Source organism: Astatotilapia calliptera, chromosome 22 (assembly GCF_900246225.1).
Source record: "Astatotilapia calliptera chromosome 22, fAstCal1.2, whole genome shotgun sequence".
NCBI classification, from domain to species: domain Eukaryota; kingdom Metazoa; phylum Chordata; class Actinopteri; order Cichliformes; family Cichlidae; genus Astatotilapia; species Astatotilapia calliptera.
The window spans coordinates 2,918,800-2,990,888 of NC_039322.1; the positions used below are offsets into that span (position 1 = coordinate 2,918,800).

General features: G+C 43.0%; 1 protein-coding gene and 3 gene segments (V, D, J or C); 1 reads left to right on the top strand and 3 right to left on the bottom strand.

Annotated features, from left to right (window-relative positions):
* Positions 1 to 7,985, bottom strand: part of LOC113015150 (Ig kappa chain V region 2717-like) — a 15,430-nt gene extending 7,445 nt beyond the window's left edge. The window contains 2 exon segments of the V gene segment in view: positions 6,891 to 7,194; positions 7,967 to 7,985. Of these exon segments, the coding sequence occupies positions 6,891 to 7,194; positions 7,967 to 7,985 (323 nt within the window).
* Positions 7,986 to 10,725: 2,740 nt separating this feature from the next.
* On the bottom strand, positions 10,726 to 46,568 carry LOC113014114 (Ig kappa-b4 chain C region-like). The segment is given in 3 exon segments: positions 10,726 to 11,267; positions 26,032 to 26,066; positions 46,390 to 46,568. Coding segments are annotated over 3 exon segments (534 nt in total).
* On the top strand, positions 19,609 to 20,194 carry LOC113014116 (immunoglobulin kappa variable 6D-21-like). The segment is given in 2 exon segments: positions 19,609 to 19,693; positions 19,887 to 20,194. Coding segments are annotated over 2 exon segments (360 nt in total).
* A 5,869-nt stretch (positions 46,569 to 52,437) lies between the features above and the next one.
* On the bottom strand, positions 52,438 to 59,344 carry LOC113015151 (uncharacterized). Its single transcript, XM_026157080.1, has 3 exons — positions 58,992 to 59,344; positions 53,896 to 54,017; positions 52,438 to 52,837 (listed from the first exon to the last, which is right to left on the bottom strand). Exons 1-3 carry the CDS (start codon positions 59,342 to 59,344, stop codon positions 52,503 to 52,505), a joined length of 810 nt encoding a protein of 269 aa, XP_026012865.1. The 3' UTR covers positions 52,438 to 52,502.
* Positions 59,345 to 72,089: the final 12,745 nt, after the last annotated feature.

Below are 72,089 nucleotides of genomic sequence, written 5' to 3' on the forward strand. Positions count from 1 at the left end.
ACAGTGACTCAGCCTGGAGCAGTGAGCTCTGCTGTGGGAGGATCTGTGAACATCAAGTGTACGACCAGTCAGAATGTTCATAACAACAACAATTTAGCCTGGTACCAACAGAAAGATGGAGGAGTTCCTAAACTGCTCATTTACCTTGCTAGCACTCGAGCATCAGGGATTCCAGCTCGTTTTACAGGCAGTGGATCAAACTCTGACTTCACTCTGACCATCAGTGGAGTCCAGGCTGAAGATGCAGCAGTTTATTACTGTCAGAGTCAGCACTATCCTAACAGTCTGTGGGTGTGCACACAGTAAAAAACAGTCGTACAAAAACCTCCCTCAGTCAGACTGAACAGAAACTGAAGTGACTGCTGCAGCTGGAAGATACTGCAGAGACTGATACAGTTCACTGAGGACACACACACACACACACACACACACACACACACACACACACACACACACACACACACACACACACACAGTAGTACAGGGGCCTGTTCTTCGTACCTCGCTAAGTAAGTTAGCTGGATTTGATTGTTGACGATTTCACGTGATCTTGGATCGTTCGGTTCTCCGAAGCTCATCCGGGACTTGCTGTCATAGCAACAGATCCGTAAGCGTAAACCTGCTCGGGAGCAGGTTTACTTTATGTAAACAGGATTAGATCGCGGCCACTCAGGTATGTCCGCTTCATTTATACGAAAGCAACAGCGATATTTTTCCACTGTTTCACCATAAATAAATATTATCAATGTAACTAAAGATAATGCAGTATTTGATTCTTTTATTGATTCCATACAGATACATACAGGTCATTTCCTAAAAAAAGGGAAATGTACTATTAATCATTCTATTTCATGTATTTGATTATTTCAGATGTAATTCATATGTTAGAGTAGTAATAGTAAATTACTTCGTGTAATCAAGATGAGAGACCACGGCTATAAAAGCAAAGGTGGATTTGGGAAGTCTGTCGCAGCCATGTCCTGTCCGTATACGCAAGCCACCCATTGTGGAAGGTGCAAGATTGATAAGGAGAGTTTTCAGAATTCAGCGTATATTGCGGGATAGACAGGATCCTTTAGCTCAGCGCAACAGTGTGCTCATAGAGAGATATCGATTTTCCCGTGAGGGTATTATTTACTTAACCAACTTGTTGACGAGGGGGTGCAGGACCACCACCTGTCTTTTTTTGCTCTGCACTTTTCTTGGTTGCTGTTATATACAAACAGATTATTTCAGGGTCTCTTTTCAAGAGACTAAAATCAATATAAGTGATAAATATTACCATTCTGTAGAATATTCTTATATTTCACTTTTACTTGTTCCCATGTTCTAGTGGGTCCTGTTGTGGCTCTAAAGTGAAAGAGGATATAATGTAATATAATAAATTTACCCTACTGCCTACTGGTGTTGCGTTATGGCAGCCTGGCTTCTGTCAGTCTGTCCCGGGGCAGCTGTGGCTACAACTGTAGCTGCCTCCACCAGTGTGTGAATGTGAGAGTGAATGAATAGTGGAACTGTAAAGCGCTTTGGGTGCCTTGAAAAGCGTTATATAAATCCAATCCTGTCATGGCTCGGCTGTGTGGCAGGCAGGATGAGGACCCAGTCGCAAAACTCACAGACTCAGGGGATGAACTCAAAAGGCAGCTTTATTGCTGAAGAGGCAGAACATAGGAAATACAAAACTAAACTGGGAAAAGTAAACTAACACTCGGAGAGAGAGACACAGGGAAATCCCCGCTGCATGAGGAAGAACGCGACACAGAACTGAGGGAGACACAGACATAAATACACAGAGAGTTAACGAGGGAAGTGAGAGCACACGGGGAACACAGGTGACACTGATAATCATAACAAGACACGGCAGGAGTGAACACAACACTAACGGGAGACGGGCAAAGTAAAACAGGAAGTACAGAGGTTCAGACAGGAGGAGAGAGAGCACGGGGAGAACACAGACATAACGGGCTGGGGAAAACATAGAATAAAACACAAAGAGAGACGAGGGCTCATAAATACACAGAGGGGCACACAGGGGGTAAGAGTCACGAAGGGAAAACACTTAGGGAACAACACAACAGGGCAACTCAGGAAACATGGCCTAAATAAGGAACGAAATACAAAAATACAAGGAACTAAGAATACTGGGCCCACATGGCCCAGGACCATGACATCACCCCCCCCCCCCCCCTTAAGGGCTGGCACCAGACAGCCCAAACACAGAAAAACAAAACCAAACAGAAAACGACCCAGGGCGGGCGGCGGGGGCCCAGGACGGAGGGCTCGGAACAGAAAACAAAAGAGCACAGCAAACACCGGAGCCCAAGAAAAACAACCCAAAAAATGTCATGGAAATATAATCAACAGAGTCTGCAGACACGATGAGCCAACACCTTTTTAATTCCCAAGCAGTTGAGGGAGAGAGGACATTCAGTGGGGCACTGATACGTGTCTCTAAAGATGAATAGCAGCCCTCTTTAAATACAGTCAAACAGAAGGCATTTCCACAGCTGTTGTCACACCCTTGACCCCTCCAAGAGAGGGAGAGAGTTTACAACCGTGTCTCCTCTTTCAGTGTCACATAGAGACTGCTCCTTGCCTCTTCTCCCCATCCTCAAAGACCTGATTAACAAAAGACCTGTTGAATTCTCCCCCTCTGGGTGTCACCAACTTTCTAACGATGCCTGACTTTGTGCAATAGAGTTAAACCTGAATGCTTCCCCACATGTGAACCTTGAAGTGACCCAAAAGTGATATTACTAATCTAACTACTAGTCTCCTAGGTGATGTCCGTCCCACCCTGACGGTGCTGCCGCCCTCGAGTAAGGAGCTGGAGCAGGGGAATGCCACGCTCACATGTCTGGCCAACAAGGGCTTTCCCTTCTGTTTGCTGTAAATTGTGTTTGCTTATAAAAAATTTGTATTAATATGTATCATGTTGATAACAATAATGATGATGTTTGTAAATAAAAATATTATATTTATTAATCATGTAATTTTCCTGCACCTGTCGTAGACGTGCAAATGACGTCCAACAATGACCCAGTCCAAAGTTTAAATGTTGAACGTCACACTGACATCCAGGTTGGGTCAGGGTTGGAGCGATGGACCCAACATAGACCCGATCTGCATGTTTATCTGATGTCCACTGCTCCCTTTATGGGTCACCACAGTGGTCATCTTCTACGTCCATGAACTAACTCTGAGATCTTCCTCTTTTCCTCCTGCCTAGAAGCTTCATATCACCTCAGCTCTCTTAAGTGTAATCATTCCAATCTTTGATGTTCTCATTTAGAATCTTATCCATCCTGGACACTCCTAATGGAAATCTCTGCCACCTCCACCACGGCCTCCTGTCTTTGAAATTTGGATCCAATTCTTTTTTAAATCATTTTAGACATTTCTGCTTCTTTTATCTGATATTTTTAATTAATCGTTTAAACAGAAATATGTGAAATAAATACAATGTCTCCTTACAAGTTTGATGGGGTTTGGCAATCTGTTGCCATGGTTGCTGAGCTTTGAGATGGAAGTGAAACACTGAACAGTTTCTCTCTCTCTTTCTCTACAATGGGTGCTGACATCCGACAGTGAGGATACAAGGCTACAGTCCTGTGTCCTGTGCCATCCAAAGCAATGGACAGTGCACACAGCAGATGAAGAAGAGAATGTAGGCAGGGTGGAGTGGGTGGAGACAAGTGTCAGGGATGATTTGTGACAGAAGGAAGATCTGCTATAATATATGGTTAGGAGACGAAGGCACTGACAAAAAGACAGCAGGCTGATTTCATGGTGGCACAGGTGAAGATGTTTAGCTTTTCACTGGGAGTGACCATAGTTAAGGTCAAAGGCCAGTGATGATTCACTTATGTCTTTTAGAAAATGCTTTATATTTGACTCCGTACAGAATCATTAAGATTCAAGATTCAAAATGTCTATTGTCATGTGTGCAGAAGAAATAGCATTTCTCTGTCCACTATCATCTCCTTTGTTTTATCAGTGTTGAGGGTGAGGTTGTTTTCCTCACACCATGACACCAGACTGGCCACCTCTCTAATGTTAGCCGCTTTGTCCCCTCCAGTAATCCGACTGGTCACTGCAGTGTCGTCCACAAACTTCAATATGATGTTGTCTTTGTTGGAGGCGACACAGTCGTGACTGTACAGGGTGTAGAGGATGGGGCTGTGAAACTCCAGCGTTTGTGGTAATGCTGGCTGAAGTCCTGATGCCAATCCTGACAGACTGAGGCCTGTCAGTCAAAAAGTACTGAATAAACTGATGAAAACATAACTTAAATTAAAAAACAAATTGCTTTTTAAAAGAACTATCACAGAGCAGGTAAAAGTATTGGAATGTTTTAAAAACGTATTTGATAAAAAAAATGTTTGAAAGAGATGAAATGAAAGTCAGTTCACTTTGGTTTAATATACCAAATGTGTCACGGACCCGGCTCTGGGGACTCGGGGTCCGTGGGCAGTGGGGACTGTGACTATTATTGTTATTGTTGTTATTATTATTATTATTTGGTGTGTTGTCTGCACTGCCCCTATGCACATCTGTATGTAGGCAGGTATGTGTGTGTGTGTTTTGCCTTTCTGCTGTGGCCAAGTTACAGGCACCTTCAGCCCTGGGGGCGTGGTCTAACTTGAGGGCTGGCCACACCCGAAGTCCTGGCCGCACACCTGCTCCTCATCTGGGCTCGTCGGGGGAGTTATTTAGATGAGCGATGGAGCTTCCACCGACGCTGGATTATTGCGTTTGACTACACGCCAGTCTTCAAACAAGTCAAGTGTGAGTGTATGCCTGCTGGGATAAGTGTTAACGGCTGCCTCTATTGTTTTCCCCTCAGGAGGAGTGTGGGACGAGAAGGAGCAGTGAGCACGGGGAGTGCAGGGACACTGGGGCAGAGAGCACTACACGGGGACTTATGGGAAGAAGACACTACATGGGAGTCTGGGAAACTGGGGATTTATTGTTGTTTACTTCACCACCTTGTAAATAAACACTGTTGCACTGAAGAGTCCGGCGTTTGGGTCCTATTTCCCCATCTCCCCACGGTCTGCCAGCCAGACCGTGACAAAATGTAAAATATATGAAAAAAACAAATAATTAAAATCTGAAATGAAATTATTTCAATGTTGTTTTTGTTTTTGAATCTGTTCAGATTGCTATATTGCCAAAATTAAAATTGTATATTTTATGGTGTATTGTGTAACTACAGCTGTTGATCAGTTCCTCTTCAGCTGTTTGAGGTTTTTGTACAGCGTTGTATCACTGTGTGAGCGGCCAGCTGCTACACTGCTGACAGTAATAAACTCCTGCATCTTCAGTTTGAACTCCACTGATGATCAGAGTGAAGTCAGTCTGAACTGCTGTTGCCCGAAAACGATCTGGAACTCCAGACTGACGAGCTGTAGTATCATAGATCAGGAGTTTAGGAGCTTTTCCAGATTTCTGAAGGTACCAGTCAATGTCATCACCTATAGATGTACTGGATTTACATCTGATAGAGACAGTCTGTCCTGGAACAACAGACTGAGCTTTAGGAGTCTGAGTCAGGACAATTTCTGCTGATGAACCTGAAAACATGAAAAGAGAAGAAGAGTTATTGAGATGATGAACATCCAAACATTAGAGGATCATTTCTTTAACACGGAGAACAGATGGAAGAAGGTCAGTGCTGCTGGTTTCAGAGTTTCTCCATCAGAGCAGAACATCATTGTGGTGAACCTGGCTGCATGCTGAAGCAAAGGTTTCAGTCATCTTTCTTCATTGTATCATCCTGTGTCATGTGACATGTTCATCCTGCTTTTTTTCCTTTGTCTTTTTATAATTTAAGTTTAATTTAGTAATTAAAGATATTCCAAAACAGGAACATGTATATTTACTTAAGTATCCAAATCTCCACAATGTTTTATCAATTTGCGTTTAAAAGGTTCTTCCATCATTTACTTTCAGAGAGTGTGTGATGACTCATGCTGTGGTAGTTATGAATACAAATAATTATAGAAACATATACATATATGCATTAATTGTTACCTTTCTTGAAAATGTATCACTGTGGTGATCGCAGCCCAAGGAGGTGAAGCCTCTTTGGCATCTTTTCATCTTTGCTTTGTGGTTTTAGCCTTTACATTTATATTATTAACTGGTAATTTAGTGTCAGTGCATGTCAGAGTAATAATGAAGCAATGTCATAAGTAGTGTAACTAAGTACATTTTCTGTCAAGTATTTAAGTAATTCTCTGCATTACTTTTGAACATGTGTAATACATTACTTTCTTTGAATAGTCACCCGAACACTGCACTATTTACCTTCTAAGTCTCTAATTTCTCCCTTGATTTTTCACTGCTTATTAATGAATGAAGCAAATATTAAATAAGATAATTTTTTGGCTTATTTTGTGTTGTCAAAAAGGTCATACCAGTAGTTAGATACAATTAACAAACAGCATCAAAGTAAACAATGAAGTAATGTTGCAATTTCTACATTTTCAGACTGAATACACAATACTATTTTCTGACTTTTAATTAATATTTTTTATGTCAGTATTAGCATTATTGCTATTTGATTAGGGGACCAGCCATCTGTAAAGTGTTTGGAAACTCATTGTTTTTACAAGACTTTAATTATTTTGGCTTTATCAAAATAAAAAATAAAAATGTACTTGATATGATTATATGATTTGGATATCATTGCTTTTTGTGAAAGCTGTGTGTGTGTGTGTGTGTGTGTGTGTGTGTGTGTGTGTGTGTGTGTGTGTGTGTGTGTGTGTGTGTCCTCAGTGAACTGTATCAGTCTCTGCAGTATCTTCCAGCTGCAGCAGTCACTTCAGTTTCTGTTCAGTCTGACTGAGGGAGGTTTTTGTACGACTGTTTTTTACTGTGTGCACACCCACAGACTGTTAGGATAGTGCTGACTCTGACAGTAATAAACTGCTGCATCTTCAGCCTGGACTCCACTGATGGTCAGAGTGAAGTCAGAGTTTGATCCACTGCCTGTAAAACGAGCTGGAATCCCTGATTGTCGAGTGCTAGTGTAGTAAATGAGACGTTTAGGAACTCCTCCATCTTTCTGTTGGTACCAGGCTAAATGGTTGTTGTTATAAACATTCTGACTGGTCGTACACTTGATGCTCACAGTTCCTCCCACAGCAGAGCTCACTGCTCCAGGCTGAGTCACTGTGATCTGTCCTCTGGACTCTGAGGACACAGAGACAAAAACATAAAGCAGCTTCATGGTTTTGTGGGCTTCATTTCAGAGGGACAGATGTTGATAGAGGAGAGGAGTTTGATTCTCTGGACTTTACCTGTGAAGCAGCAGCAGAGGAGAGTCCAGATGAGGACGCAGATCAAAGTCATGTTTTTGATGAGGAGGATTTCTGTGGCTTCTGTTGTGATGAAGGACAGCTGTCAGTCATCCAGTGTTCAACTCTCAGGACTATAAACTCTCCCAGAGCACTGGAGCATGGTGCTGCTGATGCAAAGTGTCTCTCTATGGAAATCATCTGACTGACTCTGGACTACTGTAATTCGTTATCCGGTCTTTAAGTGATGACGTGACGAATCCTACTTCCGGGTCTAAAGTAGTCTGCGTTTAATATGGCTTTTGTGTCGTTAACATATTTAATGTTTTGTATTTTCTTCTATTTAATCTCAAAAAGCTCCTAAAACAGTCAGTGATCCCTGTTGACCTCCCTCGGCTTTTATTACCGCTAATCATTTATTTAAGCTCAGTTTTTAAAACCTTAGGATGTAACTACAGCCCAGCCCATGCAGCAGTATATGAATGACTAACCTCGTATTGTGGGTGGATTATCTCAGTTGTTCTCCTGGCTGAAGTTTGGTCCGTTTACAGCATCCTGCCATGCGATTACATTTGTTCCTGACCACCTAGAATCCTCACGTTAACTTTTATCGAGTGGAAAAAAGTTAGCGTGTTTATATTATGTTAACATAGTTGTGTTGCTAGCGATCACGTAGCACATCGTTATATACCAGCTAGCCAAACTTCAGTAACCCTACAAACGTCACTGCTGTTTAGTTTTCTGTCTTCATTTATGTCGGAAGTGTACAGCTGTATGTTTAAATTTGTTTCCAAAATCCCTCAGTCAGGACATGATATCTTGTATTTAAATGGAAGCTAGCGAGCTAACTTCCTGCTAACTTCTAACTCTGTTAAATGTCATAAATTCCGTTTTCATGGATGCCTGGATGATAAACTCAATTCTTACAGCTGGTAAAGAAGAATGCTGATCATTTCATTACAGATGAAAGACTTTAGACGGTTTTTCAACTCTCAGTGATGCCACAGTGATCGTTTGATTTATGGAACTGCAGCGAAGTTTAGGCCCAGACATGCAGTGTTGCCAACTCCTCAGTAAGGAAAATCGCTATTGGTTGTCCTAAAAGTCGCTCGAAGTCGCTAAATGACGTCATCGCCTAATTTGCATAATTGGTCATGCTAATCTAATTGTAACCTACGTTGTTGGAGAGAGAAATAACATCGTGGAAGAGACATAAAGTGAGTAAAAAATGTCCTAAATCCATTTAGAGTTTATTTAGAACTACAAATTAAATTTCTTTTAGCAATTATTGTTTTTTTTAATGTCACAATTCCAACCCTGCTCTTTTACCCGGGCTTGGACCGGCAAAAGTGACCCGAAATAGGCGCTCTGGTGGAGTTACTTTGTGTGTGTGTTTATAAGTAGTTTTAAACCTTGTGATCCACAAAACAGCATAAGAGTAAAAGAGTAAAAGAAGAACTGACTGCGTTACAGTACCCGCTGCTTTTTGAGAGTTAAAGCGATACGCGCTTTCACGTCTTTTTTAGCGACTTTTTTTTAGAAAAAAAGAGATGGCGAAAAAGGGGGGAAGAAAAAAAACAGAAAAACAAACCAAACACCTGGATCACCTGTATAGAGATAAAAAACCAGAAGAGTAAACAAACAACAAAGAGCAACATAATAAAAACAACACCATCACAATAAACTAGCTAACAATAGATAACTGTAGATACTTTTTTAATTTCACCTGTTGAGAAAGAAAAAGAAAACAAGCAGAAGAAAACGAGAGTAATAGAATAAACAACATCACAATGATATATGGGAATATGACAGTAAATACTAAATATTAAACATTATTGTGCAGCACATAAGATCAACAGAACACAGTGTGCTTTGAGGTAGGAGCCAAAAAGGGTGTAGTTTGTGGGTGTGATCACCCGTGTGTACACCTGTGAGCATGGACACGCTTGTTTTTTAAAAGGTTCCTTCATGTAATGATCTGTTAGAGGGTGTGGGGGGGGGGCACAGCCCCGTCCTCCAGGGCATGAAGCAGGTATGGAGGAGATCAAAACTCCAGACATCCAGAGGCCCCCAGAACACAAGAGACCAAGGAAGACCAACAGAGGGGCAGCCGCGCCACTGTCCCAGAAAGAGCTGAGGAGAGTCCCAGATGAGGGCTCACTCAGCAGCCGCGGAGCAGAAGCCAGGGGGGGTTGCAGTGACGCGCCCGTGAGCTCCGCCGGCAGCCAGCTGTGCATGAGTGACCGAGCCCCAGGCCGAGAGGCCGGGGGCACCCCACCTCCAAAGTGGCCTGAGCGAGCCCCAGGCTCCAGGCCCCGATAAGCAGCCACCAAGGAGTGAGCCGGTGTGTACCTGGACGCCCATCCCCGGACACAAAGAACTACTATGGCCCTGGAGGGGGAAACTGCACCCACACCCAGGTGGTGTTTTCCTTGGGGTGGGGAAAAGCACAGGCAGCCAGAAGGGGACAGAGAGGGGGGGATGCCTCCCCTGCACCCTGGTGACACATCTTTACCCCAAGGCCCTGCATGTGCGGGTGATTGTGGTGGAGCGGGAAGAGGGAGGCAGCTGGAGATGGGGAGGGAAGGAAGGGAGGGGCAAGTGACCCCTCCCTGGGGCCAGCTCCCCCGCTGACCCCAGTAGGCACCCCCATACTCTGCAACCCGCCAGGGAAAGGGGGCCCAGGCCCATCCAGACCGGGGCCCAGTGCAGCATAACTGCACAGTGCCCAGTAGGGATGGGTATCGTTTAGGTTTTATCCGATACCGGTGCCAAACCGGTAGTTTTGAAACAGTGCCGGTGCTTAAACGGTGCTCAAACTGGTGCCTAAAGAATGGAGAACAAAAAATTGATCCTAAAATCTCTCATGTTCAGCTGTTTTTTTGTAAAAAGATAACAATGTTAGCCTTTGCTGCAGCTATGGGGCATATATGGTATCACTCTTGGCTGGAAGCAGTGCTTAAATAATGGAAAACACAAACTTTGTCCAAAAACCTCTCATGTTTAGCTGTTTTCCACTTTTTCTTTGGTCATTTTAGCCTTTTTGGCCAGGGTGAAGGGAGCATCTGCCATCAAACAAGAAGACAGCCGCATGTAGCTATGATGGTGTTTGATTTAAATGATCTCTGCTTAAACATACAGATGACACCCTGCTCTTTAATTTTACTTATTAGGTTTTAGGTCAGATTAAAATGTAGATCATGAAACAGCTTTGAGACCAGAAATTATGAAGAGCACACAGATAATCTATGGTTTGACCTCAGAATCTTATAGAAAATATTTAATATGTGGATTTAAAAATATATTAAGCTATTTAAACTGAACATTACACCTGACATTTTTTTTGGTCCTTCTAACTAAATTTTACAACATTTTTATTTTTTAATGTGCATTTATTAAACTCACAGAGTCAAAGAACATATTTTCTCGGTACGTTTTTATTCTTTTAAGAGTTTGAAATATCAGCTTTACAACAGACACAAAAGGATGAAACTAGAGGAGATTGTTGCTCTGATTGTTGTCATTATGAGATGGAAACATGACTGTTTGATGCTTTTTTTTTAAATCTGCAAACACAAAGAAACAAAGAGACAGAAGAAAATCAACATCAAAGACTCAGTGATTGACATCAGGACTGGGAACACTGGTCTCTCCTCAGTATCTCTGAGACCAGAGACTGGGAGCCCTGGGTGGCCTCACAGGTCACAGAGCCCACCTTCCCCCACTGGTCTGCAGTGAGTGTCAGGGTGCTGCTCCAGCTGTAGAGGCCGTCATTCTGCAGCACTCCAGGAGTCCTGCTCTCCTCCCCTCTGATGCTGCTGCTGCCACTGCTGTCGCTCGTCTTCCAGGACAGACTCCAGTCTGAGGGGAAGCCCTTGTTGGCCACACACATGAGCGTGGCCTTCCCCTGCTCCAGCTCCTTGTTGGAGGGACCCAGCACCTTCAGGGCGGGGCGGGCATCACCTAGGAAACACCAATCAGCTTAGAGGACAGGAACCACAATTTGAATTTCTCCGTTAAGAAGTTTCTGTCAGGTGTTTTTTCTGCTCCACCAGTCATTCACTCACACATTGTTTCACTTCCCTTTCAGAAACCTCTCATGCATATCAGCACAGAGAGAATCATCACACAGTTTGAGCTGAAATATGTTCAAACTACACTGGAAATAAAAGAAGCAGATGTGGAAACATTTACAGCAGAAGTTTGGCTTTAAAATGATTAGAAGTCTAAATCATGGATGACTGAAGAAATGAGTGGACACAAGCACAGAGCAGCTACTCATTCATGTAGATTTAAAATGTTATTGAACAGCTCACATGATTTCAAACTAAATCTGAAACATCTGACACGATAAAAACATCAGAAAGCAAACTTTGACTCATCCAAACAGCAGCTGATGTGGTGGAAATTTACAAACTAATCATAAGATGATGAACTTTACTCTTGTCTACATACTACATATATTTTACTGTGACAGAAATGTAGATTAAACAAGAGAAACTCGCAGAGCTCATCTGAATTAGTCCAGTAAAAAGGACAAACATCAAAAACTCAATTATTTTAATAAAAAAAAAATACTTTTGTCTCATCTAAGCAGCCTAACAAATAATTATTAAATAAAATGATACAATATTTAATAATAAACACAGTTTAATTAACTTAATTCCAAATTCCAGTCTGGTTCCTCCACCAAAAGTCCACCACAGTGATACAAACTCATTGAGGCGCCGTACAAAAACCTCTGACTGTAGAGAGACACGGCTCTCTGACTCTAACAGACTGGATTAAAACTAAAAGCTCTCTAGACTTAACCAGATGTATGTATATGTAAAATATCCTCAAGTCCACTCTGATGTTTTATATCATTTGTTAATATTCATTTTAACATTTATTCTGAAGCTAACTTTGTTCCGTCATGAAAATTGATGGAAAAAATATTTTACCGAGTTTTTTTCTGGTACACAGAACAGAAAAGTCAAGATAATTGCAAGAAAGAAATCTGTTAAAGTAAAAGCAGTTTAAGTTCGACTTACTTCCAACATCCAGTCTGGTTCCTCCACCGAACGTGTACCACAGTGATACAACCTCATTGAGGCGCCGTACAAAAACCTCTGACTGTAGAGAGACATGGCTCTCTGACTCTGAGACAAACAAATTCACCAATATGAATTCTTTAAATCATAATTTCATGACATATTATTATTATAATTATGAAATAAAAATGAATGAAACACATTAAAACAATTTTCCAAAAATGTAATTTGCATTTATTTTAGAGTTTTTATCCAGTTTTGGTCCTCAGTAACCAAAAGGTTATGGCTGTGATATATTGTGTATTTTAGAGTTAGAAAAAATCTAAAATAGTGCTGTCAGCGTTAATCTTGTTAAAATGACGTTAACGCCATAACCACATTAAGATCAAACCTGCACCATTCTTTTGGTCCACTGCAGTGTAGCAGTCAAAAGAAAAGTGAAGTGGCCACAAATGGCCAGGATAGAGCCCAGAGGGTTAATGCATAAAATGTATAAAAATATTATTGATTACAGGGTAATACATTAATGTTAATAGCAACTGTAAGCTTTTTATTTTGAAGTAAGAAGTATAAACAATGCTGTTACTGCCACGGGACCTAGTGGTCTGTACTGAACTGAACTCAGGCGCAGAAACCCAGAGCAGAAACAGCAGATGGTTTAACAATATTTTATTAGGCCTAAGCGCTCCAAATGTAGCAAGGACAAAAAAACCTAACCCTGCAATTCTGGCTTGGAGGCAGAATAAACAGAGAAAACAACAGATAAACACCATATACACATTTAAGTTCAGGTTTTAGCAGAAATAACACGTTCCATTTAGCATGTAAGAGATTTGGGAGAAAATTCTTTACAAAAACATAATTTACCAGACACTTTTATTAGTGACATACGTATCTATTGACATATAACAGACAATTTAGCAAAGGCTAACTAACATCTGGGCAATAAAAAACAGAGCAGAATGTAAGTTTGTCTTTGTGACAAACGCTACAATGTTAATGCAGGTGGAATGAGAGACATAAATAAAGTGCAATATGCAGTAAAGGGAACAATGTGCACTGATGTCAGATAGTGAAAAGTAGTGAAGTGAATTTGTTCAATAACAAGCAAAAATCAAATACGTTTGAAACTGACCACTAAAAGCTAACCAGAGGTGTCAAAAGTACACACATTGCAAGTTTAGATACCTCGGGGGTCTGACCGTTGCTGTAACGCTAACAAAGTGCCAACATAATCAGTGTAAGCAAACTAGATGATTCCTACAATTATATAATTATTAACGGCAAATTTACACATGACAGACTCTGTCCCAACCTTTACAATCCACTTGCAAGGTTTCCACAGACGACGATCCATGCAGGAACGCATTTCCACCTACTGTAGAGATCACGTGTTTCCGGTTAGTGTGGAGGTCACATGCTTCCAGTTACTGTGGAGGTCGCAATATGGCGCTCCCCAGTGGCTGCAGCCCTTCTCTGTGCATGGGGCTGCACGCCACTAACACGCTAACGATCTAACTGCGCCAATGCGTTGACGCCGTGCACCCAACGCATGGGGCGATCTGCGTTAACTCGCTAAGAGAGATTTGTGGTGTTAATGCAGTTGTGGCTTCAACGTCATTTTAACAAAATTAACGCTAACAGCACTACTCTAAACATTAAAATGTACTTTTAACCTACATTCACTAAACTTCAAACTGCATCAAAAAACTATTTTGTGTGTACTCCTACACACAGGTTACAAACGATAAGGAGCAGTTATTACACACTACATCACAAAACCTGTTCAGGGCATGAAACTCAAGTCTGTCCAGTGTCACAGGTTGTCCTGTTATTCTACAAAACATATACAAATGTGAAGTTAAAACAGAGATGAATGATTCTGAGCTGTGGTCAGGTTTAACTTTTGCATCCTGTGGTCAGCATTGTACATCATTGTGAATCACTGAAAGTGTGTTTAACTGAGTGAGTTTTCTAAAAATCTAAAGTAAGTTTTACAAATTGAACCTTTCCTCTGAATATTTTTTAAATGTCCTTCACTTTTGAGGCCCTGTTTACATGTGCAGGCGTCTTTTGGAAAACAGACTTTTCTATTTATTCTGTCCTGCTTACATGTTAACAGCACTTTAGTCCAAGACAATCCAATACAAAAAGCACATGGCCCAAAAATCAATGAAGTTTCAATGAAGCTCCAGAGGACGACCCGGAGGTCGGCAACACAATAGCCCACGATCAAATAGTTGTGGGGGTCGACAGCTTAACAGTTGATACCGATGTAACTCTGGGGGCAACCAGGAGGCCTGTGGTGGCGAACTGCATACAAAGCGGTGTCGTCGTTGGTGAGGCCATGGCAGAAAAGCCCCCAGTGGCTTGGCTACACACACTCTGCGTAGCTGCATAGCATTGGCTTGGCAGGCGTCAGGCACGCTGAATGTCACGAATAGTGGAGCTGCTGGCGACGGATTCGTAACTGAGACGAAGCCGAACCAGCAAGCGCGGGGACTGCTGGCGGAGACGAAGCAGAAACGGCAGGCGTGCAGTCCACTGGCAGCTGCAGCCGCAGTGGGCAGAGTAATCCAGCAACTCCCGGGCTTGGATCGTCTCCTTGGCTCGGACCAGATAGCAGATCAGCACCGAAGCCGACGGGATCTCCAGCAGTTCGGGATTGCCGTGAAGAATCACCTCCATGGTGTTTACTCCCACCAGCTTTGTCCACACATCCGAGGTGCCAGAGATGTATGCTCACAGGTTCCAGAGACGGTGACACCCTCCTCACGAACAGCATCCACTGGGTCCATCTTGCGTCAGATCGTTCTGTCACGGCAGGGTGTGCCTGTGCTTTTTTGATACAGGACCCAAAAGCAGATGATGACAGAGGAGTTGCAGGTTTCAGCAAAAAACGAGCCTTTATTTGGGTTGAGGGCTGAACCAAAAATGAAAACTACGAAAAAACTATGAGAACTGTGACAACAGTGACAATTGTGGTGGGTATAACAGACGACCTGTCAATGACATTGTCAGGGCTCGTGGGATGAGCCGTGTGGAATTTAATGAGGACCCAAGATGCAGGCAGCTGAGATGCAGGGGAGTTTTTATAGAGAAGGTGGAGGTACAAACAGAAACGGCAGAGGAGTGGAGGAAACTAAACAAAACCTAAACTGGAAAAAACTAAGAAAACAAACCTGAAGCGCTAACGAACACAGAGAAGTGGGAGCAGGCAGGCACAGAACAAAACCCTAACAAATGGTAAACCTTAACAAAAGATATAACAGAATAAACAAAGAACATAGAATAATATAAATACACACAAAACACGGAGTCGTCAGACTCAGGACCATGACAGACATACAGAAAACACACCGACTTAAATACATACGGCGGACGAAAGCGAAAGCATTTGCCAAGAATGTTTTCATTAATCAAGTGTATGAAAAAAATACACACAGGTCCTTTTCTGTCACCATGGGTACCTACGCCTCCTCTATTGCCCCTGTTACCTCTGGTGTCCCCCAGGGGTCTGTGCTGGGTCCCATGCTGTTCTCTTTATACTTGTTACCCTTGGGCCGAATCTTTTTTTTTTGGTCTCCATTCTGCCCTTGTTCACAAACTACAGCTCGTTCAAAATGCGGCTGCGCGTCTTTTAACTGGAACTGGCAGGTTTGAGTCTATTACTCCAGTTCTTTCCGACCTGCACTGGCTCCCTATTAAATTTTGTATTGATTTTAAAATCTTATTGCTCACTTTTAAAATCATAAGTAACACCGCGCCCAGCTATCTTACGGATCTCCTCAGCTTTTATACCCCTGGGAGAGCGCTTAGATCAGCAGGCCAAATGCTCCTGGTGCGACCTAGATCTCGGCTCAAGACCAGAGGTGACCGCGCATTCGCCGCTGTCACACCCTACCTCTGGAATAACCTCCCTCTAGCTATTCGGGCGTCTGATTCAATTCAATCTTTTAAATCTCGATTAAAAACTTATTTGTTTAGCTTTGCTTTCCCCGCCTCCTACAGCCTGCATTTTTGGTGTACTGTAAGTTATCTTTTTCGCTTTATTAATATTTATAATGTTTTAACCTTCAGCCTTTCGGGTTGTGCCTACTACGCCTGGTGTATTATTGGTTAGTTATGTCACCCGCCTGTTAGTATATTTTATTTGTATTTTGTATTTTGTATTTTGTATTTTGTGTTTTGTATTTATTATTGCTCTAACTCGTTCTGTGAAGCACTTTGGCATACCTGTGTTTTTTTAAATGTGCTATATAAATAAAATTGTATTGTATTGTATTGTATACAGGAGGTGATATGGGGAAGTGGGAACAAATGGGGAAACAGCTGACTGACATTAACATAATGACGGGACAGGAGAAGTGAACCTAATACAAGGAACAAAGAACACAAGACTCAAAATTAAAATAAAACAAAAATAAAACAGAGAAAACGGCCAAAAAATACAATAAACAACGAAATAGCACTAAAATACACAAAACACTGGGTCTCAGACCCAGTACCATGACAGCGATACCCTATTCCCATGGGGCATGTGGTCGTCTGCGCACCCACTGAGCTTGAACTGGCACCCTGCACAGTCCAGACTGGTCAACACTTAGTATTATATTACAATGTAGGGCTCAGGTTTGCTCTTGAAATATTTTCTTGTCTTCTCCTTCAGCTGAGATGTTTTTTTAAGAGGATTGCAGAAAATGTCCTATTTAAAAACATACCTATGTATGATTGTAACCTAAGACACGCGATTACAATCATAAATTCACTCAAAAATATAATTATACAAAATCTGAAATATCTTTCTAACTAATAATAAAATCAGTTGATTCACCACCAGATCAAAATAAAAAGAATTGAATTTTTCATAGAAGGAGGAAGAAATGTTCTTTTTGAAATAATTTACAGAGAACATCATCAACAGCATCATCAGATCGATCCCACTCCCTGTTGCAGTCATTTCCATAGAGAGGCACTTTGCATCAGCAGCACCATGCTCCAGTGCTCTGGGAGAGTTTATAGTCCTGAGAGTTGAACACTGGATGACTGACAGCTGTCCTTCATCACAACAGAAGCCACAGAAATCCTCCTCATCAAAAACATGACTTTGATCTGCGTCCTCATCTGGACTCTCCTCTGCTGCTGCTTCACAGGTAAAGTCCAGAGAATCAAACTCCTCTCCTCTATCAACATCTGTCCCTCTGAAATGAAGCCCACAAAACCATGAAGCTGCTTTATGTTTTTGTCTCTGTGTCCTCAGAGTCCAGAGGACAATATACAGTGACTCAGCCTGGAGCAGTGAGCTCTGCTGTGGGAGGATCTGTGACCATCAAGTGTAGGACCAGTCATACGGTAGATGGTGGGACAGACCTATATTGGTACCAACAGAAAGATGGAGGTGTTCCTAAACTTCTGATTTACTATGGCAATCGAGCATCAGGGATTCCAGCTCGTTTTACAGGCAGTGGATCAAACAAAGATTTCACTCTGACCATCAGTGGAGTCCAGGCTGAAGATGCAGCAGTTTATTATTGTAAGGGTGAATTCTGGCCAAACAGTCAGCTTCTGCTCACACAGTGAAAAACAGTCGTACAAAAACCTCCCTCAGTCAGACTGAACAGAAACTGAAGTGACTGCTGCAGCTGGAAGATACTGCAGAGACTGATACAGTTCACTGAAGATATAGTCAAGTGGCTTATTTGTCATTCCAACCATATGCAGTGTTACAGTACACAGTAAAATGAGACAATGTTCCTCCAAGACCATGCTGATACATATACCATATATAACAGAAAATCAAAACAGGAATACATAAACTGCAAGTGTACAAAAATTGAAAAAAACAAACAAAAACAAAACAAAACAGAGTGCAACACCAGACAGAACAGAAAGATACAGACACAAGACAGTACAATAGAAAAGTGCAACAATGACAGTGGATTGTGCAAAAAATAACTTGATGTATGGAGATGTGCGTGTTTCTGTGTATGAGAATGTGCAGATACGTGTATGTCGTGTATGAAGGTGTGTGTGTGTGTCAGGCTTGGGGGAGGAAACTGCTTTGCATTCTGGCAGTGAGGGCCTGATTGCTCTGGTACCTCTTGTCAGAAGGCAGCAGGGTGAAGAGTGTATCTGCAGGGTGTGTGGGGTCCTTCGCAGCGCTTTACAGATGCAGCAGGTGCAATAGGTGTCTGTGATGGAGGGAAGAGAGGCTCCAATGATCTTCTCAGCTGGTCTCACCATAGACAGAGGTGGAAGACAAACATGACCAATACTTCTGCTAAAAGTAAATCTGTGCTCTTTGTGTCTGCAGCAGTATCTACAGAACAGTGAGGAATATTCAAAGGGAGACAGGATGGATGCATCTTCTTCCTTGAAATCTTATTTGTCATTTCGTAGCATTTCTCACCTGCTTTAAAATACAAGGCCTAAACATGGACACTAACACATTACACTGACTGAATATCAGATTGAAAAATGTTACAGAATCAGACAATTTGTTCATGGACTCATGAGCACAAATGATTTAACCATGTTTTTCATTCTTTCCTTTTTGTTATCTGACACAGGCAGATGTGGCTTTTTTGTCAGCCTACTGTAATACGTTTAGAAAGTATGGCCTCCGTTATTTGATCAGTTTGGCTTAACAACATCTTGATGAGTATTTTAATGAATCAGATGCTGGCCATTCTCCCTGGATCTCTGGTATCAACAAGGTTTTTTTGCCCAGAGATCTACTGCTCACTGCACATTTTCTCTTTTCCTGTCCGTTCTCTGTGAACAGTAGAGACTGTGGGAAAATCCAAGCAGTTTCATAAATGTTCAGAACAGCATGTCTAAAATCAACAATCATGCCATGTTCAAATTCATTTAAAGAACTTTTCTTCTCCAATCTGATCCTTGGTTTGAACAGATCATCAGCCATATTTCCCCATGGCTAAATGCACTGAGGAGATGTCATGGACTTAGCGTATTATACATTTACATTAAGGAGCAGATGAATAGAAGTACTTAAGTGTTCAGTGAGTGTAATAATATCATTATCAATAATTGCTATGGAACACAGAAAAACACAAAACTAGATAACAGAACCACAAATCACAGTTCACTATCAGACCATTCAGTGCCCTCTACATGTAATAATGTTAATATGAAGAGTGATGCTCCGAGGAGGAAACAGCTGCAGCTGACTGACTCTGTGTGTTTGCATATGTGTCCTGCCTCTCTGCTCACAGCTGTTAAGAGGCCAGTGTTGATCAGTGGCTGTCCAGGCCTTTCAGAGCCACTCACACACCAGCAGCACAATGATGATGTCACTGACTCTACTGCTGGCCACCCTGGGGCTCCTTGTTCAGGGTGAGACTCTCTGTGAAAACTTTGCTTCAGCATGCAGCCAGGTTCACCACAATGATGTTCTGCTATGATGGAGAAACTCTGAAACCAACAGCACTGACCTTCTTCCATCTGTTCTCCGTGTTAAAGAAATGATCCTCTAATGTTTGGATGTTCATCATCTCGATAACTTTTCTCCACTTTTTCATGTTTTCAGGTTCATCAGGAGAACAAGTCCTGACTCAGACTCCTACAGCTCAGTCTGTTGTTCTTGGACAGACTGTCTCTGTCAGATGTAAAGCCAGTTCAAGTGTTGGCTCAAACCTCCACTGGTACCTTCAAAAGGACGGAGAATCTCCCAAACTCTTAATTTATTATGCTACCAGCCGTCAGTCTGGAGTTTCTGATCGTTTCAGTGGAAGTGGATCTGGGACTGACTTCACTCTGACTATCAGCAGAGTTCAGGCTGAAGATGCAGGAGTTTATTACTGTCAGCAGAGTAACACGTGGCCGTTCACACAGTGATACAACGCCGTACAAAAACCTCACACAGCTGGAGAGGAACTGAGAAAAAAGATCATCTGAACTGACAGCTGCTCAGAAACACACATTATTTTACATTGATAAAATATTTTGATAATTTTAAAAATAGTTTTTAAATTTTGTTATAATAACATTTTATAAATGTTAATCTAATGTTAATATCAAATTTGCTAATCTTGGCCCACGAGGAATCCATAACAAATAACTTGGATATGGATAAAGCTGTAAGTTTTTGGAAAGGGAAACAGGAGACTGTTGAATTAAGGAGAAAGGAGAGTTGAGCTGCAAACAGAGTTGAGTTCCTTACAAAACAAATAAGCTTAAAACAAGAAGAAATCCTTTGTGTTCTACAAATTAATTTGAGAATTGCAGGAAAAGACATGGTGAATTGCTTTTTTTAATAACTTGGCCTACCCTTTTTAGTTTTGGTAATATTGGCAGTAGTGAGAAGTGCTATTGTTGGGTTTGAATATTTTTAGAATAGGCCATCCAACTCAGGTAAATGTCATGTTTTTACTTGTTAGAATCTGATTAGCAATATTTTATTTTACTTTTTGTTGTTTTAATTTTCCGTTTTTTAGGCACGCAAACCCCCTGATGACGTTAAGGTGGCAATTCCTCAGGGGGGGAAACTAAAAGTGCAATCAATTACATGACAAACACAGTTATCCAGAGCAGAAGACTCATCACTCTAGAGAACAGGTCTACACTGCTCTGGAGTCTGAGCTGCAGAGACTGATGCAGTTCACTGAGGACATACACACACACACACACACACACACACACACACACACACACACACACACACACACACACACACACACACACACACACTATTAGATAAACATGTAGGAGTGTAACACAATCTGAACTTGCAAAGTTGAGAAAATCTAAAGTGCTGTACAATAATAATAACTCACATTTACATATTTTCTCAATAGAAGGAAATATCTAAGGAATAACGATCAGTCAGTTATTTGTCAATAATGGAATTTGAATCACTAAATTCTTATCAGTTCGCATATTTAATTTTGAATCAACTTTTCAGGCAGTTTTTAGGATATCCTGATAATAACGAACTCCAGTAGTCCAGAGTCAGTCAGATGATTTCCATAGAGGCACTTTGCATCAGCAGCACCATGCTCCAGTGCTCTGGGAGAGTTTATAGTCCTGAGAGTTGAACACTGGATGACTGACAGCTGTCCTTCATCACAACAGAAGCCACAGAAATCCTCCTCATCAAAAACATGACTTTGATCTGCGTCCTCATCTGGACTCTCCTCTGCTGCTGCTTCACAGGTAAAGTCCAGAGAATCAAACTCCTCTCCTCTATCAACATCTGTCCCTCTGAAATGAAGCCCACAAAACCATGAAGCTGCTTTATGTTTTTGTCTCTGTGTCCTCAGAGTCCAGAGGACAGATCACAGTGACTCAGCCTGGAGCAGTGAGCTCTGCTGTGGGAGGAACTGTGAGCATCAAGTGTACGACCAGTCAGAATGTTTACTACAGCAGCCCACATCACTATTTACACTGGTACCAACAGAAAGATGGAGGAGTTCCTAAACTGCTCATTTACCTTGCTAGCACTCGGCAATCAGGGATTCCAGCTCGTTTTACAGGCAGTGGATCAAACTCTGACTTCACTCTGACCATCAGTGGAGTCCAGGCTGAAGATGCAGCAGTTTATTACTGTCAGAGTTGGCACTGGCTGAACAGTCTGTGGGTGTTCACACAGTGAAAAACAGTCGTACAAAAACCTCCCTCAGTCAGACTGAACAGAAACTGAAGTGACTGCTGCAGCTGGAAGATACTGCAGAGACTGATACAGTTCACTGAGGACACACACACACACACACACACACACACACACACACACACACACACACACACACACACACACACACAGAGTGAAAATGTCATTGTTGCTAAAGGAAAAGAAAGTTGGAAATATATCATTTATTTTTAACAAATCATTTATGACCTTTGACTTCTGCTTCATACCAGCTCAAATAAATCTCAATTTCTAAATATCGATCATTATCAAAAATCATATTTCTGTAAGAAAAAAAAATCTAACACTAAATGAAGTCAGCAAAAGTCAGTGAGTCATAATTATCTGCACAATTTAGCAAATACTTCAAATAGAAACTTTAAGTGCAAATCAGTCAAATGATCAAATTTCCATCTTTTCTTTCTCAGGTTTTTAGATTTTCTCTTTTTTGCTCTTCAACACTGCCATGGTACAAAGACCTGTTGACTTCCTATTCATGTTTTTGATTATTAATATGATTCTTTTCATTTATTTTCTGTTTTCCAGTCGCATCTCTTCGTCCCTCTGTTCCTTATGTTCTGTCAACCCGTGTCTCAGAGCTATTCTCTGGTTCCCTGTTTTATTTGGATTCTGCGTTCTGTGTGAGTGTATTCGTCATGTCTGATGAGGTTCAGCTGTGTCTGCCTTCTGTGGTGTATTCCCTCGTTACCCTCTGTGTATATTAGTATGTGTTCTAATAATAGCACTGACACATGTTCACATTCCTCAAATTGAGTTATTAATATTTAAACAGGTTATAGTCAAAGGTCAGCTGCCAATCTCAGAGTTAACCAACTCTGACTTTAAACTTAGGAGTTAAAACTGCTTTGTTCCTGAAAGCAGTTGAACAAATTGAGTTGAGATGGAATCTTGAGCTCTCAGTTTGAGAACAGATGAAGGTAAATTTATTGAACTGTTTACCTCGACTTAAGCACTTACCTGTGTACTGAACAGCCCTCGTCAGTGGATCCCAACACCAGTATTTGACAGTAACAGGTGAGCCTCAACTTTAATTGGTAAAGAGACACCATGAGAACTGACATTACAATACTTTTATTTTACAAAAGTCAGCGTCTTTCAGTTCAAAGTTTGTTAGGCAGCTATTGCACATTTAAAACAACAACACAAACACAACGCAGCAACAAGAAACTATGCAGTATATTATAACCGAATACTTAAACATGACTGCACAACAACCTTTCAAAAGAGCATTTGTAGATGAATTGTTATTTTCCTTCCAATACTTGAAACATTTTCTGAGCATCACTTTTTGGTGCATGGCTTGTTGCATGCATACCCCACCTGTCTCAACGGGACTATAAATATAACTATATACAGTCACATTTGTAAGAACAAACAACTTTTATACTAAACACTTTTAAAATGTACAATTTTGAAGAAGCCCAGGAGCAATCCCATTTCAGAACACTTAGAATAACACACTTCCTCCCAAAAGGCCACAGGTTTTAACCACAGCTTTCCAGCATCAGTTCATGTAAATGCAGCTACAGCTTTCCAAATCCCAGGAATCCTTTTAATGCAGTGTTCATAAGATCTTTAAATTGATCCTCGTATGCAACACGTCTCGGAAGATACAGGGATAAGCTGCACATCGATGCGTATCCCCGACTCCTGATCATAAAAGTCTATGTTGCAGGACCCCAGTGGTGGAAGTAAGTCAGCCCCAGTTATAAAGACCAGCAGCTCTTCAAACGTGTGGTCCACCTCTTGCTCTGTTAAAATACATACAACTAGTAAATAAAGCGTAATGTGTAGGTTCATGAATAAAAGATTTATAATCAGTTACACTGACTGTTATGTAGAGCGGTTGCATTAATGACAATTTAGGAGTCAAAAACAGGTTGTTAGGCAAAACTAATACTGCAAAGCATCGTATAAAGAAAAAGCAAAGCAATCCTGCCCTCCTAAGACACAGGACATTAATTTTTGTCCTCCGAGTCGGAGACCTGTATGTCAAGGACCCTTGACAGGTATTCATATACCTAAATGCCAAGAGAAAGAAAATATGTGTGTCGTCGTTAGGATAGGGATTTATGTTGGTGTGAGAGACTGTAGCCTACAAGTTCATATTGTTCAATGACAGTTATGACATGTTGTGTTTCAGGTGATTTTACAGAAACAAAAACACCAAAATAACGTACTGAATACTTTTAACAAAAAAACTCTGTATATTAAATTACTTCTTAAAATACCTACCCCAACACTGATCACGAGAATAGACTCATTCTTGTACAGCGCTTTTCTGCTCCACCTGCTCAGTGTTTTATACAACAAACTGCAACATGCTGAAACATTTCATTACACAGCATGCAATGAATTTGCATAAATGTAATGTCTTTAATATCCTGCTTAGTAATGGCAGTGTCTCTCAATTCCCCTTCGCACTTACTCTTTAACATAAACTTTGCTTTACTTCATGTATTGAAAGTGGCTTAATTCTACCGACTCATATTGACTACAGATAGCACACTGGCTTCCAATTAGAACCCTGGAAATCATTATTTAGAGTTTAATATTGACATCACCACAAAAGTAAGACAAACACTCGGTCCTTATTTAATATAGATATTTTTTTATTCTTTAAAACTTTAAACAAACTTTAAACTTTAAACAAAGCAATGAAAAATGAGAGAAGAAATTGGAAAAAAAAAAAAAAAGCAGTGTGAAAGTCACAGTTAGTCAGGTCAGGACTGGGGACACTGGTCTCTCATCAGTGGCTCTGAGACCAGAGTGTGGGAGCCCCTCGTGGCCTCACAGGTCACAGAGCCCACCTTCATCCAGTGGTCTGCAGGGAGCCTCAGGGTGCTGCTCCAGCTGTAGAGGCCGTCGTTCTCCTGCACCACGGGGCTCCTGCTCTCCTCCCAGCTGATGCTGCCACTGCCATCCACCTTCCAGGACAGACTCCAGTCTGAGGGGAAGCCCTTGTTGGCCAGACACATGACTGTAGCCTCCCCTTGTTTCAGCTCCTCACTGGAGGGACCCAGCACCTTCAGGGCGGGGCGGGCATCACCTAGGAAACACCAATCAGCTTAGAGGACAAGAACCACAATTTGATTTTCTCCGTTAAGAAGTTTCTGTCAGGTGTTTTTTCTGCTCCACCAGTTATTCACTCACACATTGTTTCACTTCCCTTTCAGAAACCTCTCATGCATATCAGCACAGAGAGAATCATCACACAGTTTGAGCTGAAATATGTTCAAACTACACTGGAAATAAAAAAACAAAACAAAACAAAGATGTGTCAACACTTTTAAAAGATGTTAAGCTTCCACATCATCAGTTCTTCATAATAAACAGCTTGTTCTGGATAAGAAACTCAATACCACTACTTACCTCATGTGTGTTTTTTTTATTGCTTACATTGTTGTAAATGATATGATACAATAAGAACACCAGAGATCTTTATCTTCACTCTGTGCAGTTTAACTTTTTTCATTGGAAATTGTCCTGAGTGTCTGAATAATCATTTCCAAAGCTGACTTTGTTTCTTAGGGCAAAATTTATGAATAAAATATGTAATCAGTTACACAAAAAGTTTCCTAACCTTTCATATTAAATGAAATTAAAGAAAAGAAAAGAAAATTACATTTAAAAAAAAAAAGCTCTAAGTCTGACTTACTTCCAACATCCAGTCTGGTTCCTCCACCAAAAGTCCACCACAGTGATACAAACTCATTGAGGCGCCGTACAAAAACCTCTGACTGTAGAGAGACACAGCTCTCTGACTCTGTCAGACTGGATTAAAACTAAAAGCTCTCGAGACTTAACCAGATGTATGTATATGTAAAATATCCTCAAGTCCACTCTGATGTTTTATATTGTGTTTAATATTCATTTTAACATTTATTCTGAAGCTAACTTTGTTTCTTCATGAAGATTTATCTAAAAACTATTTTCCTGAGGTTTTTTTAGGCGCATTGAACAGAAAAGTTAAGATAATCAAAAGAAAGAAATTTGCTAAAGTAAATGAGGTTTAAGTTTGACTTACTTCCAACTTGCAGTCTGGTTCCTCCACCGAACGTGTACCACAGTGATACAAACTCATTGAGGCGCCGTACAAAAACCTCTGACTGTAGAGAGACACGGCTCTCTGACTCTGAAACAAACAAACTCAACAATATGAATTCTTTAAATCATAATTTCATAACATATTAAAATTATAATTTTTACATAAAAACAACGAAACACAATAAAACTATATTCCAATAATCCAATTTGGTCATTTACATTTTACAACTGTTAAGATACATCACTTTAATGCTTCCACCTTCTTTCTCATAACTCTAAACATTAAATTTAATTTTCAAGCTACAATCACAAAACTTAAAACTCATCAGGTAAAACCTCACAAATGCATCAAAACAGTTTTATGTTCTCTCACAAACACTTAGTGTCTTCAGATCGCGCACAGAACCAGTTAAAATGATAATACTGCTGAGCATTACACACTACGTCACAAAACAGAGCATGAAACTCAGGTCTTTCCAGTCTCACAGTTTGTCCTGTTATTCTACAAAACATATAAAATGTCAACCTAAAACAGATGAATGATTCTGAGCAGGGCCGTGCAGAGATGCTGGAAGGGACGGGTGCTCAAAGTTCAAAAGGGGCACATGGAACCAGGCTGAATAACAACAACACTGTTGCTGTTGAGGGGTTGCTGCTGCTCCTGCTGCAGATAGTGATGGAGGTCTGTGTTGCTTTGAGACTGTAGACAGTAAAAAGTCCACAGCAGAGATGGTAGCTGATTAAAGAAGTGTTATGAGATGATAATAAAATGCAAAGATTGGTGACAGCGCTCGGAAGCATTAAACAACAAAACTGTGGGAAATGAACTCGGCTCTGCCTGTGAGTCACTCTTCCATCTCCTCATCTCATCTGTCACTCTCCACTTGCTGTACATCTCAGAACAGGGCACACTCTGGTGTTTCATTAATCTATTATTTAATTATCCATACTTAAAAGCTCATGCACCTAATCCAAAATAAAGTAATGATAGAAAAATGTTATAGAACCAAAGCATTGTGTTTATTATTGTTTTTATGCTTGAGCACCTCTGCTATACAACAACTGGTACAGGCGTTATTGTTCCCTGTGCTCTTTTTAATCCAGCTGCTGAGGGATCCATTGCCTTTAATAACCTCACACAGCTCCCTTTGTCACTGTTTCCTCCTCATGTCCTTACAAGACATGTTTGGACATGTTGCAGAATCAATATATGTTATTAGTGCTTATTTTCTGATTATATTGTTTTTTGTACTTTTTAATAAAGTCTTTTATAAAGCAAGGCCAGCTGTGAGAGAGAATTAGGTCAGAGGGTGACAGGTCGCCTTAGCAACCGAGGCTTCAGTAAGGGGAGGTTACGAAACAGGAAGTTTAGTGCAGAGCTGCAGAGGCATATTAATAAAATACAGGAAACCAGACAGAAAAAGCGGAACTAGTAACACAGAAGGAGTTGTTTTTATCGAAACTATGTGTGACGTGGAAAGGACCAAAATAACACCTATATGAGACACATTTTTGGCTTCTAGAGATTTTGCAACTGGCTTTTGGGCTGTGTGGGGTCTCTCTCTTCTGGAAGATGATTGAATAAAGAATTATAAATGTTTGGACCACTCCTGAGTTGGGTTTTCTCTGTTCTATCATGGGGATGAAAAAATCAGGTTTAATAGACAGTAATATATGATGAGTAATAATTTAAAAAATCCATACACATAAAACACACACACACATACGGTGACATTTTATACCTTCTCCAGAATACTGTATATACTACGGCCACAAGTTTTCATCATGATGCTGATCCAGAATCCTTCCCTTATTATTTAATTCTAGTGCTATAAGTGTCATGGTCCTGGGTCATGTGACCCAGTGTTTTGTGTTAATTATTATTATCTTATGCTTTAGGTTATTCTGGTTATGTCTTTTGCTGTGATTTCTAGTTCCTAGGTTTGGTTCCCATGCTCCCTCTGTTCCAGTTCAGTCAGGTCTCTGTGTAAAGCCCGTGGCTGTGTCCCAATTCAGGGTCTGCACGCTTGAAGTACGCGCACTACGGTGCGTACTATGAGTACGAGAAGTGCGGAAGTGAGAGGCTTGTGAAATGGGACGGTCTAGCCTGCGTCGCGCTGTTCAGGTTGCCTAGCAACCATGATACTAACCACGAGAAAGATTTCATACAGCTTTGTGTGACAGAAATGAAGGAGAAAAAATGTCTTGTTGGTCATTCATTTTTGTCATGACATCACTTTGATTAGTTTAGTATCTGAGGACTGGAAATATACATATATATATACACACACACATATATATATATATATATGTGTGTGTATATATATATATATATATATATATATATATATATATATATATACACACACACATATATATATATATATATATATATATATATATATATATATATATATATGTGTGTGTATATATGTATATTATATATCCCTCTGATGCATGAATTATGAAAGCCTTGGTCAAGATTTTTTTCTTAAGTGCTTTTATTCTTCTCAGGACATGAAAAAAAATGTTCAACTCTTTTTTTTCCAAAAATATGTTTTTTTATAAAGTTATAAACTTGTCCACTCCAGCGGACTACATGCGCCTGAGCACTTAGCATGAAATACTGTGAATTTACTGTAACAATTAATTACCTTGTGTTCTATTGTAAATATACAAACACTTGTTTGCTTGTATCCTTTGAAAAACATCTCAGCAATTTTTTTGGAACTTTCAACTCATAAGGCCCCAGTGTTTAGACGTAAATAACAAAACCAATCAACAGTCCTAAGCTGTGAATCCTACACCTGAATATGGCAAACAATCTCCAACAAGAGAAACATTTTTGAGTCTACACAGTTCTATAACGATGCAGGACAGTATTACCAAGCCCTTATTAGCATGCTGGAAGAAAACACAAACTGACATCTTAGTCTCTGCATCTCCAAACACTTATATGTTCATCACACCTAGGCTGTGCGAACGTTTGCAAAGCATCCAGGGCACAATGGCACACAGCATTGCATGCAGATGTATTTGGTCTTCCGTGTGCACGCAACATCATGGCACCTGTTTGCATTTTTTATCTCGGTCAGTTGGGGCCAGTGATATCCTGTGGCAAACCTGACCTCACAGGCTACTTTAGTGACTGCTCTCCGCTTCACGGGTTGTGGGGTCCCACTGGGTCTTCCTCTTTTGCATTGCTGGAAGGTGAATCTCTTCTCCTGTTACTGACAGTTCTTTCCCATACAAGTTGGTGTTGTATGTTATATTATCAATTAGATCTGCTGGAAACAGATGTCTGAAGAAATCTATGGGATCCTTCCCCTCCACATTCAATTTCCACTCTCCTAGAAAAGGAGGCAAGTCTCCATCAAAGTCATTGTCTTGGACTTTCCAAATATTTTTGCGGGCTTGAGTATGGTCAGGTGCCATGTACCCATCTCCCACAGCTCCCTGATCATACTGACCTTCCTCTTCATCCTGCCCCTCATCGTTCTCACTTTCTGCATCCTGACTGTCTGTGTCTTCATCATCCGTAGTTCCTATTTCTCTGTTCTGCTCTGGCAGCCACTCTCATCATCACTGGACTTATCACTGAACTCATCATCACTGCACTCATCAATGAAATCATCATCACTGGAGCTGGATGGAATTTCCTGGACTATTCTGTACGCTGCCTTATTCTTTGCTGCATTTGAAGTCTACAAAATATGATAAAATAATTATTATTATAGTAACTCAAACTACAGCTGATCTGCACAGAAATATATATTTTAAATGAGTAGCTTATAAATGTAACAATTATATGCTTACTTATAACCAAAACAGTCCCAAAAAACAGTGAGACAATTTATGACTTATGTTAAAAAAAATATAGTGGGTAATGCATGATGTCCACTACAGTGGACACATGGTTAATCGTAGTTTTCTACATATTAGACATAACAATTTCTAATTCCAAACAGATAATATCCTTCCCTAGATGTTCCTGCATATCATCATATTTTTTTTACCTGTTGGGCTCTTTTAGCATAGAAGGATTGACAGGATATGCCAGCAGTGGTCGGCACGGGTGACAGTTTGTCTGCCATCTTTGATTCAGAGGAAATTTACTTGCAGTTGCACTAACTGAACACTGAATTGACCTCAATGGAGCATGGCAGCAGAGAGCATTCTAGAGGCTAATATGCAGTTCCACCATAGAAACCAATGCATTAAAGAGATATGTACGTTTTAGTAGCTGTCCACTCCAGTGACCACTATGCATCAGAGGGATATATATATATATATGTATATATATATATATATATATATATATATATATATATATATATATATATATATATATATATATATATATATATATATATATATATATATATATATATGTGTGTGTGTGTGTATATATATATATATATACACACACTATGGAATGCCCTTTAGGAAAATATTATATTTAAATATATCCCAACCAAAGTCTGGATATATAGAATGACACTTGAATATATAGAATGAAACTTGAATATATAGAATGATCTTTTGAATATATAGAATGAAACTTGAATATATAGAATGAAACTTGAATATATAGAATGATCTTTTGAATATATAGAATGAAGTTTGAATATATATGTTACGGCCGAGACCGTTTCAGACCAGTGACAGGACTCAAACGCAAGACGCCGAACAGCTCGTAAGTATATTTTAAGAATAATGTTTAATGTTTACACAAAAATATTCATAAACAAAAGGTGAGCGTAGACGTTAAACTAAATAACGATCTGGTCCGGGTCAGAAAGGACAGCTATTCCGGGGATTGGACTGGAAAGCAAGTCACAAAGGGTCCAGGAAAAAAGGTCGGGTCACTGTAACAGAAGGCAGATGTTCAAACATAGATAAGGAGGCATATGAATATGTTGTTTGGCTCAGAATCCTCCTTCGTACTGCGTACTTGCCAACGGAGGTCGGGGATGACATAGAGGGGTGAGTAGTCCGGGTGTGTAAATCCAAAAACTCCTGGCGTGGAGGCAGAGAGGCAGGTAGGTAATTTTGGTAATAGCCTGAGGGACTGCCAGAAGGTCCAGCATCCAAGTAGAAGCTCTTCGCCAGGGGTTGACAGTTAGGTGTAGCTGAAAAAGGAGGCGCACAAAAAACAAACATACAGTGAGGCAAGGTGATTCAAAAAAACACGTAGGGAATTTATGGTGGTGGCCTGCACTGACTGATGTTTAGCAGAGAATCTGGCGAAGAGAGATTGAGAACGCTGGCCTTATGAGTCCCCGGCTAATTACCCACAGATGTAAGCGATCAGCAAAAAAACTGAGGCCCCTCCCAGGGGTGGAGACGCCGGCTCGGAGGGAGACACACTGGCACACACCCGGACCATGACAATATAGAATGAAACTTGAATATATAGAATGATCTTTTGAATATATAGAATGAAGTTTGAATATATAGAATGAAACTTGAATATATAGAATGATCTTTTGAATATATAGAATGAAGTTTGAATATATAGAATGAAACTTGAATATATAGAATGATCTTTTGAATATATAGAATGAAACTTGAATATATAGAATGATCTTTTGAATATCTTTTGAATATATAGAATGAAACTTGAATATATAGAATGAAACTTGAATATATAGAATGATCTTTTGAATATCTTTTGAATATATAGAATGAAACTTGAATATATAGAATGAAACTTGAATATATAGAATGAAACTTGAATATATAGAATGATCTTTTGAATATATAGAATGAAACTTGAATATATAGAATGATCTTTTGAATATATAGAATGAAGTTTGAATATATAGAATGAAACTTGAATATATATAATGATCTTTTGAATATATAGAATGAAACTTGAATATATAGAATGATCTTTTGAATATATAGAATGATCTTTTGAATATCTTTTGAATATATAGAATGAAACTTGAATATATAGAATGAAGTTTGAATATATAGAATGAAGCTTGAATATATAGAATGAAGTTTGAATATATAGAATGAAACTTGAATATATAGAATGAAACTTGAATATATAGAATGATCTTTTGAATATATAGAATGAAGCTTGAATATATAGAATGTATGAACCTCATTTTTAGAGATGATGTGTTTCTGAATTCTCTGCCTTTACAAAATGGCATCAGCTGAACTATTTCAGTACTTTTTAGAGCTTGACAACTGTTTTGCGACAGCTGTTCAAATTGCAAATGGTAGAAATAATTTGGAATTTATACTACGTCACCTTGAAGAACACGTTTTCATTATTGCAACATTTCTAGTGCTCATGAATAATGTTACACAAAATGTTTCTGGGAGAAGATTATGCACACTTCTTGAGGGAATTTATCAATCACTGATGGAGATGTCAACTGAGCTAACACTTCGAGCAGAAGCTGAAGCACATGTTATGGGCTCATTATATCATTCTACATCTCAAAGAGGAAGGCCAAGGTAAGTGATAAAAATGGAAACAAATTCATTCATAATGTGTATGGCACTTGAAAGAGTCAAGAGATGGCAAACAAGATAATGAATGCAAGAAATAAGAAAGAAGTTAACATATTTCTTCTTTTGTTTCTAACTCTTTTAGGTACAACATACCAGCTACTCAGCTGACTGACATGCGAGACTTGGGGTTTAGTTGGATGGCCATATCTCAAATGTTGTCAGTAAATGTTCGAACACTGTACAACCACAGGATACAACTAGGTTTAGTGGACTATGGAAATTTGCAATTTGAACAGCTGTCACAAAACAGTTGTCAAGCTCTAAAAAGTACTGAAATAGTTCAGCTGATGCCATTTTGTAAAGGCAGAGAATTCAGAAACACATCATCTCTAAAAATGAGGTTCATACATTCTATATATTCAAGTTTCATTCTATATATCCAAGCTTCATTCTATATATTCAACAGATCATTCTATATATTCAAGTTTCATTCTATATATTCAGACTTTGGTTGGAATATATATATATAATATTTTCCTAAAGGGCATTCCATAACACACACATATAAATATAAATATAAATATATATATATATATATATATATATATATATATATATATATATATATATATATATATAAAAAACACCCAGCACGCCCCTGCGGGCGGTTTATCCTTCAAGCTCGGGTCCTCTACCAGAGGCCTGGGAGCTTGAGGGTCCTGCGCAGTATCTTAGCTGTTCCCAGGACTGCGCTCTTCTGGACAGAGATCTCCGATGTTATTCCCGGGATCTGCTGGAGCCACTCGCCTAGCTTGGGAGTCACCGCACCTAGTGCTCCGATTACCACGGGGACCACCGTTACCTTCACCCTCCACATCCTCTCGAGCTCTTCTCTGAGCCCTTGGTATTTCTCCAGCTTCTCGTGTTCCTTCTTCCTGATATTGCTGTCATTCGGAACCGCTACATCGATCACTACGGCCGTCTTCTTCTGTTTGTCTACCACCACTATGTCCGGTTGGTTAGCCACCACCATTTTGTCCGTCTGTATCTGGAAGTCCCACAGGATCTTAGCTCGGTCATTCTCCACCACCCTTGGGGGCATCTCCCATTTTGACCTCGGGACTTCCAGGTTATACTCGGCACAGATGTTCCTGTACACTATGCCGGCCACTTGGTTATGGCGTTCCATGTATGCCTTGCCTGCTAGCATCTTGCACCCTGCTGTTATGTGCTGGATTGTCTCTGGGGCATCTTTACACAGCCTGCACCTGGGGTCTTGCCTGGTGTGATAGACCCCAGCCTCTATGGATCTTGTACTCAGAGCTTGTTCTTGTGCTGCCATGATTAGTGCCTCTGTGCTGTCTTTCAGTCCAGCTTTGTCCAGCCACTGGTAGGATTTCTGGATATCAGCCACCTCCTCTATCTGCCGGTGGTACATACCGTGCAGGGGCCTGTCCTTCCATGATGGTTCCTCGTCTCCCTCCTCTTTCTTGGGTTTCTGCTGCCTGAGGTATTCACTGAGCACTCGGTCAGTTGGGGCCATCTTCCCAATGTATTCTTGGATGTTCGTTGTCTCATCCTGGACTGTGGTGCTGACACTCACCAGTCCCCGGCCCCCTTCCTTCCGCTTAGCGTACAGCCTCAGGGTGCTGGACTTGGGGTGAAACCCTCCATGCATGATAAGGAGCTTTCTGGTCTTTATGTCAGTGGCTTCTATCTCCTCCTTTGGCCAGCCTATTACCCCAGCAGGGTACCTGATCACGGGCAGGGCGTATGTGTTGATGGCCCGGATCTTGTTCTTACCATTCAGCTGACTCCTCAGGACTTGCCTGACCCTCTGCAGGTACTTGGTGGTTGCAGCCTTTCTAGCGGCCTCTTCATGGTTCCCATTTGCCTGCGGGATCCCCAGGTATTTGTAACTGTCCTCTATGTCTGCAATGTTGCCTTCTGGTAGTTCAATCCCTTCAGTTCTGACTACCTTCCCTCTCTTTGTTACCATCCGACTACACTTCTCTAGTCCGAACGACATTCCAATGTCATTGCTGTATAGCCTGGTAGTGTGGCATACAGCTTGATGTCATCCATGTACAGGAGGTGGCTGACAACTGCTCCGTTCCGTAGTCTGTATCCGTAGCCAGTCTTGTTAATGATCTCACTGAGGGGGTTCAGGCCTATGCAGAACAGCAATGGGGACAGAGCATCTCCTTGGTAGATCCCGCACTTGATGGTGACTTGTGCTATGGGCTTGGAGTTGGCCTCTAGTGTTGTACGCCACATCCCCATTGAGTTCCTGATGAAGGCTCTTAGGGTCCCATTGATCTTGTACAATTCTAGGCATTCCAGTATCCAGCTGTGGGGCATTGAGTCATAGGCCTTCTTGTAATCAGTGCACAGGTTGGTCAGTCTGGTCTTGCAGTCTCGGCTGACTGTTCTGTCTACCAGTAGCTGGTGTTTTGCGCCTCTGGTATTCTTGCCAATTCCTTTCTGTGTCCCACTCATGTATTGACCCATGTGCCTGTTCATCTTAGCCGATATGATGCCTGACAGGAGCTTCCATGTAGTACTGAGGCAGGTTATTGGTCGGTAGTTGGAGGGGACCGGTCCCTTCTTGGGGTCCTTGGGGATCAGGACCGTCCGACCTTCGGTTAGCCATTCCGGGTGTCTCTCGTTAACTAGCAGCTGGTTCATTTGTGCTGCCAGACGCTCGTGGAGTGCAGTCAGCTTCTTTAGCCAGTAGGCGTGAACCATGTCGGGCCCTGGTGCTGTCCAACTCTTCATACTGGAGACCCTTTCTTGGATATCTGCCACTGTGATGGTTACTGGACCCTGTTCAGGGAGGTCGCTGTGGTCTGCCCTCAGATCCACTAGCCACTGAGCATTGCAGTTATGGGTTGCGTCCTTCTCCCATATGCTCTTCCAGTATTGCTCCGTCTCCAGCCTTGGTGGTGCTGTTCTCTTATTATTGTTCCCTTGCCACTGAGAGTACACCTTTGCTGGTTCTGTGGAGAACAGCTGGTTTATTCTTCCATCTCTCTGGTGTACCTCCTCAAGCGGCTGGCCAAGGCTGTGAGTCTTTGCTTGGCAGTTTCCAAGGCCTCAGGTATGGACAGCTTGCTGTATTTCTTATGCACCTTCTTTGTCGCACCTTTCTGCAACTCCGTTAGTTGGCTAACCTCCCTCCGTGCTACTTTGATCTTGCCCTCTAGCCTCCTTCTCCATGGAGGGTACTGCCCCTTGTGGCTGTTCAACTTGTAGCCAAGCATCTCACTGATCACTGCTGCCGTATTGTAGATCAGCTTGTTAGTGGTATTGTAGGTATTGTCTGTAGTGCTTAACATCATCTAGCAGACCTTCTGAGGGTACTTCACGTAATCTTGGTAACCGGTTACGGGGGATCCAGGTTTCAAGCTTGGCCATTATCCTATTTTTCAGGTCAGTTCCTCTCGCACTCAACGATCCTTCTCCTATCGCACTTGGGGCTATGTACCCAATCTCGGGTGGGGGTGATGATATCTCCCCCCTGACCTGGCGTCCTGACTCCTTGCCACAGCATTTGTGTTGTACCTCGTCAATCTCTAGCTATGAGAGCAGTCCCTTCTTTCGAATGTTGGAACACTGAGCTACTAGTTGTTTCGCCGTCATTGTGGATGTTGGGTATCGAAGAATCCATAGGTCCGTCATCCTATTCATGTAGCCCCTTCCGCCGGGGTTACTTGCGATGATAACATTATGTGAACATTACCTAATAAGACTGATTCAGGACAGACAGTTATGTTAAACTTTCCTTTTTTTTTTTTTTTTTTTGTGTCCCGTTTGGATCTTTAGCCATCAGAATTGTTGTCTTAAGGCCAAGAAAGATGCCAAGCGGATTTATTTTACCAAGTGGATCATCATGGCCTTGCCATATTGGTCCATTTGATTGACCTTTATTATAATTATGTATTTATTTTATTTTCAGTTGCTACAAATGGGACAGACATGACTGGGGGATAGGACAGGGGGAAAGAATGAAAGAAAGAGAGGGAGAGAAAGAAAACCAAAGGGGAGAAGAAACGGTGAGAAGGGGGGGAAGAAAGAAAAAAAAAACAAAAACACCTGGATCGCCTGTATGGAGAAAAAAAACAGAAGAGAAAGCAAACAGCAAAGAGCAACATAATAAAAAAACAGCACCATCACAATAAACTAGCTAGCAGTAGATAACAGTAGATATTAAATAATAAACGATATTGTGCAGCACGCAAGATAGACAGCGCACAATGTGCTTTGAGGCAGCAGCCAAGAAAGGTGTAGTCCACCCGTGTGCACACCTGTGTGGATCAGCATGCTTGTATTCCGAAGGTTTCTCCATGTAACGATCTGCTAGGGAGTGTGGGGAGCCATAGCCCCGTCCACCAGGGTATGAAGCAGGTATGGAGGAGATCCAGGCCCCAGATATCCAGAGGCCCCAGAGTACAAGGACCCGAGGAGGACCACCAAAGGGGGGGAACCGTGCCACCCTCCTGGGAATAGCTGAGTAGAGCCCCAAAGGAGAGGTCACCCCGCAGCTACGGAGCAGAGGCCAGAGGGGGTTGCAGTGGCGTGCCCGCGGGCTCTGCCGGCAGCCAGCTGTGCCAGAGAGGACTGAGCTTCAGGCCCAGAGGCCAGAGGCCTGAGGGCATCCCACCCCCCGGAAGGAGCCCAGCCGGGCCACAGGCGCCAGGCCCCGCCAATCAGCCACCAGGAGTGAGCCGGTACATACATGAGCGCCCAGCCCCAGACGACAAGGACCACCAACACACCAACGTCTGAGGGCATCAGCCACCGGCAGGGAGTGTGGTGAGGGGAGATAGGCCTCCATACTTTAGAGGGCCTGAGATGTACCCAGAGAGGTTGAGTCTAAGACCCAACCTGACATATAGACACAGACGAACAGGCGCACACGGACACAGATGTGCATTCCCACCCCGTAGGCACCACCAAATACTCGGCACTCACCCAACGTGTAGACAGACACAAATAGACACTGCACAGACAGTCGCACTCCCCAAACATACTCTATATCCCAGGTCCAGGTACCCCCGCCCTCAGAGGGGCAAGCCGCACCTAGACCCAGGACATGTAACCCTTCTCTCTGGGGTGGAGGCAAGCGGACCACCTCCTTATCTGCAGTAGCAGGGAGGCCCCGCATCCCAGACCCCAGTCTGACGGCCAGCACCTCCTCCCAGCCCCCCAGCCCTGACGGCTAACAGAACCGGGGTGAGTGAAGACCTCAAACCTCCCTACGCCCGCTCATATGTGGTGTTGCTGTGTGCTGTTCTAAAGTGCATTTAAAACTCAGGAGAGCATGGTACTAGCTTCCTCTCAGAGAGCAGCACGGCTCCTCCCGAAAACCCTTAGTGTCTAAATGCATTTAAAATTGAGGGTAGGGCACCAGCGCCAGAGGTGGGTTGGAGTACACCGACCATCCTCTGGATGCTGTAAAACGTGCTAACCACCAAGGCCCTATATGTATGTGTTATGTGAGAGTGTGAGTAATGTGGATGTCTAGGTTGCAGAATAAAATTGAGGCACAGGCGGCCAGAAGGGGACAGAGGGGGAGTGCCTCCCCTGCACCCTGGTGACATACCCGCACCCCAAGCCCTGCGTGTGTGGATGGGTGTGGTAGAGCGGGAATAGGGAGGCAGCTGAGGATGGGGAGGGAAGAAAGGGAGGGGCAAGCGGCCCCTCCCTGGGGCCAGCTCCCCCGCTGACCCCAGTAGGCACCTCCACACTCTGGAACCCACCAGGGCAAGGGGGCCCAGGCCCATCCGGACCGGGGCCCGCAGCAGCAGCACCGCCCAGCCCCACAGAGTCCGGGGCAGCCCACCCGACTCCATCCCAGAGAAAACTGCACCCACCCCATCATCCAATCATCTCCCAAACTACACAAGACAATAGACACCCAGGTTGAGTTCATTCTCCACCTCTCCTATATCTCTCCCCCCACCTGCAGAGTGAGCTCCTGTAGTGAGGAGACCTCCTGCAAAGATATAACAACCTCCCCACCAGTTAGAGAGCCCCCTAGTAGGGCCGATGCACCAGAGGTCCCCTGCACTGGGGCTGAGCCCCCCTGCACCCACCCGCCCACTGCTCCGGCGACACAACAGCCAGGACCCAAGCCCCCAAGGCCCGGCCAGCACCCCAGACCGGGGGGCGGAGCACCCCCAGACCCCCAAGCCTCCACGCCCGTCCCGGACCCTCCCAGGGGCAGCCAGGCTACCAGGCCAGTAACCAACGTCTGCCAGCACAGACCCTCCCCCATCTCCGCTGTACGCAGCCACAAGGAAACCACCATCTAAGAGCCCCAGAGCTCCTAACCAGGTCATGGCCACATCCCCCAGGTTAGTCCCTCTAGGGAAACGTCCCTAGGGACTCCCCAGACGCCCTAAGGCCATCCCTACCCCCATATCAACCACAATAGCGAAGGCAGGACCAAATCATGACCCCCCACCCCCACTAGGTGATGAAGCCGATCAAAGGAGCCCAAAGGGATTGATCAAATGTGATGGCAGATGTTGTATCAAGACTAATGTGATCTATTAGATGGTTTCTATATTGGTTAGAATTAAGATTATTTTTATTTTTCCAGTTAATGAGGACCATTTTCTTGGCAATGCATAGGGCCGTAAAAACAACGTGGGCTGTGTTTATTTCTGCAGTGACCTCATCCAAGTTGCCCAGCAAGCATACTAAAGGGGAGGCTGGAATGTTACCGTACATTTCAGACACTTTGATAAGTCTTCACATATCTCACGCCAGAATTTCTGAACTGGTGGACAGAACCAAAGAGCGTGGATGTAATTGTCCGGTGTATTTGCTGTGCAGTGTGAGCAGTTGTTGGAAGGCGTATAGCCCATCTTGAACATCCTATGACCAGTATAGTGCACTCTGTGTAATATTTTGTATTGTATCACATTATGTGAACATTACCTAATAAGACTGATTCAGGACAGACAGTTAGTTATGTAAAACTTTCCTAGCAGTCCTTCACAAACAGGGAACAGTCTGTCTATTCTCTCCATCTGTCAGCAGACAGGGTCAAAAAAATCAGATTTGATGCGCTTTCGCCTGCAGTGTGAACGTAGCCTTAGTTCTGTCTTCGCCATCCTCACTTTTTTTGTGTGTTTTCACCTGTTGGAATAAAAGCTCACTCGCATCACAGCCTGTGCCTGAATCTTGGGTCCTTCATTCATAACACCATGCAGCTTGACTCAGAAACCGTGACAATAAGAATAAAATGAGACTAAAAAGTAAGTAATAGTAAAAGTAATAAATATAAAATGATGTATTTGTGATGATTCAATTTTTTTGACTATCCACTCTGTGCATAAGAAATGTTTAAACTGTAGAGATACAATCATTTTGCTGCTGTAAGATTAGCATTTTGTCATGTTTGAAATATTAATCTAATATAATGTGTTTCTGGCACTTCTCCCCCTGCAACTTTGTGTCTTTGTCTCATTTTCGCTGTGTCTCTTTGTACAACTTTATAGTGACAAAAAAAGGCTTTCTATTCTATTCTAACTTGCATGTTTCTGTCAGTCTGATCATTTCCATAGAGAGGCACTTTGCATCAGCAGCACCATGCTCCAGTGCTCTGGGAGAGTTTATAGTCCTGAGAGTTGAACACTGGATGACTGACAGCTGTCCTTCATCACAACAGAAGCCACAGAAATCCTCCTCATCAAAAACATGACTTTGATCTGCGTCCTCATCTGGACTCTCCTCTGCTGCTGCTTCACAGGTAAAGTCCAGAGAATCAAACTCCTCTCCTCTATCAACATCTGTCCCTCTGAAATGAAGCCCACAAAACCATGAAGCTGCTTTATGTTTTTGTCTCCGTGTCCTCAGAGTCCAGAGGACAGATCACAGTGACTCAGCCTGGAGCAGTGAGCTCTGCTGTGGGAGGAACTGTGAGCATCAAGTGTAGGACCAGTCAGAATGTTTATAACAACAACTATTTAGCTTGGTACCAACAAAAAGATGGGGAATCTCCCAAACGTCTCGTTTACTATGCTAGTACTCGAGTATCAGGGATTCCAGCTCGTTTTACAGGCAGTGGATCAAACTCTGACTTCACTCTGACCATCAGTGGAGTCCAGGCTGAAGATGCAGCAGTTTATTACTGTATGTGTTGGCACTATCCTAACAGTCAGTGGGTGAACACACAGTGAAAAACAATCGTACAAAAACCTCCCTCAGTCAGACTGAACAGAAACTGAAGTGACTGCTGCAGCTGGAAGATACTGCAGAGACTGATACAGTTCACTGAGGACACACACACACACACACACACACACACACACACACACACACACTGTAGATCTCTTAAACAAATACCATCATTTTTTGCACAGCAAGGAAAAGTTGGAGAAAGTCTCGGGAAACAATCTCTCATCTTGCAAAAAATTATTTCTCTGAAATGAAGCTCCCAAAACCATGATGTGTACGATTATGATAAAGAAAGCTGAGCAGTGTATTGAAAAAAGCTTGGCTATGACCTTTGAGCTCAGCTTGAAAATAGATCTGTGAAGGTTCTCAGTCATCCAGGTGCTCGTACTCTAAGGAGCCAGCAAACCTACAAAATGTCTTTGGGGCAAGACTTCGTTCCCTCAAACCTACTCGAGGATGACAGTGTGGAAATAAGTGTGCACTCAGTTATTAATACTAGTCTTCCATCTGGGTGTTGTTGGGTCTGTGTTTCCACAAGCCCCGCTGGTTTAGAGACTAATTCATCATGAAGAAAACGAGACAGTCAGCGATCGATCGATTTATTTGCAATGGAGGCCTCGTCGGTGTCTACCACAAATTGACCCCAACGACGGCCTCCGCTTGCTATTGGGAAAACAGTTCACACAATACAATAGTACCTCCCCTCGTAAACCCTCCTTGGTTACAAAGACAAGGCACTGTATGTATGTGTGTGTGTGTGTGTGTATCAAGATATGGCCCTGTGAACGTCTCCTCAGAAAGTTGGCGCGAGGAGTCCAGCGGTCCACCTAAACAAAAGGCTCTTATACTTAAACAGATACAGAGTAGGTGTCCTCCCATACTATATAAAGAAGGTACGCCCTCATTCATGACCTTAGGATGTGTGTGCATGCCAGAACACTCTGGAAGAGTCTTTGCAGACTACCAAGGATCAGACCTCTATCATTATACAATTGATACCTCTAAGCATATATGATTATGTGATAGAGCCCTTTTTTATGGCCTCTATCAACCCTCATCGCCTCACTTCAGGCATTCTTCCTGTGGGGGGAATACTTATGACTCCTCTATTGTCCTTTTTATCTCTGCAGAAAACCTTTCTCGGAAAGGGTATTGGATCCAGTTGTTTTACTGCTGTTATGATCCCACCTGTTGAATCACTTTAGCAGTCTTGTAGAAGTGGTCATGATGCAAATGACAACAACAATGACACAAAGGAAGACCCTCTTCAGATTGTCAAAGTATGCTTAGCACAGTGACACAGCATTAGGTGATGTTCATAGGAAATTGCCGTCGGTCATTCCCCATCACCACCCTAGCTTCTGGTTTATGTGCTGCTCACAGAATCATGATGCCATCATTGAACTCCCTCTGTGCTGTCGATTGGAGCTTGGCACGCTCCCCTCACCCTCAGATGCCCGTCTGTAGTATTTTTTCTCTCTTACTTTCTTTGCTAAATGTACCTGTATATTGTTTATATGATCTAAATATATTGACAATGAACAATTTCTTTTTGTTCTCAGATCAAATAAAACAATTCCATCTCAAATACTTTTTTTCCACATAATGAAAGTATTTGTGTAGAAATTAAAACTCTTTGCAAGTAAATTATTGTTTTATCATATATCCTGCGTAATTTAAAATACGAAAATATTAAAACCATACTAAATATAGAAGAATGCATTAAAACTATCACAGTAAAGCTCCTGTTAAGTAAAGGTGGTATGAATAATTTGTTTTACAGAGACGAGTAAAACTTTGAGTTTCAAGTCCTTTCACTCTAATTACCACTGGAGCAAAGCTAAGTTAGAAAAATTAAATGTAATGCAGGGCTGTAGAGTGCAACCAATTTGGTCGCAAGTGCGATTAAAAATAATCTCAGGTCGCAGCGGTACGACCAACTATTCGAGTAAAAAATAAATAAAAAAAACACTCTCTGCAACTCTGAAACTCTCCCTGTGGTCAACAACCGACACACATTATGCTCCTATCGTGGTCTAAACCAATCAGAGATAATCAAGGGTGGGACCTCTCTGATTGGTCGTAGTTCAGATATTCATGTAGTCCGTCTGTACGTTTGAAAGTACAGGCAGATAGAGAGAGGTGAGTAGCTTGAATAAAGCGACATTGATTCATTAAATCCTTTTTTTTTTCTTTTTTTTCTTTTTTTTTTTTCTAAATGACATCAGAAACAGCAGTACGTGATGGCAGAGCTTCAGTTCATCCTTTGTCATTTTTTTTTTTTTTTTTTTTTTTTTTTAATAAATACGACAGGGGGAATGAATGAGAGAAAGAGGGGGAGAGAAAGAAAGAAAACCAAAGGGGAGAAGAGACGGTGAGAAGGGGGGGAAGAGAGAGAGAAAAAAAAAAAAAGAACTCCTGGGTCACCTGTATGGAGAAAAAAAAAACAAACAAACAAAAAAAACAAACAGAGGAGACAGCAAACAACAAAGAGCAACATAATAATAGAGAAAACAAAGCACCATCACAATAAACTAGCTAGTCATAGATATCAATATTTACTAAATAATAAACGATATTGTGCAGCACACAAGATAGACAGCGCACAGTGTGCTTTGAGGCAGCAGCCAAGAAAGAAATACCCATGTGTGCATTCATTAAATCCTAAATCGAGTTTTAAACATAAATATATTTTCCCAGAAACGCCGGAATCTCAGGTTAAAGATCACAAAAGTATTTTATCAACCACCAAACAGTAAATGAGAGCAGGTAAACGGATTCCACACAAAGACACACAGTGTAAACACACAGAGGGACCCGACGCATCAGAATCAGCTTTCTCTGCTTTCTCACACGACGGCACGTAGACGGACACGCCATCAGGCTGAAAGCCTACAGCTCACTGATTCTGATGCGTCGGGTCCGCGCTGTTTACGTCTTTTTTGCGCTGATTCTGAGCTGCAGGTTTTGTCTCTCTCCAAGCAAAATTGACTGAACCAGCAGCAAAAGAAGCAACAAACTATGCTTCACATCTGATAAACATCGTCATGAATTCCCTCTTACTTTACTGTTTTGTTTCCACCAAGATAAAAATCGCACTTCATGCACAGCTCTCTCTCTCTCTCTCTCTCTGTACTTCAAGAACAGTTTCCCGTCTCAAATCTCTGTTTTCTGCGTTATTTCTTCGCTTATTACCCACCAGTCTACCGTTGTTTACAGCGCTGTCAGCCTCTGTCTCTTTTTCTTTTACTTCAATGACCTCGGACAAGAAAGCCTATTTTCTGCTGTTCAATACTGAAGAAATGTAAACTTTTTTAAAATTATGCAAAATTGCAGAATATTTTTAAGATTATCTGCTATAAAAAGCCAGGGCAGGAATATCTCCTTCATGTTTTCTGTTTTTTATTCTCAGTTACTTTGACACATGGGCATTGTTAGGATTGATATTTTTTATATTGTCATTTGTGCTAAAATATATAGATATATAACCATTGCCTTTATGTGTCCTAATACTCAAAAAGGGGGGAGAAGATCATAAACAACTTGATCCAATTTCCTTTAAAAAACTTTTTCTGCAGTGACAACAGGAAAGGAGAGGAGTTGTAAATGCAGATGATTCACCAGGTGACTCGATCACCCCACAGGATGTGTACAGTGAGAAGATTTGGGGGTTTGAAAGGGGTCATAAAGAGGAGTGTTGACCAGGCTACAGCTTTGAAGATAGCTGGAAGCCACATGGACAAACCAAAAACCAACGGATGTGTTTGAATTCCTATGTCTGCATACATTTGGATTGTAGTGCATATTCTTTTGAGAACGTTGATTCTTGTTTTTGACTGTTGACATTCATTTGTTTCCTTGCAGGATGTAGTTTACTGTGTGTGAGATGAATGAGAAGTAGGATAATTGCTAAGCACGTTTCGTACATGTATGAACTGTGAACTTTTGCAGCAGTAGGAAGTGAATGATGTGAGGAGCTGTGTGTGAATGAAGCCTATACTGAACTGTCAAACACAAGGGTGCATAAGTGGAAATTTAAGTACAAAGTTGACAAAAAGGGGGGACTGTTGGAGTCAAATTGTTAAATGTTGTCATTGTGTTACTTAAATATGTAAGACTTAGTTCAAGCAGCATGGTCAAAGACATTCCTTTGTCTCTGACCACCTCTCCAGCCTGTTTGTTGGTGGGGGAGGCTGTAGTGTTTCATTATAGGGACATCCTATGTGAGGGTTCTGTTTTCTTGGTTAGTAAGCTTCCTGCTTTTATGACCCTTTTGATAAGCAGGAGGTCACACAAACGCACCACCAAACAAACATACACACTCACATACACACAAACACAGTGCTTGTGTTCTCAGAATAAAAAGCTGCAAGGAAGGCTGTTTACTTGATGCTGGCTAGCAGACAGGTGAGGAGCGTTTAGCTCCAAGAGCCTGGTTCCAACCAGCCTGCCTTGCTAGCAAGTAAAATTGCTGTTCATCTTGCTTCCTTGTCGTTAACGGGAATAAGTTTCTAAACCAGCGGGGCCTGTGGAAGCGCAGAGCAGCGATCGCGGCGAAGCTGCTCCTCCGGCACGGCGGCGGGATTCCTCCAGATCGCTCGCTAACACTGTGGAGCATCAGCAGTGAGTCACGGATGTTAAAAAGCGTCTGTCGCTCATACACCAACAGGAAGTGGGTTTTCCAAGCTAGCAGGGACACCACTAAGAACACAACAAACAAACATTGCAGAACCGAGAGAAAGACGGCGTGCCATAACACCCGGTGCCATCTCTGCATTCTTATGGCCAAAGAGTGCCAAAGCACTTTAAGCACAAGAACAAGATTGTTAGTTAATCACTTACAAATCAATATTGTCTGTATGGACAGCAATTTCCCCCCAAAAAAGGGCACATGTAAAACCGCGGTGTTAAGCGATGCGGTTGAAAAAGTGGCGCACCAGTGCAACCAAGGCAAAAAGTCATTCTAGAGCCCTGTAATGTTAAAGATAATTAGAACATGAAGGCACTGCTTAGCTTAACTGAAAACAATTCTGGGATTTGTTTTTTGAACTTTAGCATCACAGTTGAACAAATGAAAGACCAGGAGAATAACAAAGTGAAAGATGAAACATCGACCAAATCATTTTAACAATCTTCATGTTTGAAAATATACAGCTTAATAAAAACAGGATGACTTTATTTGCACAACAAGATCATGTGAGTTGATAAGAAGGTTTGTTTTTGGTATAGAGGAGTTTATTTGTTTTGGATGTGAGCAATGCCAAAACAAGAAAACAGGTCCTTATGTTCCCCAATCTTCCCAAACAGAAAATGAAAAGTAAACCAAAGACGAGTTTCTAAGCAATGCTCTTAACCAGGAAACAAGTGTTTCAACAAAAATGGCCTTTCACTCCTTAACTGCTGCAAGGTTTACATTTTACTGTTTACACTGCACAAGTTTACTCTCACAAATTAAATCCTTTTTGGGTGAAAGAAAGATGGAGGACCTGTACTAGTGTGTGTGTGTGTGTGTGTGTGTGTGTGTGTGTGTGTGTGTGTGTGTGTGTGTGTGTGTGTGTGTGTGTCCTCAGTGAACTGTATCAGTCTCTGCAGTATCTTCCAGCTGCAGCAGTCACTTCAGTTTCTGTTCAGTCTGACTGAGGGAGGTTTTTGTACGACTGTTTTTCACTGTGTGAACACCCACTGACTGTTAGGATAGTGAAAACTCTGACAGTAATAAACTGCTGCATCTTCAGCCTGGACTCCACTGATGGTCAGAGTGAAGTCAGAGTTTGATCCACTGCCTGTAAAACGAGCTGGAATCCCTGATTCTCGAGTGCTAGCAGCATAAATGAGCATTTTAGGAACTCCTCCATTTTTCTGTTGGTACCAGGCTAAACGGTTGTTGCCATTAACATCCTGACTGGTCGTACACTTGATGCTCACAGTTCCTCCCACAGCAGAGCTCACTGCTCCAGGCTGAGTCACTGTGATCTGTCCTCTGGACTCTGAGGACACAGAGACAAAAACATAAAGCAGCTTCATGGTTTTGTGGGCTTCATTTCAGAGGGACAGATGTTGATAGAGGAGAGGAGTTTGATTCTCTGGACTTTACCTGTGAAGCAGCAGCAGAGGAGAGTCCAGATGAGGACGCAGATCAAAGTCATGTTTTTGATGAGGAGGATTTCTGTGGCTTCTGTTGTGATGAAGGACAGCTGTCAGTCATCCAGTGTTCAACTCTCAGGACTATAAACTCTCCCAGAGCACTGGAGCATGGTGCTGCTGATGCAAAGTGCCTCTATGGAAATCATCTGACTGACTCCAGCACGACTCGTTTAAAAAGAGTTTTTCACAGCATATTTGGAATGCGACTCAACTGAACACTGTAGATTCATATACAGGTAACAAATAAAGAAAAAGTCGACCCCTACAATGAAGTGATGTGAAAGCTGTGTAAATTTGAGCAGATGTGTTAGAGCTCACGTTTATCCTCCAGTATCATCACCATCATTGACACAGAATGTGGGGACATAATCAAAATCGTAATTATAAAACTTTTAAATAAAAGAAACCTGGAGAATCCGTACCAAAGAGCACTGAAGCTTTTATATTCGGTGTTAACTCAACAATGTAAACAAACACTTTTTCAGTTTTCGCTCCTTTGTTGTGACATATCTCACTTTGTCACTGCAGAATAATGTCATGGAAATATAATCAACAAAGTCTGCAGACACGATGAGCCAACACCTTTTTAATTCCCAAGCAGTTGAGGGAGAGACGACATTCAGTGGGGCACTGATGCGTGTCTCTAAAGATGAATAGCAGCCCTCTTTAAATACAGTCAAACAGAAGGCATTTCCACAGCTGTTGTTCACACCCTTGACCCCTCCAAGAGAGGGAGAGAGTTTACAACTTTATCTCCTCTTCCAGTGTCACATAGAGACTGCTCCTTGCCTCTTCTCCACATCCTCAAAGACCTGATTAACAAAAGACTTCACCACCTGTTGAATTCTCCCCCTCTGGGTGTCACCAACTTTCTCACGATACCTGACTTTGTGCAATAGAGTTAAAGCTGAATCTTCCCCACATGTGAACCTCGAAGTGACCCAAAAGTGATATTACTAAAACATGTGACAAATTCATAAAATAAAAGATATTTCCAGCACATTCCCACTCTTTGGATTACTCTGCTAATCACATCAATTCAGATTACAATTACTTTGTTGAAATAAATGGATTACACGTCTTCTCCTGTTTCATATGTTAGGCTGTGCACTCTCTATGGTAATTCCACGCTGGTTGAAACCCAAAGAAAACATTAAGAGGCTCTAATGTCTGTGTCTCAATCTTGCGGCCCATGTCATCTCTACTTGCTGCCAGCAATATGACGTGAAGAAATATTTAAAAATTATTATTCAAAAAATGATTTAACATGAAGGCAACAGGCAGAGTGTTACAGGCATCGCCCTAAAGAATGCAGCCTGATGGGCAGTGTAGTCCGTGCTGCAGGGAGAATGGACTGCTGTACCTGTTATGTGTCTGTGAGCGCGAAGAGGGAGAAAAAGGAGAGTAGAAAAGCACGAGCTGTCATCGAGCAGAAACGGGAGCTGGAAGCATGTAAATATAATAATAACCACAGCAGCCAAACAGAGAGCCTGACGAGCCCAGCTGTAAGTAAGCTGTTAAGACTCGACTGGACACTGTGTTCGTGTTTTCCTCCGAAACAATAAGTTCTGCTGGAGCAGCCTTTCAACGCCTCTCTCTGTCTCTTACAAACTTGACCCAGGCAACAAAGTAAAGCTAGTTTTCAGCTACGAGCCGACACGAACCCGACGGATTAGCCAGAGGTCCCTTTACTACGGTTCGGAGCCGCGGACCTGTTTTATATATGCGTTTGCAGATCACTGCAAAAAGTGCAGCCTTACCTAATGTCCACCTACTGATACTCATTTATATTAAGATGTAAAAATCGAGTTGTTATTGGTACGGCAAGTAGGCTTCAGTAACAGTAATAAATCAAACAGCAATAGTACATTCATGTAGTTGTAAAAAGCATGATCATATATTAAGTAATCCAAAGTATTCAGAATACGTTACAAAATACATTTTGGGGCATGTAATCTGTAATCTGTAGTGGAATACATTTTAAAAGTAACCTTCCCAACACTGCAGACACTACATCACCAAACAGAAAGTGACCTGTTCAGGGCACGAAACCGAAGTCTTTCCAGTCTCACAGGTTGTCCTGTTATAAAAATATCAAATTAAAACAGAGATGAATGATTCTGCGCTGTGGCCATGTTTAACTTTTGCATCCTGTGGTCAGCATCATGCATCAATGTGAATCACTGCAAGTTTTTTTGTACTGAGTTTTACAAAACTCTAAAATAGGTTTTGCAAATTGTACCTTTCCTCTGATTTTTTTTAATGTCTTTCATTTTTGACGCCATGTTCAAATGTGCAGGTTCTTTTTTGGGGGAAATCTTTTCTATTCTGTCCTGTTGCTTACATGTAAGCGGTTCTTTGATTTGCTGACAGGTAGGTTTCTAAAACTTCTTTCAGGGTGAAGATTCTCTGAAACTCTGTTCATGTGTTTGAGTAGACAAGTACAACATTTCTTTTCTTCTTCTTTTTTAAGTGAACAAGAGGAAATCAGATTTTGTCTTACAAGGACGAATGTCTGAGCCTTTATCTTCAGACATTGTTTGCATGTTTTGTTGGCATTTGGCAACACTTGGGGTTATATCACAAAGTACTGCTCTGGTTTGATCATGAAACATTTTCTTGCCTCTCTCAGTCAATGAACATGTTTTTGTAAAAGATTGCAGAAAATACCCAAATTTAAAAATCCCACACATCCTTCAATGTGTGGATGTGTCCTAAAACACAAGAAAGAAAACATTTTCATAAACTGACTGATTAATTGATAAACAGCATCGACTATTTGATCCACCTACTTGTTGTTTTCAGTCAGTTCATTTCCATAGAGAGGCACTTTGCATCAGCAGCACCATGCTCCAGTGCTCTGGGAGAGTTTATAGTCCTGAGAGTTGAACACTGGATGACTGACAGCTGTCCTTCATCACAACAGAAGCCACAGAAATCCTCCTCATCAAAAACATGACTTTGATCTGCGTCCTCATCTGGACTCTCCTCTGCTGCTGCTTCACAGGTAAAGTCCAGAGAATCAAACTCCTCTCCTCTATCAACATCTGTCCCTCTGAAATGAAGCCCACAAAACCATGAAGCTGCTTTATGTTTTTGTCTCTGTGTCCTCAGAGTCCAGAGGACAGATCACAGTGACTCAGCCTGGAGCAGTGAGCTCTGCTGTGGGAGGATCTGTGAGCATCAAGTGTACGACCAGTCAGGATGTTTATGTTTCTAGCAACTATCACTATTTAGCCTGGTACCAACAGAAAGATGGAGACGTTCCCAAACTGCTCATTAAGCGTGCTCATGAGAGAATATCAGGGATTCCAGCTCGTTTTATAGGCAGTGGATCAAACTCTGACTTCACTCTGACCATCAGTGGAGTTCAGGCTGAAGATGCAGCAGTTTATTACTGTCAGAGTTTTCACTGGCTGAACAGTCAAGGTGTGTTGACACAGTGAAAAACAGTCGTACAAAAACCTCCCTCAGTCAGACTGAACGGAAACTGAAGTGACTGCTGCAGCTGGAAGATACTGCAGAGACTGATACAGTTCACTGAGGACACACACACACACACACACACACACACACACACACACACACACACACACACTTGCTTCCAATCTAAAAATAGTTTCTTTTTTTCTTTTCCCTAAAAATTAAGTAAAAATCAGTCAACATGTTCAACAAGTCAAAGAGTTATAGAGAAAACTTATTGTGACCTTTGACCTCCATTCCATACTAGAACCACCATAATATCATCTATGATTTGTTAAATTTGAACAGTTATCAGTAAAATAAGACCTTTATGTTAAAATATATGAAAATAAAATCAATAAATATCATACAGCTCAACATAAAAAATAAAGTTTAATTTAAATAATCTAAACATAAATTCAGGCTCAAAAACAAACACTCTGTTTACACTGTGAAAATCTGTCGTACAAAAACCTCTCAGCTGAAGAGGAACTGATCTGAAGCAACAGCTGCAGAACAAACTACAAGACTGGGATTTTTAGATTTTTAAAACATTAACATTATTTTTAGATGACTGATGTTCTCTGCAGCCCATCAGTCTGACTCATTCTTAGTTTCTACATTTATAACAATAAGTTCAGATGAAAAGACGTAGCTGGAAGGTCCACAAAGAAAAAAATGTTGTTTTTGCTCATTAAAGATTTTTATATTAATCCAAGTTGTAAAATATAACAAGCTGTCATTAGAAATACAAATACTGCTGTCAGTGTTTCTGCACTGATGAGCAGCTCTTTTCTATTTGTAAGCTGTTAAATATTAAACTGATGCTTCTGTGGAGCTCAGCTGCAGTCCTTCATCACACAAATCCAGAAAATCATTGTAGTCACATCACAACTAGTGTCTATAATATTCTGATATTCTGCTGATTAACAAATCAAGCAAGCTGTTATAACAGTGTTTGTAGGGAATGTGTTCAGTGAAGATTTAGCCTCATTTGGATATTTCCAGCACAAACGAATCACTGTTACTGTTGTAAAAACCTAAAGTTATTTAGTCAGTTTCCAAAGTATTAATGTAGACAGAACAAAGAACTAAAAAGTTTCTCTTTCAAATAATATCTTACTAATGCTTAAAAGTGTGACATTAATATAAAGTCGTACAAAAATCTGAAACCACTGAAAATAAGATGTGATCATCCTCCTGACAGACCGTGGTCTTTTTCTTGTGTTAAGAGGTTTAGTGAAGTGAGTTTCTCTCATTTTGCTGTGAACACTAGAAGAGATTAACTTCTATATAAGTTGATTAAAGCAGACCTGTAGTCTCTCATCTGCCTGCATTCCTGTGTTTGTTCTGTTAGTCTGTTCTTAACATCATGTCCACTGTCGAGCTCAATTCTGTCGTCATTATTTGAGTCCAGTTATTGTCTCGCTGCCTTCTGTGAGTTACTCAGCCTCTGTTTTGTGTGCTTTAAATCTCAGACTCCTGATCTCCACCTCATCCTGACAATTAGAGATCCTCAGCTAAGTCTCCACCTGCTTCACCTCTGCCACCACCAGCTTCTAGACTCACCTCTGCTTTGTTGCCTCGTCAGAGTTTCACTGCCAAATAGTTCATTAATCAAACTTCAGTAAATCTTCATTTGAACTTGATTTAAATGATCTCTGTTTAAACATACAGATGACACCCTGCTCTTTAATTTTACTTATTAGGTTTTTGATCAGATTAAAATGTAGATCATAAAACAGCTTTGAGACTAGAAAATATGAAGAGCACACAGACAATCTATGGTTGACATGACCTCAACATCTTATAGAGAAATATTTAATATGTGGATTAAAAAATATATTTAACCATGTTGACTACACATTACACTTGGTGTGTCTGTAGACATTTTTATTTTGGTCTGTTTAATAAATGTTACAAAATCTTTATTTTTTAATGTGCATTTATTAAACTCACAGAGTCAAAGAACATGTTTTCTTGGTACGTTTTTATTCTTTTAAGAGTTTGAAATATCAGCTTTACAACAGACACAAAAGGATGAAACTAGAGGAGATTGTTGCTCTGATTGTTGTCATTATGAGATGGAAACATGACTGTTTGATGCTTTTTTAAAAATCTGCAAACACAAAGAAACAAAGAGACAGAAGAAAAACAGCATGAAAGACTCAGTGATTGACATCAGGACTGGGAACACTGGTCTCTCCTCAGTATCTCTGAGACCAGAGACTGGGAGCCCTGGGTGGCCTCACAGGTCACAGAGCCCACCTTCCCCCACTGGTCTGCAGTGAGCGTCAGGGTGCTGCTCCAGCTGTAGAGGCCGTCATTCTGCAGCACTCCAGGAGTCCTGCTCTCCTCCCCTCTGATGCTGCTGCTGCCACTGCTGTCGCTCGTCTTCCAGGACAGACTCCAGTCTGAGGGGAAGCCCTTGTTGGCCACACACATGAGCGTGGCCTTCCCCTGCTCCAGCTCCTTGTTGGAGGGACCCAGCACCTTCAGGGCGGGGCGGGTATCACCTAGGAAACACAAATCAGCTTAGAGGACACGAACCACAATTTGAATTTCTCCGTTAAGAAGTTTCTGTCAGGTGTTTTTTCTGCTCCACCAGTCATTCACTCACACATTGTTTCAGTTCCCTTTCAGAAACCTCTCATGCATATCAGCACAGAGAGAATCATCACACAGTTTGAGCTAAAATATGTTCAAACTACACTGGAAATAAAAGAAGCAGATGTGGAAACATTTACAGCAGAAGTTTGGCTTTAAAATGATTAGAAGTCTAAATCATGGACGACTGAAGAAATGAGTGGACACAAGCACAGAGCAGCTACTCATTCATGTAGATTTGAAATGTTATTGAACAGCTCACATGATTTCAAACTAAATCTGAAACATCTGACACGATAAAAACATCAGAAAGCAAACTTTGACTCATCCAAACAGCAGCTGATGTGGTGGAAATTTACAAACTAATCATAAGATGATGAAGTTTACTCTTGTCTACATTTTACTGTGACAGAAATGTAGATTAAACAAGAGAAACTCGCAGAGCTCATCTGAATTAGTCCAGTAAAAAGGACAAACATCAAAAACTAAATTATTTTAAATAAAAAAAATACTTTTGTCTCATCTAAGCAGCCTAACAAATAATTATTAAATAAATTGATACAATATTTAATAATAAACACAGTTTAATTAACTTACTTCCAACATCCAGTCTGGTTCCTCCACCAAAAGTCCACCACAGTGATACAAACTCATTGAGGCGCCGTACAAAAACCTCTGACTGTAGAGAGACACGGCTCTCTGACTCTAACAGACTAAATTAAAACTAAAAGCTCTCAAGACTTAACCAGATGTATGTATATGTAAAATATCCTCAAGTCCACTCTGATGTTTTATATCATTTGTTAATATTCATTTTAACATTTATTCTGAAGCTAACTTTGTTTCTTCATGAAAATTTATGTAAAAATTATTTTACCGAGTTTTTTTCTGGCACACTGAACAGAAAAGTCAAGATAATTACAAGAAAGAAATCTGTTAAAATAAAAGCGGTTTAAGTTTGACTTACTTCCAACATCCAGTCTGGTTCCTCCACCGAACGTGTACCACAGTGATACAAACTCATTGAGGCGCCGTACAAAAACCTCTGACTGTAGAGAGACACGGCTCTCTGACTCTGAAACAAACAAACTCACCAATATGAATTCTTTAAATCATAATTTCACGACATATTATTATTATAATTATGAAATAAAAATGAATGAAACACAATAAAACAATTTTCCAAAAATTTAATTTGCATTTATTTTAGAGTGTTTATCCAGTTTTGGTCCTCAGTAACCAAAAGGTTATGGCTGTGATATATTGTGTATTTTAGAGTTAGAAAAATCTAAAATAGTGCTGTCAGCGTTAATCTTGTTAAAATGACGTTAACGCCATAACCACATTAAGATCAAACCTGCACCACTCTTTTGGTCCACTGCAGTGTAGCAGTCAAAAGAAAAGTGAAGTGGCCACAAATGGCCAGGAAGATGGCGCCGAGTATGGCAGCCTCGTCGCGAGCTCCCCCAAGCAACGGCTTTCTTCTGTGTTTAATTTTACTTTTCCTTTATTTTTTCACGAGCAGCACTTGTCTCCTTGTGTACGACCGACAAACCTTACTGGACATAAAAGACGGTCTTTCTTATAACTTTCCGGAGTTCAAGTTTTGCAACACGGACGCTCCGTTTGCAGACCCCCCATTCATCTCACCTGAGACGCCTTTGTTCTCTGGCCCTGGAGGCCGCAAACGCCGACGCAGAGGGAGAAGATCTGGCGTTCTGGTTCGACTTAGACGGCGCACTTACAGACCACCGTTACCCAGTTTATTACTGGCTAATATGCAGTCTCTGGAGAACAAGCTGTGCGAGCTTCGGGCACGGATCTCATTCCAGCGAGAGATGCGGGACTGCTGCGTGATCTGCCTCACAGAAACCTGGCTATCGGACAAAGTACCGGACTCCGCAATACAACTGCCGGGGTTCTCTGTGCACCGCGCGGACAGGTCACAGGATCTTATTGGGAAAAGCAGAGGCGGTGGTGTGTGTTTCATGATCAACAACAGCTGGTGTGATTATGCGAACGTGCACCCGGTCAAATCCTTCTGCTCACCGGACCTGGAGTACCTGTTGATTAAGTGCCGGCCATTCTGGCTACCGAGGGAATTTACAGCAGTGATTATTACGGCTGTTTACATTCCCCCACAAGCCGACACTGACCGTACACTCCGGGAACTGTACAGCGCGATCAGCAGCGAGGAAACCGCACACCCAGAGGCAGCGTTTATCACAGCCGGAGACTTTAATAAGGGAAACCTGAAGAAAGTCTCACCAAAACTCCATCAACACATCCTTTTCAACACACGTGGAAACCGGCAACTCGACCACTGTTACACCTCTTTCCGGGATGCGTACAAAGCCCTCCCCCGCGCCCCATTCGGCCAATCAGATCACTGCTCCATCCTGCTCCTGCCCGCCTACAGGCAGAAGCTGAAACAGGAAGCTCCAACCCGGAGGGCGGTGCACTGTTGGACGGACCAATCGGAGTCTGCGCTGCGGGACTGTTTTGATCACGCGGACTGGGAAATGTTTCACGTGGCCGCCAGAGACATTGATGAATACACAGACTCAGTCTGTGGATTTATCAGGAAATGCGTGGAAGATGTCGTCCCATCCAGAACAGTCAAATCCTTCCCAAATCAAAAACCCTGGATTAACGGAGATGTTCGCGCGGCACTGGCGGCACGGAGCACCGCCTTTGCCTCCGCGAACACATCGGACTACAAACACGCACATTACCAACTCCGGAAGACGATCAAAGCAGCCAAACGTGAGTACAGGGACAGGGTGGAGCAACAGTTTGACAACCCTCGGAGTATGTGGCAGGGACTAAACACGATCACAGACTTTAGAGGGAAAACCAGCACACCGCAGACCACGGCCTCTCTGTGTGAGGATCTAAACGTATTCTACGCTAGATTCGACACAGCGAACACCATGAGACCGGACAGTGTGCGCACCGCGGATGACGTCAGTGCGCACACTGTGTCTGAGGAGGATGTGCGGAAGTGCTTCAGGAAGGTGAACGCACGCAAAGCTACTGGTCCGGACGGGATTCCCGGCCGCGTCCTCAGGTCATGCGCGGCTCAGCTGGCTGGAGTGTTCACGCACATCTTCAACCTTTCCCTCTCTCTGTCTGTAGTCCCAGCCTGCTTCAAAATGGCCACCATCGTCCCTGTACCCAAATCCTCCACCATCTCCTCATTGAACGACTGGCGACCTGTAGCCCTGACCCCCATCGTAAGCAAATGCTTCGAGAAGCTGGTCAGGGACTTCATCTGCTCTGCACTACCCGACTCACTGGACCCTCTACAGTTTGCATACCGCCACAACAGGTCCACTGATGATGCCATAGCCCTGACACTACACACTGCCCTGTCACACCTGGAGAAGAGAGACACGTATGTGAGAATGCTGTTTGTAGATTACAGCTCAGCATTCAATACCATCGTTCCCTCGAAGCTGGACAGGAAACTGCAGGATCTAGGACTGAGCAGCTCCCTCTGCAGCTGGATCCTTAGCTTCCTGTCTGACAGACGCCAGGTGGTCAGACTGGGCAGCATCACCTCATCCCCCATCACACTGAACACTGGTGCTCCACAGGGGTGTGTACTGAGCCCTCTCCTGTACTCACTCTACACCTACGACTGCACAGCCACTAACAACTCCAACATCATTGTGAAGTTTGCGGACAACACTACAGTGGTGGGTCTTATCACCAACGGTGATGAGACGGCTTACAGGGAGGAGGTCAGCGCCCTGACCCACTGGTGTCAAGACAACCATCTCACCCTCAACGTCGCAAAGACAAAGGAGTTGATAGTGGACTTCCGGAGGTGCAGAGAAGTACACACCCCCATCACCATCAACGGCGCTGCTGTGGAGAGAGTGAGCAGCTTCCGGTTCCTTGGAGTACATCTGGCTGAGGATCTTACGTGGTCAGTACACACAAACAAAACAGTGAAGAAGGCGCAGCAGCGCCTCTTCTTTCTCAGGAGACTGAAAAGATTCGGCATGAGCCCCCGCATCCTCAGGACCTTCTATCACTGTGCCATTGAGAGCATCCTCACTGGATGCATCACCACCTGGTATGGCAACAGCACCGCCTACAACTGCAAAGCTCTCCAGCGAGTAGTGCGGTGCTCTGAACGGATAATTGGAGGTGAGCTTCCCTCCCTTCCCTCCCAGTGTGCCTGCACATGTGATGTGACAATAAAAGTGATTTGATTTGATTTGATTTGATTTGGATAGAGCCCAGAGGGTTAATGCATAAAATGTATAAAAATATTATTGATTACAGGGTAATACATTAATGTTAATAGCAACTGTAAGCTTTTTACTTTGAAGTAAGAAGTATAAACAATGCTGTTACTGTCACAGGACCGAGTGGTCTGTACTGAACTGAACTCAGGCGCAGAAACCCAGAGCAGAGACAGCAGATGGTTTAACAATATTTTATTAGGCCTAAGCGCTCCAAATGTAGCAAGGACAAAAAAACCCTAACCCTGCAATTCTGGCTTGGAGGCAGAATAAACAGAGAGAAAAACAGATAAACACCATATACACATTTAAGTTCAGGTTTTAGCAGAAATAACACGTTACAGTTAGCATGTAAGAGATTTGGGAGAAAATTCTTTACAAAAACATAATTTACCAGACACTTTTATTAGTGACATACGTATCTATTGACATATAACAGACAATTTAGCAAAGGCTAACTAACATCTGGGCAATAAAAAACAGAGCAGAATGTAAGTTTGTCTTTGTGACAAACGCTACAATGTTGATGCAGGTGGAATGAGAGACATAAATAAAGTGCAATATGCAATAAAGGGAACAATGTGCACTGATGTCAGATAGTGAAAAGTAGTGAAGTGAATTTGTTCAATAACAAGCAAAAATCTAATACGTTTGAAACTGACCACTAAAAGCTAACCAGAGGTGTCAAAAGTACACACATTGCAAGTTTAGATACTCGGGGGTCTGACCGTTGTTGTACGCTAACAAAGTGCCAACATAATCAGTGTAAGCAAACTAGATTCCTAGAATTATATAATTATTAACAGCAAATTTACACATGACAGACTCTGTCCCAACCTTTATGATCCACTTGCAAGGTTTCCACAGACGATGATCCATGCAGGAACGCATTTCGGCCTACTGTAGAGATCACGTGTTTCCGGTTAGCATGGAGGTCACGTGCTTCCTGTTACTGTGGAGGTCGCAATATGGCGCTCCCCAGTGGCTGCAGCCCTTCTCTGTGCATGGGGCTGCACGCTGCTAACACGTTAACGATCTAACTGCGCTAATGCGTTGACGCCGTGCAGCCAACGCACGGGGCGATCTGCGTTAACTCGCTAAGAGAGATTTGTAGTGTTAATGTAGTTGTGGCTTCAACGTCATTTTAACACAATTAACGCTAACAGCACTACTCTAAACATTAAAATGTACTTTTAACCTACATTCACTAAACTTCAAACTGCATCAAAAAACTATTTTGTGTGTACTCCCACACACAGGTTACAAACGATAAGGAGCAGTTATTACACACTACATCACAAAACCTGTTCAGGGCATGAAACTCAAGTCTGTCCAGTGTCACAGGTTGTCCTGTTATTCTACAAAACATATACAAATGTGAAGTTAAAACAGAGATGAATGATTCTGAGCTGTGGTCAGGTTTAACTTTTGCATCCTGTGGTCAGCATTGTACATCATTGTGAATCACTGACAGTGTGTTTCACTGAGTGAGTTTTCTAAAAATCTAAAGTAAGTTTTACAAATTGAACCTTTCCTCTGAATATTTTTTAAATGTCCTTCACTTTTGAGGCCCTGTTTACATGTGCAGGCGTCTTTTGGAAAACAGACTTTTCTATTTATTCTGTCCTGCTTACATGTTAACAGAACTTTAGTCCAAGACAATCCAATACAAAAAGCACATGGCCCAAAAATCAAAAGAATGATAATCAATGAAGTTTCAATGAAACTCCAGAGGACGACCCGGAGGTCGGCAACACAATAGCCCATGATCAAATAGTTGTGGGGGTCGACAGCTTAACAGTTATACCGATGAAACTCTGGGGGCAACCAGGAGGCCTGTGGTGGCGAACTGCATACAAAGCGGTGACGTCGTTGGTGAGGCCATGGCAGAAAAGCCCCCAGTGGCTTGGCTACACACACTCTGCGCAGGTGCATAACATTGGCTTGGCAGGCGTCAGGCACGCTGAATGTCACGGTAGAAAGGAGACGAAGCAGAAACGGCAGGCGTGCAGTCCACTGGCAGCTGCAGCCGCAGTGGGCAGAGTAATCCAGCAACTCCCGGGCTTGGATCGTCTCCTTGGCTCGGACCAGATAGCAGATCAGCGCCGAAGCCGACGGGATCTCCAGCAGTTCGGGATTGCCGTGAAGAATCACCTCCATGGTGTTTACTCCCACCAGCTTTGTCCACACATCCGAGGTGCCAGAGATGTATGCTCACAGGTTCCAGAGACGGTGACACCCTCCACGAACAGCATCCACTGGGTCCATCTTGCGTCAGATCGTTCTGTCACGGCAGGGTGTGCCTGTGCTTTTTTGATACAGGACCCAAAAGCAGATGATGACAGAGGAGTTGCAGGTTTCAGCAAAAAAAACGAGCCTTTATTTGGGTTGAGGGCTGAACCAAAAATGAAAACTATGAAAAAACTATGAGAACTGTGACAACGGTGACAATTGTGGTGGGTATAACAGACGACCTGACAATGACATTGGCAGGGCTCGTGGGATGAGCCGTGTGGAATTTAATGAGGACCCAAGATGCAGGCAGCTGAGATGCAGGGGAGTTTTTATAGAGAAGGTGGAGGTACAAACAGAAACGGCAGAGGAGTGGAGGAAACTGAACAAAACCTAAACTGGAAAAAACTAAGAAAACAAACCTGAAGCGCTAACGAACACGGAGAAGTGGGAGCAGGCAGGCACAGAACAAAACCCTAACAAATGGTAAACCTTAACAAAAGATATAACAGAATAAACAAAGAACATCGAATAATATAAATACACACAAAACACAGAGTGGTCAGACTCAGGACCATGACAGACATACAGAAAACACACCGACTTAAATACATACGGCGGACGAAAGCGAAGGCATTTGCCAAGAATGTTTTCATTAATCAAGTGTATGAAAAAAATACACACAGGTCCTTTTCTGTCACCATGGGTACCTACGCCTCCTCCATTGCCCCTGTTACCTCTGGTGTCCCCCAGGGGTCTGTGCTGGGTCCCATGCTGTTCTCTTTATACTTGTTACCCTTGGGCCGAATCTTTTTTTTTTTGGTCTCCATTCTGCCCTTCTTCACAAACTACAGCTCGTTCAAAATGCGGCTGCGCGTCTTTTAACTGGAACTGGCAGGTTTGAGTCTATTACTCCAGTTCTTTCCGACCTGCACTGGCTCCCTATTAAACTTTGTATTGATTTTAAAATCTTATTGCTCACTTTTAAAATCATAAGTAACACCGCGCCCAGCTATCTTACGGATCTCCTCAGCTTTTATACCCCAGGGAGAGCGCTTAGATCAGCAGGCCAAATGCTCCTGGTGCGACCTAGTTCTCGGCTCAAGACCAGAGGTGACCGCGCATTCGCTGCTGTCGCACCTTACCTCTGGAATAACCTCCCTCTAGCTATTTGGGTGTCTGATTCAATTCAATCTTTTAAATCTCGATTAAAAACTTATTTGTTTAGCCTTGCTTTCCGCGCCTCCTAGGTGTACTGTAAGTTATCTTTTTCGCTTTATTAAGGAGAGCAGCCATTTGGCTTTTCTACCTTTAAAACCCAGAAAGCAGCCAAATGGCTGGTAGGCTTTTAGCTAAGCTTTAGCTTCAGCCAAGTGGAAGCTAAATTGGCTAGTCATTCATATGTAAATTAGGTTGTTACCTGGGAATTCTGGAGGGAGGGGAGTGGGGGTGTGTGGATGAGGAGGTGGACGAGCTACTAAAAGCTGTGAACTTCCTTTTGTGTTCATCTTTGTCATGGTCCTGCGACCATGACTCAGTGACTTTATGTTTATGTACTTATTGTTATTGCTTTCATTATTATTCATGGCTGTTTTGGGATGGTTTGTGTTTGGGATTTTGGATACTGGGTTTTGGGTTTGTGCTCCCTCTATTGGTCCCTGGTGTTAGTGTTCCCCTGTCTCGTCAGGTTAATCAGGTCCAGCTGTGTCTCCCACCTGTGTGTGATTTCCCAGTGTCTCTCTGTGTATTTATAGTGTGTGTTTGCCTCTGCTCCTCGTTGCGTCGTCTGTGTTCATCCTCTGTGTTACCCTGCGTACTCTGCATTTCTCCGTGAATCCCCTGCGTGCTCTCCCTGCTGTTCTCCCTTCATGTTCAGGTTTGCCACTCCCTTTGTGTAGTTTCTCCCAGTTCAGTTCATCCTTAGTTCTGTTTGCCATCTCCACTTTATGTTCAGTATTGTCAATAAATCACCTTCACATCTGAGTAAGTGCTGCATCTGAGTCCTCCTTTCCACTCTTCACACGGCCGCTGCCCCGGACCGTGACAGTCTCGACGCGACCACGAGATGGACCCAGCAGCGCTTAATCCGTCCAGGGAGCTACGGGAGACGCTCATCGATGCCACACAGGAGCTGATCGATCTGTGGCTGGAAAGCCCGGGTGGCACGTCCCAGCGCGCTATAGAGAGGCGGCTACAGCGTCTGGTGACCGGTCTCCCATGGCTTCTGGACTCGCTCTGTTCGTGGGAGCGGGAGTTTCTCCTTTTGGACCTCGGACTTCACCCCCCGTCTGCTTTTACTTTCGAGCAGCCCGAGGCGGTGAGCGAGCGACATGTTCTGGCTTCCCCAGATTCCGGGACTCTGTTTTCTGGGGCTATTCAGAGCGGGATGGGAGACTGTATGGATCGCTTACCTACCTTCGTGGTAACGGATCCTTCCCAGGTAGGCGTGTACAGACCCGCTGCAAAACTGACAGACTGTGTCTCTGCCGCTCCTTCTGAGCCAGGACTCTATTGCCATTCTCCGGCTCAGTTCTGTGTCCAGCCACAAGCTTCCCAGTCTGTAGCTCCACCGTTAGCCTCTCTAAGGGCTCAATTACCCGTTCTGCCGCCGCTCCAGTTAGCCACTCAGCCACCACCACCGCTAGCATCGCTACAGCCCACAGTTCCGGTAATGGCTGAGCCACAATTTTCGCACTGTTTTTCCACCGCTGTTTCTGAGCAGGGAGACAAACTGTTTCATTATGGACCTGTTCCTCAAAAGCTGGCAACATTTGAGACTGTTGCTCACTCCGGGGCTTCCCCAGGGGCTGGGTTACTGCCCTCAGCTTACTCTGGACCCCTGGAGGCTAAGATGCCAGCTGTGAACTGCACCGGGCTGTCACTGCCTGAGCAGGGTCAGTGCTCTGCGCAGCTGCAGCCCTCCGTACGCGTGCCTGAGGCCCACGTGCCTACTGGTTTTGTTTCATGTGTGCCTGAGGCCCATGTGCCTACTGGTTTTGTTTCGTGTGTGCCTGAGGCCCACGTGCCTCCTAGTTTTGTTTCGTGTGTGCCAGAGGCCCACGTGCCTCCTAGTTTTGTTTCGTGTGTGCCAGAGGCCCACGTGCCTCCTAGTTTTGTCTTGCGTGTGCCGGGGGCCCCGGTGCCCGCTGGCTCTGCGGCTGTTTTTGCTGGGGGGCCCGAGGAGCCCGTCCAGCCTCCTGCTTCGCTAGCTGGGGGGCCCGAGGAGCCCGTCCGGCCTCATGCCACACCGGCTGCCACGTCGGCTGGGGGGCCCGAGGAGCCCGTCCGGCCACCTGTGGCTGCTTCTCCACCTGTGGCTGCCTCTCCACCTGTGGCTGCAGCGCCGCCTCCTGCAGTACCATCACCTGCAGCGCTACCACCTGCTACTGCCACGCCTCAGCCTGAAGCTTCAGCCTCGCCTGGTTCTGGTCCAGCTTCATCCTCACCTGGCCCAGCTTCGGCTTCAGCTACAGCTTCATCCTCGCCTGGCCCGGCTTCATCCTCGCCTGGCCCAGCTTCATCCACGCCTGGCCCGGCTTCATCCTCGCCCGGCCCGGCTTCAGCTACAGCTTCATCATCACCTGGCCCGGCTTCATCCTCGCCTGATTCTGGTCCAGCTTCATCCTCACCTGGCCCAGCTTCAGCTACAGCGTCAGCTTCGCCTGGCCCAGCGTCAGCGACGGCTTTATCCACGCCTGGCCCGGCTTCATCTCCAGCTTCATCCTCGCCTGGCGCGGTTTCATCCACGCCTGGCCCGGTTTCATCCACGCCTGGCCCGGTTTCATCTCCAGCTTCAGCCTCGCCTGGTCCAGCTTCAGCTTCTGCTTCAGCCTCGTCTGGTCCAGCCTTCGTGTCTGCAGCCTCGTCTGGTCCAGCCTTCGTGTCTGCATCCTCGTCTGGTCCAGCCTTCGTGTCTGCATCCTCGTCTGGTCCAGCCTTCGTGCCCGCATCATCCTTGGCCACAGCATCCTCATCTTCACCCACAGCGCCTGGTCCAGCCTCAGCTTCAGCGTCTTCATCAGCTTCGCCTGGTCCAGCATCCGCCTCAGCATCCTCATCAGCATCGCCTGGTCCAGCTTCAGCATCCTCATCAGCCTCACCTGGTCCAGCTTCTGCTTCAGCTTCATCCACGCCTGGTCCAGCTCCAGCTTCAGCTTCATTCACACCTGGTCCAGCTCCAGCTTCAGCTTCAGTATCCTCATCAGCTGCTTCGCCTGGTCCGGCTCCATCATCTTCCTCGCCCGGTCCGGCCTTCGTGTCTGCATCCTCGTCTGGTCCAGCCTTCGTGTCTGCATCCTCCTCTGGTCCAGCCTTCGTGTCTGCATCCTCGTCTGGTCCAGCCTTCGTGTCTGCATCCTCGTCTGGTCCAGCCCTCGTGTCTGCTGCGGCTTCATCATCTTCGCCTGCTGCAGCCCTGGTTTCCGGGCCTTCAGCCTCTCCTCGCCCGGCCTCGGTTGGGTCTGGAGCTAAACGGCCGTTTTCCCGGCCCCCGGACCGCCATCGCCTGAGCGGCCGCCGTTGCCTTCCGCACGGCCGGCCCCCGGACCTCCATCGCCTGAGTGGCCGCCGTTGCCTTCCGCACGGCCGGCCCCCGGATCGCCATCGCCTGTGTGGCCGCCGTTGCCTTCCGCACGGCCGGCCTCCTGAACTCTTTACGCGCCGCCGCAGCCCCTTTCGTGGACGGCCTCCTGAACTCTTTACGCGCCGCCGCTGCCTTCCGCACGGCCGGCCTCCTGAACTCTTTACGCGCTGCCGCAGCCCCTTTCGTGGACGGCCTCCTGAACTTTTTACGCGCCGCCACGACCTTCTTCGTGGACGGCCTCCTGAACTGTGCTTCGGACTCTGCTCCCCTGTGAGTTTTGTGAACCTTTGTTTGGGACTCTGGGGCCTCCGTCCATGGTCGTGGCCCGGTCCCTCCGTCCTGGGCCCCCTGCCGCCTGCCCGGTTCTGGTGGTGTGTTTCTGTGGCTGTCGGGGGCCAGCCCTTGAGGGGGTGTACTGTCATGGTCCTGCGACCATGACTCAGTGACTTTATGTTTATGTACTTATTGTTATTGCTTTCATTATTATTCATGGCTGTTTTGGGATGGTTTGTGTTTGGGATTTTGGATACTGGGTTTTGGGTTTGTGCTCCCTCTATTGGTCCCTGGTGTTAGTGTTCCCCTGTCTCGTCAGGTTAATCAGGTCCAGCTGTGTCTCCCACCTGTGTGTGATTTCCCAGTGTCTCTCTGTGTATTTATAGTGTGTGTTTGCCTCTGCTCCTCGTCGCGTCGTCTGTGTTCATCCTCTGTGTTACCCTGCGTACTCTGCATTTCTCCGTGAATCCCCTGCGTGCTCTCCCTGCTGTTCTCCCTTCATGTTCAGGTTTGCCACTCCCTTTGTGTAGTTTCTCCCAGTTCAGTTCATCCTTAGTTCTGTTTGCCATCTCCACTTTATGTTCAGTATTGTCAATAAATCACCTTCACATCTGAGTAAGTGCTGCATCTGAGTCCTCCTTTCCACTCTTCACACGGCCGCTGCCCCGGACCGTGACAGTCTTGATGCATTCTCAATCATCCAGGGAAATAAATCTCCAAAAGTCACCAACTTGGAGTGTTTCAGTTTGCCATCTTAGGGAGAAATCAACACACATGGGTGTATTTCCTTTGTTGCTGAGATTTATTGATAAAAACAGTACAAAAAACCAACCATTTGTACACATATTTACAAATGGCCTGCTGAGTGGTGCACGGAGCATGTTCATTGGTTCATGGACCTCCCTGAACTAATGGCATTTATTGCAATTGGGTTCCATCTCTAAATGACTGCTGGTCAGCAAACCTGAGAAACCCACAGACAATTGGAACTATGGCACGAAAGCGCTTCCAAGACATCATGCAACACCTACGCTTTGATGACAAGTCCACCCGCAGTGATCGAGCAAAGACTGATAAGTTCGCTGCAATTTCCAGTGTGTGGGGATCATTTGTCACCAACTGCATCACGTGCTACAACCCTGGTCTACATACCACAGCTTTTCCCATCAAAGACTCGGTGCTGTTTCCTGCAGTATATTGCAAGTAAACCTGACAAGTTTGGGATCAAGTTTTGGGTGGCTTGCGACCTAAAATCCAAGTACATTTGCAATGTCTTCCCATATCTTGGCAAGGACCCCAATCGTCCCACTGGGGAGAGACTTTCTGAAAATGTAGTAATGAGAGTTGGCTCACTCTCATGTAGCTGGGAAGAAGGCAAGAAAAGAACAGTTGCTTTGGACACAACCCTCCACACCTAGCCCTGGAAAAAGAGCCATGTGTCAAGATGACAATTGCAATAAATGCCATTAGTTCAGGGAGGTCCATGAACCAATGAACATGCTCCATGCACCACTCAGCAGGCCATTTGTAAATATGTGTACAAATGGTTGGTTTTTTGTACTGTTTTTATCAATAAATCTCAGTGTAGTGGCAATTCCTTTACTTTTGCATGATCAAACGTCCCACAACTTAAAGTCCACAAGCCACTGCTGCACTGAGGTAATATTTCGTACGCAGGCAAAAGAAGTCCATTGTCCAAACCTTTTAGTTGAGAGTTTTGATTTTGGTTTATTTATCCATTTGGCAAGCAATAACAAGATCCTTCCTACTGCTTCTCCTGCTCTGGTAAAAAAACCATAGGCCCACCCTAATGCATGCTGGTCCTATACCAGTCTCTTTATTTATAGAAACAAAATGGCCCTACAGCTCTTACTGACTAATTTAACAAAATAACAACAAACAAACAAATCATTTAAAACAAAATATTAACCGACAAATAAACCCCAAAATATAAATAAACTAACAAACTTTAACTAATTTCAAAATAATAAAAAATAAAGAACAAATAGCTCCAACACTCCGGCCCCTAATTGTGCATACTATCACAATTACTTTAAAGTCCCAAAAGGAGGAGCTATTCCCTTAAACAAATCCTTAATTTTCATTGATGATTTTCTTCACGATGAGGCTTCCAGTAGCAAAATAAGTTTTGTCACTGGCCTTTCCAAAACACTGGTCCTTGTTTGTAGTCTCACAGAACGCACCAAGCCTTTTGCATCCTGGTTTACATTTAAGACTTTCGCCATCATCCATGATCCTCTTGGAGCTGTAGCGTCTGCAATTAAAACAACATCTCCAGGTATAAGACATCTTTTAGTCCTCATCCATTTTTGTCTTTCTTGCATCAAAGGTAGGTACTCAGAAAGCCATCTCTTCCAGAACAACTCTGCCATGTACTGTACCTGTTTCCACCTTTTCCTGACATGCAAATCACTTGGATGAAACAGTCCTGGTGGAAAAACTGGTTTATTTTTCAGCAACAACAAGTGATTGGGTGTCAGTGCTTCAAGATCATTTGAGTCATCTGAAACTTTAGTAATGGGTCTGTCGTTCATTATAGCTTCAACCTCACAGAAGACTGTGTGGAGTCCTTCATCATCCAGAACTTGCTCCTTAAGAACTGAGGCTAAAATATTCTTTACTGAACGAATGAGACGCTCCCACACACCGCCTTGGTGAGAAGCTGCTGGGATGTTGAAGTTCCATTTCATGCCATCCTGAACAAAAGCCTTTTGAATTTTGGCATGGTCTAGCTCAGTCAAACTTTCTTTCAACTCTCGATTCGCCCCAACAAAATTTGTAGCATTATCAGATCTGATGGTCGAAACTGGGCCTCGTCTACAGATGAACCTCCTCACAGCATTTATACAAGAGTCTGTATCAAGTGTACATGCAATCTCCAGATGTACTGCACGACTGGTGAAACAAGTAAAAAGAACTCCATACCTTTTAAGGAGACTTCGTCCTCTTTTAACACTTATAGGTCCAAAATAGTCCACTCCAACATTTGTGAATGGGGCTATGTCTGGCAGGACTCTCTCTTCAGGCAGATCCGCCATCTTTTGTTCAACAAACTTTCCTCTGTTGCGTCTACACGTGACACAACGAGAGATGATTTTCCTGGCAGCAGAATTTGCATTTAGTATCCAGTAATTTTGTCTTAGTTTTGACAGCATGTGTGCTCTTCCTGCATGTCCCAACCTTTGATGGATATGGCGTAAAATCAGTGTTGACACATGCATATCTTTTGTCAAAATTACAGGATGCTTTAATTCCATAGGCATGGCTGCTTTATTCAATCGGCCACCCACTCTGAGGATTCCTGCATCCAACACTGGATCAAGTTTATAGAGACAATTTCCCTTAGAGACTCCTTTGAGGCCATTGCGGATTAAAGCCATTTCAGTCGTAAATTTCTGTTGTTGTGCATATTGAAGAATAGCTTGTTCTGCCTTTGCCAAGTCTTCTGGAGTGAGATTTCCTTTCTTCAAAGTGGTCTTAAATCTTTCCATTCTTATCTCCACTTCTTTCTGACCTTCCGGATCATTCTTATTCAAACCTGCAGCAAGCAACTCTTTCCTCTTCTGTGCCAACAACACCAAGACCTCTTTCATCTTTAAAAGCCAGGCTACAGAGATTTTAAGTTTTGCCCAAGACGAGAAGTAGAGGATAAAATAGCTGGTAGGATTTTGTAATTCTCTCACAATGGCATTCATTGTCAGGTCCCTTTTGACCTCTGGGTCATCTGCAGAAATTACACTGTACTCCACATCCAGTTTAGGCCATTCCTTTTCTGACTCATAGAGAAATTCTGGCCCTTTTATCCATCTCCTACAGCTCTCATACCTCTGGATGCGTCATCTGCAGGATTCTCCTTAGAAGAAACGTATCTCCACTGATTCACATCTGTTGCTTCCCGAATAACAGCAATTCTGTTTGCAACAAAAGTATTGAATCTTCTGGTTTCATTGGAGATGTATTTCAGTACTGTTGTGCTATCAGTCCAAAAAACTGATTTTTCCAACCTGACTTGCAGCTCCTTTTGCAGAAGCCTGTCCACCCGAACTGCAAGAACTGCAGCCGTCAATTCCAACCTGGGAATTGTAGTTTGCTTGAGAGGAGCAACTCTAGCCTTTCCCAGGATAAAAGCAACATGCGTGACGTTATTCTTTTCCAACTTTAAATATGACACCGTTCCATACCCATCTTGACTTGCATCAGAAAAATGATGAAGTTGTGCCCTATCTGGTCTTCCAAAGCAATTTGGTTTAATGCAACGTTCCACTTTAAACTTTGAAATCAGCTGGAGATCCTCCAGCCAATCACGCCACCGCTGGGAAAGAGAGTGGGGAATAACTTCATCCCACTTCAAATTTTGTCGGCAAAGCTCTTGTAGCAACAGTTTAGCTGGCATACTGAAGGGAGACAAGATTCCCAAAGGATCATACAGTGAGCTGACCACAGACAAAATTCCCCTTCTGGTTGTTGGACGGTCCTGCAGGGAGGTTCTGAACTGGAACTTGTCTGTTACTATGCACCACTGTAAACCCAGTGCTCTCTCAACTGGAAGTTGATCTGTGTCCAAATCCAGATCCTTAATTTCCTTTGCTCTTCTTTCCTCTGGGATTGACATGAGCACTGTGCGACTGTTGCTGATCCATTTTGAAAGCTTAAATCCTCCTTTAGCGCAGATATCTGTCAGCCTCTTCACCATGTGCACTGCCTCCTCTTCTGAAGCAACAGATTTCAAACAATCATCCACATAAAAGTTTCTTTTGACTGTATCAACCACTTCAGCTGGAAACTGTTGTGCATTATCATCTGCAGTTCTCTGTAGAGCATAATTTGCACAACTTGGCGAAGATACAGCTCCAAACAAATGCACTTTCATCCTGCATTCCTGTGCAGACCTTGAAGTGTTGCCATGTTGCCACCACAGGAAACGGAGAAAGTTGACATGTTTTTCTGAGACGTGAACTTGGTGAAACATGGAATCAATGTCCGCCATTAATGCAACAGGCTCTTGTCTAAATCTGATCAGAACCCCAACCAGCGAGTTTGTGAGATCAGGTCCCTGTAGAAGCTGACTGTTCAATGATGCTCCTTTATAAGTTGTTCCACAGTCAAATACAACTCTTAATTTGCCCTTTGTGGGATGATACACTCCATGATGAGGGATGTACCACACCTTTCCATCATCTTTGTGCAACTCATCTACAGGCACAAACTCGGCATATCCTCGTTCAAGCATGTTGTTTACACATTTAGTGTATTCATCCTTATAATGAGTATCCTTTTCAAATCTCCGTCTGAGACTCTGGAGACGCTGCTCCGCGACACAGAGGTTATTTGGCAAACTGGAACCTTCTCTCCTGAAAGGCAAATCAATGTGATAATGATTTCCAATAAGCTTTATTGAACTACTAACAATATCCATGAAACACAGATCCTCTCTAGACATTTCAGTCTGCTCCTCTGATGATCTTTCATTAAAATCATGATTGTACTGTTTAATCAACATGTCTTCAAGACGCTCAACAGAAATCCTATTGGCTGTTACAGCAGTGCAGTTGGTTTTATTTCCACTGTTACTTCCAGTGCGCAGGGGACCATTTATGACCCAGCCAACTTTTGTTTTTACAGCATAAGGTCCACCTCCCACACTGTTTATCACCTTCCATGGCTCCAAAACATTGGAAGCATCAGTGCCTATCAGTAGCTCCACATCTGCATTAACGTTGTACAGTTTAACAGGTTTAAGATGAGGCCACTGATCGATGTCGCTTTGCTGGGGAATATTAACTGTAGAAACTGGCATAGTCTTTTGAGTCAAAACATCTGGCAATGGCATGAAATCATTTGCTTCCAAACCAGACACTTCCAAACCAGACAGAACTTGTGTACTAACAATCCTATCTTGACTCATTGTTCTCAAAAAGATATTGGTCTTTTTACCTTTTACATTCAGTCTTTTTGCCAGAGTTTCTGTACAGAATGTACCTGAACTTCCAGGATCCAAAAACGCATAGGTTTGCACAATTTTATTGCTCTTTTGGCTCTTAACTTGAACTGGAACTATAGAAAAAATTGCATCAACTTCATGACCAGCCCCAATATACCCACATGTCTGAGTGGTTGCAGTTGAAAAGTTGACATTAGAGTTTGTCCTCTGTTGAGTTTGTTCCGAAGACGCACCTGGATCCTTTCGCTCTATATGAAGAACCCCTGGGTGCCTTTGGTGACACACGTCGCAATCCAAACGACTCCTACAGTCTTTGCTTGTGTGACCAACTTTTAAACAACCAAAACAAATTCCCCTTTCCTTGATAAAAGTCAACTTATCCTGATGCGTTTTAGCTTTAAACTGCTTACAATTCTCTAGTAAATGGTTGCTGTGTGAACAAAACAAACAACTACGCAGAACAACGGAAGTTGTTCTGCTTCCAGTTGATTGAGCTTTGATTCCTGGCACTGTACTGACATTAGTGGCAAAACTACTTCCTTTTCTCCTTTGCTTGGTAGAACTTGAAGCTTTAAAGCTGCTTCCAGATTGTGAGTCTTGGATGTTGCCAAACACTGGATCTGATGCTACTTTTACCTGTTTTATTATAAAGGTAACCAGATCAGTGAATACTGCTCTGTAACCATTTTGTTCCTGCAGTTCATAGGCAACAACTCTCCATTTTTCCCTCAATTTGTATGGAAGTTTCATAACAACCATTCTCATATTTGAGGGCAAATCCAACTCCTTCATATAAACAACTTGCTGCATTAGATTCGAACATCCTTGAAGAAAAAGAGAGAATGACTGTAGACCTTTCACATCCTCACTTTTAATAGGTACCCAACTCACAATCCTCTCCATATATGCAGAGGCAATTTTATTTTCGTTCCCAAAATGTTCTTCAAGAAGATCTTTGGCTGTGGAATAGCCCTGCTCAGGTGGTAAGTGCTGACAACTATGCACCAAATCTCTAGGCTGCCCCCTAGTGAACTGCTCTAAAAAATGCAAACAGTCGCTCCAGTTATCAGTTTTAGCTTCCACTCCATTTTCAAAGGCATTCATAAATGATCTGTACTGTAAAGGGTCTCCATCAAACACAGGGATGTTTCTGGCGGGGAGGACAGAAGATAAGTTTTGTTTTACAAGCAAAGTAGTGATGTCATTTTGTTTTTGCAGAATATTTACAATCTCCTTCGTGCAGTTCCCAGTCAAAGTAGGAGACTGAGGCTGTGTTTGCTGCGTCACTTGAGCTGAATCATCAACCTGATGTTGGGTTTGACTTTGTCTAGGTACGATTACTTGTGATTCAGATGCAGAATTTATACCAGAGTAATCTCTTGATGTTGGAACAAATGTATCGGCACAAGGATTTAAACTAGGCGCTTCTTGTACGTGCCCTCTTTCAAAATAAGAGTTCATTCCATCAGAATGCTCAGAGCTACAAACTGAATTTATTTTTAAGACACGAAGCTTTGCATTAGTGGCTGCCAGCTCTGTTTCCAAGGATAATGTCTCCTTTTCTTTTCTCAGTTTCTCCTTTTCTTTTCTCAGTTTTTCCTCTTGCGCTTCGATAGAATGTTTTTTCTTTAATGCAGCCAGTCGCTCCATGAGCGCTGCCTTGTCAGCCGCAGCTTTAATGCGTGCGGAAGATGTTGATGAAATTCGACTTTGCTGTGACAAGGTTTTTGAAGGTGGTTTTACACTTGAGATATTAGAGACACTGTCTTCAGGTTTTATTTCATCCAAACTTTCAACAGCTTTATCATTGTGAACAGTATTGTTTTGTTCAGTATACGGCTCGCCCGCCTCCTGCA

Coding starts and splice junctions, on each gene's coding strand:
- LOC113015151 (XM_026157080.1), bottom strand. CDS start 59,344: ATGGAGGTGATTCTTCACGGCAATCCCGAACTGCTGGAGATCCCGTCG. Junction 54,018..58,991: donor TTGCCCCCAGAGTTTCATCG/GTATAACTGTTA, acceptor CATATTGGTGAG/TTTGTTTGTTTCAGAGTCAG. Junction 52,838..53,895: donor AACCAGACTGGATGTTGGAA/GTAAGTCAAACT, acceptor TGTGTTTCCTAG/GTGATACCCGCCCCGCCCTG.